The sequence below is a fragment of the Cornus florida genome, unplaced genomic scaffold (assembly GCF_030987335.1).
Source record: "Cornus florida cultivar Cherokee Brave unplaced genomic scaffold, ASM3098733v1 CherokeeBrave_3.0.0_Hap2_Chr09, whole genome shotgun sequence".
Classification (NCBI taxonomy): domain Eukaryota; kingdom Viridiplantae; phylum Streptophyta; class Magnoliopsida; order Cornales; family Cornaceae; genus Cornus; species Cornus florida.
In genome coordinates this window covers 33,634,481-33,706,569 of record NW_026775579.1, presented here as the reverse complement: position 1 = coordinate 33,706,569, position 72,089 = coordinate 33,634,481, and the positions used below count along the sequence as shown (strand labels likewise).

At 35.4% G+C, this 72,089-nt stretch overlaps 2 protein-coding genes and 1 pseudogene across 3 annotated transcripts; 2 read left to right on the top strand and 1 right to left on the bottom strand.

Moving 5' to 3' along the window:
* Nucleotides 1-37,654: 37,654 nt before the first annotated feature.
* LOC132273655 (UDP-sugar pyrophosphorylase-like) lies at nt 37,655-54,886 on the top strand. 2 transcript variants are annotated; one of them, XM_059774640.1, is made up of 17 exons: nt 37,655-37,888; nt 37,999-38,103; nt 38,888-39,004; nt 40,999-41,139; nt 41,318-41,417; nt 43,455-43,582; nt 43,668-43,739; nt 43,864-43,928; nt 44,554-44,614; nt 44,787-44,916; nt 46,214-46,338; nt 48,982-49,058; nt 49,744-49,849; nt 50,058-50,117; nt 51,564-51,644; nt 54,025-54,264; nt 54,361-54,886. In XM_059774640.1, the coding sequence occupies exons 1-17, from the start codon at nt 37,793-37,795 to the stop codon at nt 54,526-54,528; spliced, it is 1,872 nt and encodes a 623-aa protein (XP_059630623.1). In that variant the 5' UTR covers nt 37,655-37,792; the 3' UTR covers nt 54,529-54,886. The 2 variants fall into 2 exon arrangements, with proteins under 2 accessions (XP_059630623.1, XP_059630624.1); XM_059774641.1 differs by having other exon boundaries at nt 37,656-37,888; nt 44,787-44,904.
* A 3,486-nt stretch (nt 54,887-58,372) lies between these two features.
* Nucleotides 58,373-59,194, top strand: LOC132273654 (probable calcium-binding protein CML44). Its single transcript, XM_059774639.1, has one exon. It carries the CDS (start codon nt 58,467-58,469, stop codon nt 58,935-58,937), a length of 471 nt encoding a protein of 156 aa, XP_059630622.1. The 5' UTR covers nt 58,373-58,466; the 3' UTR covers nt 58,938-59,194.
* A 7,192-nt stretch (nt 59,195-66,386) lies between these two features.
* Nucleotides 66,387-66,485, bottom strand: LOC132275790 (small nucleolar RNA R71; annotated as a pseudogene).
* Nucleotides 66,486-72,089: the final 5,604 nt, after the last annotated feature.

The following is a 72,089-nucleotide window of genomic DNA, read 5'->3' as shown; positions in this document are numbered from 1 at the left end:
GACTTAGTTTTGATCAGTTATAAACTTGGGTTGGAGGAATGAAGTTGCCGGAGTTGGAGAAGAAGTTGAACATTATGTTTCCTTGTAAGTGCATGTTAACCGTTTTTAAATTATTTTGTTTAATTCTTGCTCCCACTGAATGTGATTATTAATCAAGGAAGTTAATTAACTTTTGAACACCCAAGGACTTAATTTTAATTAGCAAGAAATTTGGTTTGGAGGATCAACACAACCGGACACCGCCGGAATTGGAAAAACGACGCACAGGGGAAGGAGCCTGCTCTATTTCAAGTAGAGCAGGCTCAATTAAAAAGTGGAGCAGGCTCTACTTGGTAGTGGAGGCGGCTCCACTTTGGGTGGAGCCGGCTCCTCCAGGGTTTCTAGTTTTTTTTTTTTTTCTTTGTTTTCCCTGTGAATCTAGGCTACTGTATTTGGAATTTTGAAGTTCCAGAAGATTTTAGGAATGGTTCTAGGGGCATTTTGTAATGAATAAACTCTTGATAAATTCTAAGAAGGCATGGTAACTCATAATATACCATAAGAAGCTAAATAAGGAACAACCGGAGACTCTTAGGAAGTGATTAGTTTTACGGTGATGCGGATAATTCAAGTTGCTTGTTTTAAAGATAGCAATTGAATTAGGAATTTTATGTGTAAATCATTTGACCGTGGTATTGGATTAAGCATCTCAAATTATATAATGTCAGTTATGCTTAACGGGGAATTAATTGATGTTTACAACGCTTAAGGAAGTTTGTGTGACGACTTTGTTACAGACAATTCAAGTTGCTTGTTTTTAAGCTTAGCAATTGAATTAAGAAGTTTATGTTTAAATCATGAAATAGTGATATGGGATTAAGCTTGTTGACGAATATAATTTCACTTAATGTTTAATAAGAAACTAGTTGATGTTGACCAAGAATTGATTATGTCAACTTGTGGTATGTTGTGGAGTGATTACAAGTAAGCATGTAGATACTGTTAATGTTGTTATTAGGCTTATTGTGAGTTACAGGATGGTTATATTTATTCTCTGCATTTAAAATTCGTTAGAGAATCAGGTACTGGATGTATTGAACAAGCATGCTAGTTAAACATTCTTGTTATGTTTATGGTTGGGTATGTTGATATTGATATATTATGCTGTCATATATATATATTATCAATTCTGGATGGATGTTTTTGTATGCACCGGTATGGGACGGTGACATACTAGGGGGATTAGCTTAAAAATGCTAAGTCCTACCTACTATGGAATAATGGATGGATTAACTACAAAAGTTAAGTCCTACCTGTCTTCTGTGTCAGATCAATAAATAATTGAGTGTCACTTTGGTTTGGAATGGAATTTAAATATATTTTTATGATGCCACGATATGAGCCTGAGTCTCAGAGTCGTTGGTTAGGGAGCGTATATGCATTGGGATGCATAGCTGGCTATGATAGTTGGATGTGTACCCTGCTAGGACTAGGTAGTCATGCCCACCTTTGGGTGCGCTTTCGCATGGTGCCTACTAGTTAGGTTGAGACGGGCCTGTAGTCCAGTGAGAGTCCTGTAGTGTGATTATATATACATATTTATCTACGGACTATTAGCTATTGTTGGATTGGTTAGGATGTACATGCGTATCGAGTCTCTGCTTGGGTTATAGTAGTATAGAACTTGCATGTGGGCCTGACCCACTCATCATTTTTCAGGTATCGGATATTTCCAGTCTAGAGCTTGTTCGTGCTGAGCAGGGACGATCTTCCCTTCTACCGACGACGTAGGACTTCTTTCCAAATATTAGATTTGGATTTTATTTTCAGTTTTACTTTCATTCAGTTTGGGATTTTTATTAGGGGTCCACTAGAGATGGATTCCCGAGTTGTTAAACTGATGGAGTTTTGGATTATCAGATTCTAAGTATTTAATTATAAAGGATTTTACTTTTAGTTTCTTCCAGCTTAAACTTTATTTATTAAATTCATTTTGTCATCTGTTTTCGCTTTTAAAATATTAATTGTTTGATATTCCCTCGGATTTGTACTCAGACTTGATCACCCGTGGCTCTAGAATCGAGGGGTATCACAGTTATGCCCCAAACAAGGTTGGTACTAATCGGGGCCAGAAACTCTGAAACTGGAAAACAACGACTAGGAGGAAATCCCACGAGTACGCGACTCGACGAAAAGTGAAAATGAATCTCGTACGAGGATCCAGGCCCAAAATAAGGCATTTAGCAATAACTTTCTTTAATTGTACTATGGCCCCTCTAAAAAGTGAAAACTGCACTAATGGCCTATAATGAAAATATCTTCCAAAAATATTTTCTTAAAAACTCCTGAAATAAAATATCTTCAAAAGATATTTACGAAAATTACCCCAAGAAAAGAAAAAGTTTCCAAAGAATTTTGCATTTATGCCCCTATGAACACCGAGAGCAGCTAGAGTACCTCTCTACAAAAGTAAAGATACGTATTTCGTGGGAACCACTTACAATGAAGATACATGAAGTCAAAAACCAACTCCAAACAGAAGAAGTGTGGTTACGCCAATAAAGTGATATATGGGGAAAAGACAAAATAGGGAAAAAGACGAAATAGGGAAAAAGACGAAAAGTGAATAGTGTCGAAAAACGAAAAATGTAGAATTGACTCAATTCTCAAAGGAAGTTGTCAATCCAAAGAAAAGAGTCTCAGAAATCACTCCAGAGCACTCGAGACGACACTAAGCGATGATGAACTGAACTCATAAAGGAAAAGATCAACGGAAAAAAAAAATATCCGTGAAAATCTGAGAAAGGGAAGGGAATGAAAATGACCGGGTCATTACAGAGAAAGTAGTACTACACTTGATCTAAGGTAAAAGACCAAGAAAGGTTAGCCAAAACGTCGACCCAAAAAAATTTAGTACTACACTTGATCTTAAGCCAAAAGGGTGAAAAAGGTTAGCCAAAAGGGTGAGAAAGGTGTAATTATTATTTTTTTAGGTCTATAGTTTTATTAGAACCTTTTATGTAATCTTTTTTACTTAAAATTAATGTGGGAGAAGAAAAATGAAATAATATCCAATAATCAATCACCTCCATCCATAGACCACCTGGGTGCAAGTGTCCTTGATCCACCTGAAGCTCGTCCTCAGAGAACCCTTCATCTTATGGGACCTCTTGTAAATTCTTATTTTACTTTTTTTTTTTTATACAAAGCTTACCCATTCAAGCTGTGCAACTAAAAAAAAAAAAAAAAGAAAAGAAAAGAAAAAAAAAAAAAAGACTGAAGTCATTTGTTCCAATTTGCTGATATGCCAAGTTAACTCTACTAAAATTGTAATGTTAACATTTTTTCTACCAAAATAATATGGTAGTCAAGGAGTAGTAGAAAAGAAATAAATAGTTGTATGTAGTTTTGACTTCCAAATCTTCCCTTGGATTGAGGTAACACAACAAACTAAACTAATTATTGAGAATTCTAATCGAAAGCTAAAATAAAAATCTAGACCGCAATTTTTGAACGAAATTTGCGAAAATAAGTCCTACGAACGTAACATGTATAAGATGCACTTTGTTGCTGTGCGCTAGTCATGCATAGTCTTAATTTTTAAAGATAATGTCTGTGTGTCCGTGCTTTATAGATTGTTACAGATGAAAAATTCTTATATTGGTATCCTTTGATTTACAGCAAGAACATGGATTAATAAAAGGCCGACTCAAAAAAATTTAGTCTACTACACTTGATCTTAGCCAGATGGCCGAGAAATGTGTGATTATTATTTCTTTAGGTCTATAGTTTTATGAGAGACTTTCATATAATCTTTTTTACTTAAAACCAATGTAGGACAAGAAAAATGAATTTTATTAGGTAATTTGTAATTTGAATTAAACTCTCTAAATTAATTTTTATAAATTTTATTAGGTAATTTGTAATTTGAATTAAACTCTTTAAATAATTTTTAGGTAATTTTTTGTTTTTAAAAAACTCTTTTTTTATATTAATAAATAAATACCGAAATACTGAAATATTGAAACTCTTGTACAAATTTTATTAGGTAATTTATAATTTGAATTAAACCTTTTAAAATAATTTTTAGGTAATTTTTTGTTTATAAAGACTCTTTTTTTTTTATATTAATAAAAAAATATTTGATCTTAGCCAAAAGGCGAGACTTATAACTATAGCTATTATGTTCCTTGTCTATGATCATCTCAGCATTTTAATATGTTTCATAACCTTTTCTTTTAGCTCCATTTTAATTTTTGTTGTTCTTAATTTCTTTAATTTCATTTGTTATATTTTTCTGAGATTAACATCATTTTGCTCGTGTCACTGCTGTTCAATGAGTACCTGTATTGTCATGATTTTAAAGTTTATATTGTCACATGTTTGAAGTGTTTACATATATGAAGCATTTGTGGTACTTAGCTGGCCTATTTTTAAAAAATAACATAGCCAAAAGGCAGAGAAAGTAGTACTATACTTGATCTTAGCCAAAAAGATTAAGAAAGGTTAGCCAAAAGGTCGAGAAAGTAGTACAACACATACACTTGATCTTAGCCAAAAGACCAAAAAAGGTTAGCCAAAAGGCCGACTGAAAAAAATTTAATATTACACCTCATCTTAGCCAAAAGGTCGAGAAAGGTTAGCCAAAAGGCTGAGAAATGTGTGATTATTATTTCTTTAGGTCTATAGTTTTATAAGAGGTTTCTATGTAATCTTTTTTACTTAAAACCAATGTAGGACAAGAAAGATGAATTTATTAGGTAATTTGTAATTTGAATTAAACTATTTAAATTAATTTTTATAAATTTTATTAGGTAATTTGTAATTTAAATTAAAATCTTTAAATAATTTTTAGGTTTCTTTAGGTCTATAGTTTTATAAAAGGCTTCTATGTAATCCTTTTTACTTAAAACCAATGTGGGACAAGAAAGATGAATTTATTAGATAATTTGTAATTTGAATTAAACTATTTAAATTAATTTTTATAAATTTTATTAGATAATTTGTAATTTAAATTAAACTTTTTAAATAATTTTTTGGTAATTTTTTGTTTATAAAAACTCTTTTTTTATATTAATAAATAAATAATGAAATACTGAAATACTAAAACACTGAAACTCTTTGCACATTCAATAATAGTATAGATATATATATGTTTATTATTTTTATTATATTATAAAATTAGATTAAACCTTAGCTATTTATTTTTCACCCTACGATTAGTACGCATTATAGATTTAAATCCCTTATCAAAATTCTTTAAAATTTCATTCCATAAGCCCTAGTTGTTAGCCCATTGTATGCTGCCATATGAAGCTTTCATCGGCCACTGCCACCACAGATCATCTTCATCGTCCACCATAATCTTCACAGACTTCACCTCATAACCGAAGGGTATAGAGATTTGTTAATATATCTTTTACGATTCACCTATCTTCTTGAGTATTTTAAATAGAATCAAAAAAGAAATGAAGATTTCCTATGAAGAGAGAAATTGTCAAATAAAGAAAGTTTCCTTTATATAATTCTTTGATTATTTTAAATGCCATTTCAAAGACTTATATTGTTTCTATTTTTCTACCATGATATCAAACATGACATAGTTACAAACCAGAACAACCCGCCTAAGCCTAGAATTATCGAGCTCGAGCTAGGCCACCAATCCAACCCAACCTTGAGTTGAACTCGGGTTTGGCAATAATGCTCAACTGCCTATAGTGCAGGTTGGGCTAGGGCTAACCCCTCAACCTCTCCAACTTGACCAAGTTGCATCCCTACATGTTACCAAACATTTTTTTATCAAAATATATATATATACCCCCTTTTGGTTCATAATAAATGATATAATAAGAAATGAGAATATTCATGAAATGGTTGTAAGTCGTAATAATTGGTTATAATATATATATATATATATATATATATATATATATTATAACCAATTATTACGACTTACAACCATTTCATGAATATTCTCATTTCTTATTATATCATTTATTATGAACCGGGGAGAATTGGTTCTTCCACTTCTTGTTCTTGTTTTAAATACTTGTTTTAACACTTAGTCAATTTTCTGATTTACTTGAAGTGTTGTGATCACAATTTGTTACAAGTGTTTTGAACCATAATGACAATCATAGAGACATAAGATTTAACAAGGAAAACCACTCTCAATAAGGATCAAAACTTATGGTTCTTGGGCTCACCCAATGTAAATCCACCAATTGTGTTGCAAGTTGATACACGCACACTCAGTTGTCTCATACCCTGCACAGACACCCTAGCTCACCAAAGTGTATACAACATTCCCCCTGTCCTAAGCACCCCTACTTGGACCTCCTGAGTTCACTCAGCTCCTCAAATACATGAAAACATATATGACAACATCATACAATGGTTGTTACACATACTAAGAGTGAGATAACAGCTCAAAGATGAACATAGTTGAAACCCTAGTTCACTTTCTATAGAATATGAGGTTTAATATGTCAATCACAATGCAGCTTCACTACAGACCTAACTTTAACTTCCATAGCCTTTACTTATCTAAATACACTTGCACATATGACAAGCACAATGAACATAACAAGGTATAATAGCTTCAATACATAGAGCAAGCCATTTTCTCAATAACCAGTGATTAGTTAGCTTTAAGGATTCAAACCCAGAAGCAGCCTCAACATAACTTATTTCTTAGCACACATAGTCTCAATAGGTCATATTTCACTTGCTCAAAACACATCCTTTAGTGGTATAAGCAAGGATGGACAATTTAAGTTCAGAACAGTGACCAAAAACACAGCACAGAACCATCAAATTAATTAACAAACCCATTCAATGAATACCATGCATAACCATCACTAGATCCTTAATTAATCACATAGACATGTAACCAACATAGAGAAACTAGTATAGAGATTAATTCCCAAATAATCACACATAAGACAACATGTAATCACAAAGAGAATCAATAGGAACAATTAAACCACATGAATCATGTAAGACATAATTCTCAATTTAATCACACATAGACATGTAAATAAACTAAAGAATTAATAGGAAGAATTTAACCATAGAAATCATAGAAATATATCAAGATTCATTTTATTCACAAGGCTATAGCACTAATCACAACATAAATTCCCCAAAAAGTCAAGAGAAAGGGTTTAATTTACAAGCTTGGGGTTCATCCAAACCCCAAGGAGAAGTCTAGCTAATTATGGAGGAGGTGGGTGTGATCTTGGAACCCTCAAGGGCAATCTTCAAATATAGCTCCATCTTCTTCCTCTTCTTCTTTGTAGAATTCTAGAGAGAGAGTCTGTGTAGATTTAGAGATGTGTTCTTGGTGCCTCCACTCTTCTCTTTTCTTTTAACCCTAATCTCTAACTTTTCTAGAAAGAGAAAATAAAATTACAATCAAATAAAATTAAAGACTAAAGAGATGATTGATAGATTACAAAAATGGTTCAATTCTCTTTAAATACAAGGTCCTTTTCTTAGTTACTAAGTCAGAAATATAGCCCCAAAAATATCTAATCTCACAACTATGTGGTAGGTGGAGTTTGGGCTCGCGGGAATAAAACAACTTGCTGCCAGCACATTTTCGATCGATCAAAGAAATCTTTAATTAATCAAAACTTCGATCGATCCAAAATATCTTTGATCAATCGAAGAAATCTTTGAGCCATCCAAATTTTCAGCATTTTTGACCTTTTTTCGAATTTTTCTGAAATCTTTTAGGAACTTTTGTTTGACTCCAAAAAGGCTGTAATAGACCATTTTTAGCTCGTTTGAACCTTATTGACCTGAAATAGACAAAAACATAAATAAGTATCTAAGACATAAAAGTAAGATAGATGATTGGACTAAAATACCCTCGCTTAGGTGTTAAAATGCATCACATTTGAGCACTCATCATTTATGGTGCTGTATGAAGGTTGAGGAAAGTTTATTTCATCATTTTATATCTGTAGAAACTGTATTCATATTCGTATTATTACTGCAGTAGAGTTTCATGTCTCATATCTTAGCTCTATTGAGTTTTCTGGTGCATATATCTCTAATATGAGCTTGTATCATTGTTATCATGTTGTGAGTATCTTGTGTATCATATGAGCATATTTATATAGTTGATTTGAGGCTGTACAAAGTGATTTTTGGTCAGAGAAATGGTCAATATAGATTTTCACAGTGTGAACATAACCATTGTATGAGTTTAGTTTAATTTAGCCTTGAACTGAGTTGAGAGTGTTATACCTTGCTATATTCTTTGTGTTTGCCATTTGAGCAAGAGTATTTTGATGACATTAGGCTATACAAATCATACTGAAGTCCTAATTGAAGCAGGAATTATTTTTGACACATTAAACCTCACTTCTAATATACATCCATGTTGCTTGGTCAACATCAACTAGTTTCTTATTAAACATTAAGTGAAATTATATTCGTCGACAAGCTTAATCCCATATCACTGTTTCATGATTTAAACATAAACTTCTTAATTCAATTGCTAAGCTTAAAAACAAGCAACTTGAATTATCTGTAACAAAGTCGTCACACAAACTTCCTTAAGCATTGTAAACATCAATTAATTCCCCGTTAAGCATAACTGACATTATATAATTTGAGATGCTTAATCCAATACCACGGTCAAATGATTTACACATAAAATTCCTAATTCAATTGCTATCTTTAAAACAAGCAACTTGAATTATCCGCATCACCGTAAAACTAATCACTTCCTAAGAGTCTCCGGTTGTTCCTTATTTAGCTTCTTATGGTATATTATGAGTTACCATGCCTTCTTAGAATTTATCAAGAGTTTATTCATTACAAAATGCCCCTAGAACCATTCCTAAAATCTTCTGGAACTTCAAAATTCCAAATACAGTAGCCTAGATTCACAGGGAAAACAAAGAAAAAAAAAAAAAAAAAAAAAACTGGAAACCCTGGAAGAGCCGGCTCCACCCAAAGTGGAGCCGCCTCCACTACAAATTAGAGCCTGCTCTAGTTTTTAATTGAGCCTGCTCTACTTGAAATAGAGCAGGCTCCTTCCCCTGTGCGTCGTTTTTCCAATTCCGGCGGTGTCCGGCTGTGTTGATCCTCCAAACCAAATTTCTTGCTGATTAAAATTAAGTCCTTGGGTGTTCAAAAGTTAATTAACTTCCTTGATTAATAATCACATTCAGTGGGAGCAAGAATTAAACAAAATAATTTAAAAACGGTTAACATGCACCTACAAGGAAACATGCTGTTCAACTTCTTCTCCAACTCCGGCAACTTCGTTCCTCCAACCCAAGTTTATAACTAATCAAAACTAAGTCCTAAGGTGTTTTAGAGTTAACTAAATTCTTTACTTATTAATCAAATTCAATCAGAACAAGAATCAAGCAAAACAGACTAAAACCGAATGAAAACACATACATGAACACATATTGTTTGGAAACAATTACTTGTGAAGCCATATTAATTTAACTTTATTACTTCCTGGAACTAAATTAGGGATGCAAAGAACACAGGCCAAAGAGATTGAGTAAATATAAAACATGCCTGTGAGATTCGGTTCAAAAATCTCAATGTCCTTCATCTAAGTGTTTCCAGAAATCCTTCAGTTTTGTCCCACAATTCTCTCTACGTTTCTTGTTTCCAGTATACCGTGAATAGGATTTTTAAAGCCCTAAGCAGATGCTCATTACATATATTTATAGGTTTTCACAAAACCCTAATCCATGTCTAATTCGGCCTATAAGCAAACCTAGGATATACAATGTCGGCTGCCTATGAAAACTATAAACCCCATGAAAAATATATTCACGTTGCCAACTAACTATATGTAATTTACCTAATCTAATTAAATTTAATTTTAACTTAACACAATTAAATCTATAAGTAAGACAATTAAATAAATTAACTCAATTACATGCAAGTAACCTAAACCAGAAATCAAATGCAACAATTAAATCCATCACCAATCCAATTAAATTAAAACAAAACAAATTTATTAAACAATTAAAGTTAAAATAAAAACCCAATTAATAAATTCAAATAATACAAATAATTCAAGTAAGTCAAATAAGTCAATAAAGAATTTAAAAATTCAATTAAAACAATAAATTAAATACCAGGACTATCCTTTTGAAATTAGGGGTATTACAATAACTTTCTGCTCGGGACTTAGTTTTCGATGTTGTTTCTTCCGTTATTCATATTTTATCATTTTGAATCTTTTGTGTTCAACGAGTTTTGCCATTTGAGCGTGTCTACTCAAATTTTACTTATTCGGACCCGGCGGGGCCCGTTCGGGACACTTTTTCAGATTTTCTATAAAAGAGGGATGAGATATTTCATTTTTTATCTTTCCCACTCCTCTTACATGACCTGAAGCTCCCATGGCAGCCCAAGGGAGGCTGCCACCTTCCCTCTCCTCTTTTGAATTTCATTCATTTGTCAAAACATAGTAGGACCTTTGTGTTTATTGCTTGTCATGGCAATACGCATCTTTCACCCTTATTAGAACCTATTTTTGGCCATATTTCAAGTTCGGGTTTGAGGTCAAGTAGGGATTTTGGTAGGTCCTCTTTGGAGTTTAATGTTCATGGCGTTGTCCCCGACAAAACCCCGAAGTATCGTTGGATTCGAAGCCGTTTTGTTTTGGTGACTTTTGATATTTTCATCTCAAATTGAGGTACGGGATGTTTTAGGATTTTATATGTGTTGTATGGAGTGTTTTCCATGATTATACAACTTGTATGCATGCTTTTGTTCAAGTCCTAGAATTTAATTTAATTAATTTATATGGTTAGGATTTAATTCACATGATGATGTATAACTTCGATTTAAATTGTGGCATGCTAGAAAGTTTAGTTTTAATATGTTTGTTACCATATATTAAATTGGGATTATTTAAATAAGAATGGTATTTTTTATTTAATATTTTTCTTTTGTGAAAGATTAATTCCCATGGTCGTACCTTGCATGAAATTAAGTTGTAACATGCTTTTAAATTAAGTCTTGACATGTTCTTTAACATACTTTAATTTGAGAGCATTTAGATAAGTATGAAAATCTAGAGATTTTAATTAAAATGATAAATTAAAATATATTTAAACGTTCCATTGGTTTAATTAAGTTTTTGACTTGATAATTGTGAGGACTAGGACTTTTATATTAGCACATATTAATTTGGGACCATTTGATGTTGTTTTAGAATTTAGGGATTTAATTATCATGTTTTAATTAAATTCTATCATATTGATCCAATGACCTAAGTAAGCTTTTGACTTGATTCATGTAATGAATAAGTTTTGTTATTAACATGTGTTAATTAGGGTTCATTTGATTGAGATATGAAACTTAGAGAAATTAATTAGGTTATATAATTAATTTCCATTTCTATTGCATTACTGATTAAATCATGTGTTTAACATTGATATTATGTTTGAAGCATGATTCTAGAATTGTAATGGATTTATGCGATTATGTTTCAATATTGAATTATATTATTATAGCGCGTAACGAATTGCACTCTGAAGATTCAACATTGTTATCCAATAGTAGTTGTGGATTTAGAGCATGTATTGTGTGGTTTCAACCTACTTGTGTATGGAATGTAGTTTCGTACTGTATATATATTTTTCGTATATAAGTTGTTAACTTATTTATTTTGGAGTCACTTGGGACATGGTTACTATAACATGGCTAGAGTTTGGCTCTAGTGCGGGAGGTATGAGTTCTCCCCGCCGAGATAGTGTGCACTAGGGGTGGTATTACCAGCGGGTTAGTCCTCGTAATAGCCGTTGAGGTCTCGGTAGAATTCCGAGCTTAGATGTCCAAGTGTTCCACTAATTGATTTCGCACTTTTAGATCTCTAGTTGATAACCTAGAGAATCTATGTCTTGATGTGTGGTATTAGATATTCTAATTATACTAAATTGCTATATTTAGTTGATTTCACACTTTTAGATTTCAAGTTGATGACTTTGAGAATCTATATCTTATTGCTTGGTATAACATGCTTTTATGTTGGTTAAATTGCATAGATAGTGTGATTGTGTTTTGTTGTTCAAATGTAGCTTAGGAGTGATCCTATAGATTCATTTGGAACATAGACGTTAGGTGGCATAACCCACTTTGGTTGATTTCGTACTTTAGATTTCAAGTTGGTAACTTTGAGAATCTATATCATGTTGCTTTGTATAGCATGCTCCTATGTGGTTTAAATTGCATGGATGATGTAATTGATGCTAGAAATGATCTAGGGTAGCTTAGGATGCTCCCTGTGTCTCATCTTGACATAGACGTTAGGTGGCATGAGCCCCTTTATCATGTTTCACCTTAAGGTGATAAAATTGTAAAACGTTAGGTCGATGTATGCTCATTTCCTACGAGTAGCTTTATGTTACTCACCCCAAAGTTATAGGGGCATATTTTAGGTACAGGAATCAAGGTTGAGATTCTCGTTATGCTCGGATGATTTGGGGACTTAAAGGTTCCGTTCTTGTAAAGGTTGGCTTGAAAAGCCATTTGTAGCCTTATTTGTCAAATGTGTATATTTGATTCCAAACTTGTATTATGTGCTTAAGCACACTTTTTGACATTCATTCCATATATATAATTTGTGACCAGGGGCCAAGCTTTATTTGAAATTCATGAATATTTATGAATGTTGAATTTTGCCTTTAATGAGAAAAGTATGAAAAGTAGGGTTTTGATATGTCATTCTCGCACTGGTCTGTGCATTTTGTGTGAAATTCATCCTTTAATATTCATTTGCCATATGTGAGGTGTGGCCAAGGGCCAAACACTATTTAGTTTTCATTTTTCCATTTTAGTTCACATATTGCATTTTTGGGCTAAAATAGTAGAAACCAACATTTAGGGGTTCATTTTCAAATCGGGTGGTGCAAACTGTGTTCCGACACCTCCACTAAGTCTCATTAATCATGCATGAAGTGTGACCAAGGGTCAAACGGTAATTTGAAATCATTTGTAAACTTTAAATTTCAAATTTTTCATTTCATGTGCATTTTCGCCCTTTTGGCCGTTGGGGGGTCAAATTTTGCATCGGTGGTATTTTTAAGTCGTGGATCATTGTAACGCGTCTTAATAGGTAAGTTACGTTTGCATGCATAGTCGTTTCCGGGCAAACCTTCTTCTTTGGTGAAATGAGCCTCCTATGGACTCATTTTGAAATTTTGTTGCATAATCTGATTTTAGGGCATTCTGGGGTTTCCCTTAGGAAAATAAATTCCGGTTTTCACATGGTCACTTAGAATATGTGATTTTAGGGGAGATTTCTTCTTTGTGTTTTTCCAAAAAATGTCGTCTTGGTACCGGAAATCCCTCGTGAAGTTTCAGCTTCCGGTTTGCATTTTAGCAGCTTTTTGCTCCTCTTGACCAGTTCTGATCTAGGGGCATTTTGGAGATTTTGCAGTGAGTTTGTTTCATTTCCTTCTACGATGCTGGGTAGAAAACTCGATTTTAGGGAGGGTTTTTTCTTCGTGTTTTTCCAGAAAAATTTGTTTAGGCCTCCGTTTCAAGCCTCAGTTCTGGAAATTCCCATTTTTTTTCTTGCTGTCAGCATGTGCATCCGGTGGGCTCGCGCATGGGCGCCGGGCGCGCCATGGCCTTCGTCGGGCCACCGCGACATCTTAACTTCAAACCCTCGTTTCTCCCTCGTCCGGACTCCAAATCAAGTGAACTTCTTTTTTAACTTGACTAATTTTTCGCTGTCTTTCCAACAGTGTGCTCTGTTGCACCCGGATCTTCCTGGATAATTACCAGTTTACCCTTTTTGCCTTAAGTGCTCGTTTTTCTTCGTCATGCCGTTTCTCCTTCGTCCGGACTCTGAATCATGCGATTCTTGAGTCCATCTTGATTATTTTTTTGTTGTCCTTCTAGCGGTGTGCTCGGTGGCACCCGAATCCATGCTTTTTATAAATGACTATTTTGCCCTTAGGGGCTTATTTGTCATATTTTTGGTCTTTTGCTTCCGCATCAGTTCTCATTGAGTTCCACGACCTCATGGAAGGTCACTTTGACTTCTTAGAGTCTTGTTTTCTTTTTTTTTTGCTTCCGCATTCGGATCCGTTACTAGGTCAATCTTCGGTTCATCACTGACGCACTGGCCTAAAAACTAGGGCCGTCACAGGTGGTATCAGAGCTCCTAGGTTTGAATACCTTGGACGATGGGTTTTGGGTGCATATCACGTTTTTGATGCTATGTTATACGTGTACATATGCTATTTGTTAACATGTTTCAGTATTATAACATGTTTACGTGCTTCTTGATAACATGCTTTGATAACCTGTCAACATGCTTAATTGACAAATTGTTTTGAAGCTCACTTGATTCGTTTTAGCATGTTGTATATGCTTATCTGCTTTAGCATTACTGTATGTTGCATACATTGCCTTGCTTCTTGTTTCATGCATTCATGGCGTGAGTTGCATTCGATCATAATAACTCGTGTTATTATTGATCTTGTTTCCTGTTTTGGGGCATCGTGTTAGGGTTCTTATGATACCCCTCGGATCCGAGACACGGGTTGATCAGGCCCAAGCCCAAACCCGAGGGAATATCAAACAATTAATATTTTAACGAACACGGAATACAAATTGAATTAAAGAAATAAAAATAATAAGCTGAAAGAAAATAGAATAAAAATCCTTAAAACATAATTATTTAAATCCGTTAATCCAAAACTCTATAAGTTTACAACTCGGGAATCCATCCAGTGGACCCTTTATTAAAATCCAATAGAAACTAAAATATCTGAAATAGAATCTAAAGCTAAACATAGAAAAGATTCCTACATAGTCGGAGGATTGAATATCTGTATCTACTCTGCACGTCCAAGCTTAACCCTAGAACTGACAGACACCTGAAAAATAAAGAGTGGGTCAGGCCCACATGCAAGTCCTATTCTACTACGATCCAAGCAGTAATCCGATACGCAGATACATTAGATAGCTCAACAATATCTATCTAGTCGATACATATATATATCCATACTAAGGGACATTCACTGGACTACAGTAGGGGTCTCAACCTAAATAGAATGCAACATGCGAAAAAGCACCCAAAGGTGGGCATGAGTACCTAGACCTAACAGGGTACACCTTAACCTACTTTAACCAGCTACGCATCCACTGCATATACGCACCCTAACCAACGAGTCTGAGACTCAAGCTCATCCCGTGGTACCATAAACATATATATAAAGTCGATCCAAAACCAAGGTATGTCATTCAAATACTTATTGAGATGACATACAATATACAAACTAGTTAGTCACTTAACTTATTCAGCTGATATGACTTAACTACCATCCATTAATCCAGGAAGCCATTCAACTTAGTCACAGTTGATCTGACTCAATCACAATTTGGATTCAATATTTTTCAATCCATCCTTTAATCCATTAGGGTAGGTTTAAGCGTTTTGAGCTAAACCATCCTTAGTATGTCACCGTCTCATACCGGTGCATACAATCCTCCATATCCATATAAATTACAAAACATAATAATAAGCTAGTAATTTACAATCCAAACCATTATCCATATCATTGCAGAAAAGTATTTAAAATTTCAACAATATAAATCCCAGCATTAATTCATGTAATTGCACTAGAGAATTTGATATTCCAACAATTAACATCCAGAGCATGCATAGTTTAAACCTTAAACATAAAATGATCTATCATGCATCCAATATAAGATTTATAATCTTATTATAATCCATTATGTTACCCAAAACTTAACTAAGCAAATTTGGTTCTTTCCATCCATTATCAGTATGCTAAGTTGTATGCTTTTCTACCGATTCATCCTTTAAATAATTTATAAAAATTATTTACATATCCGTATTGTCAAATTTCCTAAGCATAAGAAGTGTATTATGCATTTTAGAACCATCCAAAGTCTATTTAACCCATTTAGATTACCTAAAATAGGTTCCAAAACAATTCTGGGCAATTAAAACGAGGATCCAGGTCGCGGTCCAACTGAGCCGGCTGAACTGCCAACTCAGTCGGCTGAGTCCCCAACTCAGTCGGATGAAATTGTGCTGACATCGTCTTCTCCGTCTGTTCAGCCCCTGTAAACCCTAAAACTCCATTGTTAAGGCCTCTAAGCTTCAACCTAAGCCCCATACGTCCATATTAAGTTATTTTAGATGTTTTTACATGCAAAGATTTAAACTTAAACATAAATTATGCATCAAGAATTTCAGAATCATTCAAAATAAGAAATTGAAACTAAAAACATATACTCTCTGTTTTAATCCAGTTAAGCATGCATGACTAATCAATTTTAGCATGTATTAATCCCATGGAGTCTAGCTAGGCATGCATAGAACACAGATTAAAGGGAAAGAATAGAACAGAGACTTGCCTTCAGTTTTAGATTTTGAAACTCTAATCCACCATCTCTGAGTTTTCCGTCAACATCCTAGACTGCCGTTCCACTCCTCCGGTGCTCTTGGTTCAACCCAGAAGCAAACCCGTTCCTTTTTCCTTAAACCTCTCTGTTAATCTCTTAAGGTTCACTCTCTGTTTCTCTCTAATTTACTTTCTGTTTCTCTCTGCCTCAATACGTGAATAGGGTTTGTTTGTAACCTTTATAAAGACGTATAATAACGCATTTATAGCCTTTACTTGAAAACCTAAATCAAAACCTAAACCAATTATAAGTCGACTAAATCCTACAACGTGATAAAATATAAAAACCTAATAATTATTTTATATAGTTAAAACCATTAATAAACTAATTTAACCAAATAATGCACATAAACAAAATAAATAATACCATTACACCATTAAGCAAATTAAAACAATTAATTTAATTAAAGAAAATAAAAATACAATTAAATAAAATAAATCAACAAGTAATTCAAATAAAAAGGCAAACAAGCGAATAATCAATTAAAATTCAAATAAACAAATGTCAAATAATAAATGCAAATAAATGATTAAACCAATTAAATTAACAATTAAATAAATAAAAATGCAATAAAATAATTAATTAAAATACCAGGACTATCCTTTTGAAATTATGGATATTACTTCCGCTCTAACAAAAGGAATTCTGTCCTCGGAATTCTCTTTTACCTTCTTTCAATATTTCAGGAAACTGCTAGCGAATAACATCCTCCCGTTCCCAAGTGGACTCAGCCTCGTTGTAATGACTCCACTGAACACGTACCAAAGCGATAACCTTATTATGAAGGATTTGATCCCGACGGTCGACAATACGACACGGTGGCTCCAAATATGTTACGTCCGGCTGCAACTCTATCTCCCCAACATCGATATGCTGATACCGATCCTCATCTCGTAGAAATTTCCTCACATGGAAACATGGAACACATTATGGACGTAATCCAAGTTATCTGGAAGTGCCAACCGATAAGCAACAGCTCTAACACGATCCGTATTCATAAATGGACCGACAAACCGTGGTGATAACTTCCATTTCTTCCCAAAGCGCATGACACCTTTTATAAGCGACACTTTAAGTAAAAATTGATCCCCAACCTGAAACTCTAAAGCACGTGTGCGATGATCCACATAACTCTTCTGCTTACTTTGGGCAGTACACATATGATCCCTAATAAGAGTTATCCTCTCAGAAGTATCCTTGATGAACTCAGGACCTAAGAATCTGCTATTACTAACCTCCATCCAACAAACAGGTGATCGACACGGTCGGCCGTATAACGCCTGAAATGGTGTCATCCTAATAGTTTTCTGGAAACTATTGTTATAAGCAAACTCCACAAGTGGCAAATAATCCTCCCAGTGGCCCTTGAAGTCAAGAACACACGACCGAAGCATATCCTCCATGATCTGATTAACTCTCTCAGTCTGTCCATCAGTCTGAGGATGATAAGCAGTGCTAAGATACAACTCTGTACCCAAAGCCTGCTGAAAACTCTTCCAAAATCCTGACACAAAGCTCGAATCCCTGTCCGATATAATAGATAATGGAATACCATGCAGCTTCACAATCTCCGAAACGTAAAGCCTCGCTAACTGCTCCGTAGTGAAGTCAGTGCGAATAGGCAAGAAATGAGCCGATTTCGTCAGTCTGTCCACAATAACCAAAATAGAGTTGTGATTCTTGAAGGAATTTGGCAACCCTTCCACAAAGTCCATAAAAATGCTCTCCCATTTTCACTCCGATATCGGCAGTGGCTGTAGAGCTCCTGGCGGCCTTTGATGATCAATCCTGACCATCTGACAAGTACTATATCGGGAGACAAAAAGAGCAATGTCCTTTTTCATACCTGCCCACCAAAACTGCCGCTTCATATCCTGATACATCTTATCATCTCCCGGATGAACAGAAAACTCAGAGTGGTGAGTCTCAGTCATTACATCCTTCCTCAAATCATTCGCAGAAGGTACCACTAACCGTCCCTCGTACCTCAAACCTCCATCTGCCCGAACATAGTAGAATGGAACCTCTCCAGAAGCTATCTCTACAACCTTGTCAATGCACTGCTGATCCGTGAGTTATGCCTTCAAAACCTTGTGAATGATAAAAGGTGTAACTACCATACAAGCCATGAATGCATCTGACAATTCATCCACCTTCTTCAATGTATTCCACTCAGTAGTGAATAGAGTAGAAAGACTATCAACAGGTTGGCGACTGAGTGCATCCGCCACTACATTCACTTTCCCTGGATGATACTGTATAGAAAAGTGATAGTCTTTCATAAACTCCAACCATTTGCGTTGTTTCATATTCAGCTCCCACTGAGTGAACAAGTACTGCAGACTCTTGTGCTCGCTAAATAATATGAAGGACTCACCCAATAGATAATGCCTCCAAATGCGTAAGGCAAAGACCACAGCTGCCAACTTCAAATCATGCGTTAGATAATTAAGCTCGTGACGCTTAAGCTTCCAAGATCCATACGAAATCAGTCGCTCCTCCTACATCAAAACACATCCAAGACCCTGCAATGAAGCATCCGTATAAACAAGATACTCGATCCCACTCTATGGAGTAGACAGAACCGGTGCAGAAGTCAACTTCCTTTTGAGCTCATCAAAAGCTCGCTGACAGTGTTCATCCCACACGAACTGTACACCCTTTTTAGTTAGGTGTGTGAGTGGTCCTACTATCTTTGAGAACCCCTGGATGAATCTCTGATAATATCCTGCCAATCCGAGAAAGCTCCGAATCTCGGTAGGTGAGGTAGGTTGTCCCCACTCAACCACTGCTGAAACCTTCGCTAGATCTACAGCTATCCCCTTTTCTGACACCATGTGACCCAGAAACTTCACTTCTCGCTGCCAAAATTCACGCTTCTCAAATTTGGCATACAACTGGTGCTCACGAAGCGTCTGCAAGACTATCCGAAAATGCTACCATGATTGTCCTCCGATCGAGAATAGCTCAAGATATCATCAATAAAGACAATGACAAATTGATTCAAATTAGCCCGGAAGACTCTATTCATTAATTCTATGAACACTACTGGTGCATTAGTCATCCCAAACGGCATGACACGGAACTCATAAGATCCATATCTCGTAAGAAACGCGGTCTTCGGAACATCCTGCTCCCTTACTCTCAGCTGATGATATCCAGAACGCAGATTAATCTTGGAGAAGTACGTGGCTCCCCTCAATTGATCAAAAAGATCATCAATCCTGGGTAAAGGGTACTTGTTACGAATAGTAATCTTGTTCAACTCCCTATAATCTATACACAGGCGAAGCGAACCATCCTTCTTCTTCACAAATAACACTGACGCTCCCCAGGGTGAAGTACTCCTACGAATGAAACCCTGGCAGAGTAGCTGCTGAATCTGATCCCTCAGCTCGTGCATCTCCACTGGTGCTATCCTATAGGGTGCCCTAGCAATAGGGGTAGTGCCTGGAGCTAAGTCTATCACAAATTCGATCTCGTGATTAGGTGGCAACCCTGGAATCTCCTGAAATACATCCAGGAAATCCTATACAATTGGTATGCTATCCAACGATACAGTAGTCCCCTCCTTCGTTTCCTCATCCACATGGAATAAATAGGTGCTAATGACTCCGCTAGAATGCGGCATAGCTATGACATACATGTCCTTATCAGGTATAGTAAACATAATAGACCTATCAAAACAATTAACTTGGGCATGGTAGTGAGAGACAACCAATCCATCCCAAGTATCACATCATAAGTGTGCATGTCTAGGACCAATAGATTGGCTAGAAATCTGAGTCTGCCAATATCCAGTGTCACAGGCACATCACCCTCAAGTAAAATGATAATATCGCCTAAAGGTATGAAAACACCATAAGATCTATCGCATACCTGTGTCACCAATTTGAACTATCCAATTCAACAATGTTGAATACTCCGTAAAGCAAAACACATAACATATACAACATACTCCAAAATCTACTCATAGTTAGAATGTCATTCTATTTTAAGAATTCTTCCTTTAATATCAAATTTATCATATTGATTTAAACAAGTTCTTTTATAACTTGTTAGCAATCATCACATCTCAACCCAATGTACCAATTAGCAACTATCTGTTTGCCTATCAAAACCAAATCACTCCACTGTGATATTCCTTTATCATCGCACCATACAAAATCCAATATAGTCTAATAAAACCATATGTGTATATATCTCAAAAATGCTATCACAAAATACAATAATGATTGCCAAAACCGCTAGTTCACTTTATTAAGAACTTTTTCAAACCACAAATTGTCAAACGAATAATCGTAAAATATTCTTTAACATAATCCTAGTGCACATGATGAAATCCATACTACATTTTTACTAATACCTCCTCTACTACAAGTAATTAAAAGTACTCTTAAAAGAGCAGTCATCCTTGCACTCCGGTGCCCTCCATCTTAGATACTCCGGTATCTTTTTCATCCTGATCTTCTTTGGGGTTTTCCTCTCCGCTTGGTTCAGCTTCGAGCACCACCGAAGTTGTGTTAGGTCCACAGTATGGTGGCAAATCTCACACACCCGAAACCTTCATTGTCTTGTACTCCGAAGCAACACCTATTGGAACCAATTCTTTGGTTTCCAATTCTGCCATCTTGGTCGGCCTTCGCAAAGGAATTGTCGGAGTAGCCTTCCTCGGCCTTGGGCCCGTCTTTGCTTTCATCGTAGACCCCATCCTCTTCCTAGTGCCAAACATTATGAAATTACAGAATAAACTTGACATCAGTATTTTCTAAATGAACCGTAAAGGAATTCAACGAATCCTAAACTTAAGCTCTAATCAATAGAGTACGCTACGCGGAAGTCTTATACGATAGAATTCTAGAGACACTTGAATCTGGAGTGCTCTGATACCAACTGTGATACCCCTCGAATCCGAGACACGGGTTGATTAGGCCCAAGCCCAAACCCGAGGGAATATCAAACAATTAATAATTTAACGAACACGGAATACAAATTGAATTAAAGAAATAAAAATAATAAGCTGAAAGAAACTAGAATAAAAATTCTCAAAACATAATTATTTAAATCCATTAATCCAAAACTCCATAAGTTTACAACTCGGGAATCCATCCAGTGGACCCCTTATTAAAACCCAATAGAAACTAAAATATCTGAAATAGAATCTAAAGCTAAACATAAAAAAGATTCCTACGTAGTCGGAGGAATGAATATCTGTATCTGCTCTGCACGTCCAAGCTCTAACCCTGGAACTGACAGACACCTGAAAAATAAAGAGTGGGTCAAGCCCACATGCAAGTCCTATTCTACTACGATCCAAGCAGTAATCCGATACGCAGATACATCCTAGATAGCTTAATAATATCTATCTAGTCCATACATATATATATCCACACTAAGGGACATTCACTGGACTACAGTAGGGGTCTCAACCTGAATAGAATGTAACATGCGAAAACGCACCCAAAGGTGGGCATGAGTACCTAGACCTAATAGGGTACACCTCAACCTACTTTAACCAGCTACGCATCCACTGCATATACGCACCCTAACCAACGAGTCTGAGACTCAAGCTCATCCCGTGGTACCATAAACATATATATAAAGTACGTCCAAAACCAGGGTATGTCATTCAAATACTTATTGAGATGACAAACAATATACAAACTAGTTAGTCACTCAACCTATTCAGCTGATATGACTTAACTACCATCCATTAATCTAGGAAGCCATTCAACTTAGTCACAGTTGATCTGACTCAATCATAATTTGGATTCAATATTTTTCAATCCATCTTTTAATCCATTTGGGGAGGTTTAAGCGTTTTGAGCTAAACCGTCCCTAGTATGTCACCGTCTCATACCGGTGCATACAATCCTCCATATCCATGTAAATTACAAAATATAATAATAAGCTAATAATTTACAATCCAAACCATTATCCATATCATTGCAGAAAAGTATTTAAAATTTTAGCAATATAAATCCCAGCATTAATTCATGTAATTGCACTAGAGAATTTGATATTCCAACAATTAACATCCAGAGCATGCATAGTTTAAACCTTAAACATAAAATGATCTATCATACATCCAATATAAGATTTATAATCTTATTATAATCCATTATGTTACCCAAAATTTAACTAAGCAAATTTGGTTCTTTCCATCCATTATCAGTATGCTAAGTTGTATGCTTTTATACTGATTCATCCTGTAAATAATTTATATTTTACATATCCGTATTGTCAAATTTCCTAAGCATAAGAAGTGTATTATGCATTTTAGAACCATCCAAAGTCCATTTAACCCATTTAGATTACTTAAAATAAGTTCCAAAACAATTCTAGGCAATTAAAACGAGGATCCAGGTCGCGGTCTAACTGAGCAGGCTGAACTGCCAACTTAGTCGGCTGAGTCCCCTACTCAGTCGGCTGAGTCCCCAACTCAGTCGGCTGAGTTTGTGCTGACATCATCTTCTCTGTCTGTTCAGCCTCTGTAAACCCTAAAACTCCATTGTTAAGGCCTCTAAGCTTCAACCTAAGCCCCATACGTCCATACTAAGTTATTTTAGATGTTTTTACATGCAAAGATTTAAACTTAACCATAAATTATGCATCAAGAATTTTAAAATCATTCAAAATAAGAAATTGAAACTAAAAACATATACTCTCTGTTTTAATCCAGTTAAGCATACATGACTAATCAATTTTAGCATGTATTAATCCCATGGAGTCTAGCTAGGCATGCACAAAATACAGATTAAAGGGAAAGAATAGAACAGAGACTTGTCTTCAGTTTTAGATTTTGAAACTCTAATCCACCATCTCTGAGTTTTTCGTCAACATCCTAGACTGCCGTTTCACTCCTTTGGTGCTCTTGGTTCAACCCAGAAGCGAACCCGTTCCTTTTTCCTTAAACCTCTCTGTTAATCTCTTAAGGTTCACTCTCTGTTTCTCTCTACCTCAATATGTGAATAGGGTTTGTTTGTAACCCTTATAAAGACGTATAATAATGTATTTATAGGCTTTACTTGAAAACCTAAATCAAAACCTAAACCAACTATAAGTCGGCTAAATCCCACAATGTGATAAAACATAAAAACCAAATAATTATTTTATATAGTTAAAACCATTAATAAACTAATTTAACCAAATAATGCACATAAACAAAATAAATAATACCATTACACTATTAAGCAAATTAAAACAATTAATTTAATTAAAGAAAATAAAAATACAACTAAATAAAATAAATTAACAAGTAATTCAAATAAAAAGGCAAACAAGCGAATAATTAATTAAAATTCAAATAAACAAATATCAAATAATAAATGCAAATAAATGATTAAACCAATTAAATTAACAATTAAATAAATAAAAATGCAATAAATTAATTAATTAAAATACCAGGACTATCCTTTTTAAATTAGGGGTATTATAGTTCTGGTAGAATCCTGTAGAGTTCCCACCAAACTCGTTGGCATCTTGGTTTGGGGGATGGTTCATTTCCTCGTAGTGAGAGATTGGACTCATCTAGGTTTTGTGTTGCGTTCTCTGCATGGTGTCTTTTGAGAGGCATTCCATTCATTCTTTCGATTTTATGAATTTCCCATTTGTATGATCACTTTTACATGTTTATGAGCCCCATTGTTTTCGAACATGTATTAGAAACATATTTAGAATATGTGACTATGTGGTAGTTTGTGTGAAAATGTATATGATATGTTCGCTTATACCGTATCTATTTACCATGCTAGTGCCGTTAGTGGTGTATAGCGTGTTGCTATTTGTTTAACCTCTATGTGATAGGTGGTTTATTTGGTTTACCTTATGTGTACTGTGCTTAGTACTATGATATTATTTGATTATGTCATTTAATTTTGCGAGCATATACTATATGAGTATTTAGTTTATGCTATTTTATCCTTCCTGCACTTATGTTGGGGTGTGACCTTGGTTGTCGGGATTGTCATGAGTGAGCTACATGGTAGACTTATGTTTTGAGATTTTGTTGTCCACTATAGGGATTTTGATCCAATGTTTTGTCTTCTGTATGTACCCTTACAGTAGGTCTACTTTAGATCTGTGCTTAGAGTTTTGGTTTTGTGGGTCCAATCCATTGGCTTGAGGGTACAGACTCGTCAGGCTATGGATTCAGGACTGGTGGTTTCCTTTCCTTCGTGTCTTCCCTTGGGGAGTTTTTGCCATGGTTGTTGACGGGTTGTGGTGCTCAGAGTGAGTGGGTTGGTGTGAGATCACTTTACGGGGACTTGTGTCCAAATCATTGAGGAATTGTTTGATTCGTGAGGTGAGCTCGACGTTCTTTTAAGGATGTCTTTTGGAAACTTGCTTTGGTTTTGGAGATCTAGATGTGGTTGACTCTTAGGAGAAGTTTTGGAGGATCGTTGTTGGATATGGCTTGTTTGTGGAGTTTTCTCGTCCTAGTTATGACTAGGTATTGTTTTGAGGAATCGTAGTTCCAGTGATTATTTATGGATGGTATTGAGAAATTTTGACTTAACTTGGTGTTGCTAAGTATAGTTTTGAGAGACTCATTTTGTGATTTTAATAGTTGTCAAAATTTTGATATATGTGCCACTTGGTGGACTTGTGTTTCGAGGATTTAGTTATCCATGATAGGGATGCAGATCCGATATTTGATTTCAGTATAGTCTTGTGGTTGATATGTTTCAAGGAGATGCATAAGACTTTCGATGAAATGTCTTGTGATGGGGTTCATTTTGGTTTTTGGAGGTTTTAATTCGCTTGTCGGGCTTTGAATTCTTGATTGATGTTGTTAATAGGAGAATTTTGAGACATTGGAATTGTTGGTTTTATTGTATTGAGGATTTAAGGCCTTAAGCGTAGCGGTACCTATGACTTTGTTGTTAGAGTTTGGGATTGGCCAGGATGGTCCGGCCAGACGTCCTTGGACCATATCTCAACTCTCACAAAATGTCTGGCCTCCGTGGTGCTTTTGGTAATGATCATTTTTGACATTAATGTCATTTGTATCGAGAGGTTTCATGGGTAGACCTAGTGGGGGGTAGGTTATGAACTAGCGCCTTATACCGCCATGGTACCGTACAAAGTTGTGTGTTGTGGGCGAGTGCTTGTTATCGTCGATGCTACCTTACTGACGAGTAAGTGTGGGCGGGCGCTGTGCACTGTCTTAGCTACCACACATTTGAGTACTGTAATGACTCGGATTTTTCACGGATAATTTTTTTCCGTTGTCTCTCCTTTCTGAATTGGGTTTCTTGTTGATTAGTGTCTTCTCGAGTGCTTTGGAGTAATTTCCAAGACCCTTTTCTGTGAATTGACAACTTCCTTTGAGGACCAAGTCGTTTCCACATTTTTTGTTTTTCGACACTATTCACTTTTTGTCCTTTTCCCTATTTCGTCATTTCCCTATTTTGTCTTTTTCTCCGTTTGTCACTTTGTCGGCATAACCACACTTCTTGCATTCGGAGTTGGGTTCTGACTTCACGTATCTTTATTCTCGGTAGTTTCCATGAAATACATATCTTTACTTTTGCAAAAAGGTACTCTGGTTGCTCTAGGTGTCCGTAGGGGCATGGATGCAAAGTTCTTTGGAATTAATTTTATTTCTTGGGGTATTTTTCGTAAATATATTTTGAAGATATTTTATTTCAGGGGTCTTTAAGAAAATATTTTTAGAAGATATTTTCATTCTGGGCTATAAGTGCAGTTTTCACTTTTTGTAGGGGCCATTGTGCAATTAATGAAAGTTATTGCGAAATATCTCGTCTGGAGTCTGGATCCTCATACGGGATTCATTTTTACTTTTTGTTGACTCAAAAATTCATAAAATTTCCTTCTAGTCGATGTTTTCCAATTTCAGGGTTTTTGGCCTCGGTTTGCGCCAAACTTGTTTTGGACATAACTTTCTGGTCGGGACTCTGTTTTTGATGCCGTTTCTTCCGCTATTCATACTTTCTCATTTTGAATCTTTTTTGTTCACAAAGTTTTTCCATTTGAGCACTTCTGCTTAAATTTTACTTTTTTGGACCCGGCGGGGCCCGTTCGGGGCACTTTTTGAGATTTCTATAAAAGGGGGGTGAGATATTTCATTTTTCAGTTTCTCCCCTCTTCAAGCATGACCTGGAGCTCCCATGGCAGCCCAAGGGGTACTGCCATCTTCTCTCTCCTCTTTTGGTTCACTTTTCCTTGATGGAAAGTCTTCGGCCTTAACGTTTATTGTTCACCTCGCCGTACTCTATCTTTCACCCTTATTGGAACCCATTTCTAGCCAAATTTTGAGTTTGGTTTTGAGGTCAAGTTGTGATTTTGATGGGGCTTTCATGGGGGTTATGTGCACGGTGTAGTCCCTGACAAAACCTAGTAGTTTCGTCGGATTCGGAGCCGTTACATTTTAATGGCTTTTGAGATTTTCATCTCAAATTGAGGTAGGGAATGTTTTAGGCTTTTGTGTGTATCGTATTGAGTGTTTAGCATGATTATACAATTTATATATATGCCTTGTATCAAATCTTGAAAGTTATTAATTTTTATTTTTTTGTATAAGATTTAAAATTCATGATGATATATAACTTTGATTTGAATTGTGGCATGCTAGAAAATCTAGTTTTATTATGTTTGTTGACATATATTAAATTGAGATTAATTGAATAAGAATTACACTTTTTAATTAATATTTATCTTTTGTGAAAGAGTAAATCCCATGGCCGTACCTTGCTTGAAATTGACTTGTGATATGCTTTTAAATTATGTCTTGGCATGTTGTTTAACATACTTTAAATTGAGAGTATTTGGATAAGTATGAAAATCTAGAGACTTTAATTAAAATGATTAATTAAAATCTATTTAATGGTTCCTTTAGCTTAATCAAGTTTTGACTTGATATTTGAGATGACTAGGACTTGTATACTAGTATATGTTAATATGGGACCATTTTATGTTGTTTTAGAATTTAGGGATTTGATTATCATGATTTAATTAAATTTCATTTTGTTATTCAATTGGCCTAATCAAGTTTTGGAATTGGTATATGCAATGGCCATGCTATGTTGCTAACATGTGTAATGTGAGACCATTTGGTTGAGAATTGCAACTTAGAGGAATTAATTAGTTTACTTAATTAAATTCCGTTTCTATTGCACTATGGATTTAAATCATGTGTTTGATGTTGATTGTATATCTAAAGCATGATTTTAGACTTGTAATGAGTTTATGAGATTACGTTTCAATATTGGATTATCTTGTTATAGCGTGTAACGAATCGCACACCGAAGATTCGACATGTGATGTTATTATAGCGCGTAACGAATCGCGCTCTGAAGATTCGACATTTGTCATCCTATAGTAGTTGTGGATTTAGAGCATGTATTGTGTGGTTATGAACTACTTGTGCATGGGGTGTGGTTTCGTATATATATAAGTTGTTAACTTATTTATTTTGGAGTCACTTGGGACATGGTTACTATGATATGGCTAAAGTTCGGCTTTAGTGCGGGAGATATGAGTTCTCCCCAATTGAGATAATGCGCACTTAGGGTGGTTTTCCCTGCGGGTTAGTGCCCGGAACAACCATTGATCTCGGCAAAATTCCGAGTCTAGATGTCCAAGTCTTCCATTATTTATTTTCGCATTCAATTCCAAGTTAGCAATCATGTTTATATTGTGACTTGTGGTTTTGGCTATCGGCGATTTTGATGTTGTTAAGTACATCCATGTTTTATGATCTTTGTAGATTTTAATGTTGTTAAGTACATTCTTGTTTCTTGATTTTAATAAATCATTTTAATGTTGTTAAGTACATTCATGTCCATGATTTTTAATAAATCATTGTGAGCTTTTAATGTTGTTAAGTACATTGTTGTTTTATAATTTTAATGAATCATTATAAGCTTTTGATGTTGTCAAGTACATTCATGTTGTGTTGTTCAAATGTAAATTAGGAATGATCCTATAGATTCATTTGGAATATAGACGTTAGGTGGCATGATCACTTATGTCATTTTTGTTCTTTAGATTTCAAATTGATGACTTTGAGAATCTATGTTTGTTGCTTTGAATAGCATGCTCGTATGTTGTCGAATTGCATGAATGATGTGATTTATGCTAGAAATGATCTTAGGTAGCTTAGGATGCTCCTTGAGTCTCACATTGACATAGACGCTAGGCAGAATGAACCACAACGAATAAATCATGCAAACTTGTAAAACGTAGGTCGATGCATGCTCATTTCCTACAAGTAGCTTTATGTTACTCACCCCTACGATACTGGGGCATATTTCAGGTACAGGATTCAAGGTTAAAGATTCTCACCATGCTTGGATGATTGGGAACTTGAAGGGTTCAATTCTTGTGAAGGTTGACTTGAAAAGCCATTTGTAACCTTATATGCCAAATGTGTATATTTGCTTCTAGACTTGTAATGTGTGCCTAAGCACACTTTTTGGTTCTCATTTTATGTATATGACATGAGGCCAATGGCCAAACTCCTTTTGAAATTACATTTATGTCATGGATGTTAATTTTTGCCTTCAATGAGAACATATGGAAAACCATGCGTTTTAGTATGCTATTTTGCACCGGAGCGTGCATTGTGTATGAACTTCTTCCATTAGCATTCATTTAACATGTATGAAGTGTGGCCAAGGGCCAAACGGTCAATTGACTCCATTTTGTATTTTTGGATTCCATGTTTTCCATTCTAAGTCCATTTTTGCCTTTTTGCCCGTTGGGGGGTCGGTTTTTGCATTGGCTATATTTTTAAGCCATGGACCATTGTAGTATGTCCTAATAGGTAAGTTACGTTTGCATGCATGGTCGTTTCCGGGCAAAACCTCATTGTTTGTGTTTTGAGCCTCCTACGTTTTCATTTTGCGTTTTTGTTTCATATTCTGATCTAGGGGTATTCTAGACTTTTTAATTTAGTTTTATTTCCTTCTTTCAACATAGTTGAATAGAAAACATGATTTTAGGGGGGGTTTCTTTTCCGTGTTTTTCCATAAAATGCCATCTTGGCATCAGAAATTGCATCCAAAGTTCAGCTCTCAGTTTTTAAATTTAGCAGCTTTTTGGACCCTCTGGACCAGTTTTCTTAGGAGGGCATTTTAGGCATTTTACAGAGAGTTTTTTTCGATTTTTCTCGCGAGTCACGTAGAAAACTCGATTTTGAGGGGGTTTTTGTCTTTGAGTTTTTCCAGAAAATGTCATCTTGGCCCTCAAATTTTCATTTTTCCCGGAAAAACCCCTACTACCAGGTTTTTGGGCTGCCCATTCTGCCTCCTTCACATGTAAACAGTTACGAGGGGTTTCGTAACTGGTTACATGTACATGGACAGTGTTTTTGGCAAGATTTTTGGCCTCCTAACCGGTTAGGAAGGTCTCCTAACCGGTTAGATGATCTTGGGTTGGCACTTTTTGACCGTTTTGCCCCTTCTTCTTCCGTTAGCCATATCTTTTTCATCCGGACTCCAAATCAAGTAATTTTTGAGTCTAAGTTCATTAATTTTTCGTTATCTTTCCAATGGTATGCTCGGTGGCACCGAATTTTAAGCTGTAAATGACATTTTTGCCCCTAGGTCCATTCTGGTCCCTTTTTGAAATGTTGCTTCCGCATTTGTTTCCTTTGGGTTTCGTGACCTCGTTGAGGGTCACATTGGCGTCTTAGAGTCATGTTATATCTCTAGAGACCATTATTTGTCTTTTGCTTCCGCATTTCGGATCCGTTATCGGGTTATCTTTCGGTTCATCACTGACGCACCGGGTTGAAAAACACTTGGGTCGTCACAAGTACGTCATGGGCGGATTCTGGTTGCTATTAGTACTGCCATGTCGTCTTTGTTCGGCACCTTGATTTGATACGTGGTTATCTTGGAGTTCTTTTGGTGATTGTTTTTGGATCGGTATGATGGTTCAGCAGGAGGGATGGTCACGGTTGTTGTTTTTTGTTCTTTTGTCTGACCTTGGGTTTTGTGTGTTAGTTCTGACTAGTCGTGTGGCCATGTGGTCACTTTTCCTTTGAGAGGTTGTCTTGTTATGAGCACATGGGTGCAAATGACACTGGTTTGTGTGTTCCTTTCAGTTTTGAGGTCACTGGTGTGGCGTGTTGTGTGGGATACTCGGAGATGTACTCTGTAGTTATCCTGATTTCGCCTTTTGTTTTGTTGGGGCTGGATTTTGGGGACGAAATCCCTTTAAGGTGGGAAGGTTGTAATGACCCGGTCATTTTCATTTCTTTCCTTTTCTCAAATTTTCACGGATATTTTTTTTTCGTTGATCTTTTCCTTTCTGAGTTCAGTTCCTTATCGCTTAGTGTCGTCTCGAGTACTCTGGAGTGATTTCCGAGACTCTTTTCTTTGGATTGACAGCTTCCTTTTAGGACCGAGTCAATTCCACATTTTTCGTTTTTCGACACTATTTACTTTTCGTCATTTTCCCTATTTCGTCTTTTTCCCTATTTTGTCTTTTCCCCGTTTGTCACTTTATTGGCGTAACCACACTTCTTATGTTCAGAGTTGGTTTTTGACTTCATGTATCTTCATTCTAAGTGGTTTCCACGAAATACTTATCTTCACTTTTGTAGAGAGGTACTCTGGTTGCTCCCGGTGTTCATAGGGGCATAAATGCAAAGTTCTTTGGAAATTTTTTCTTTTCTTGAATTGTTTTTCGTAAATATATTTTGAAGATATTTTATTTTAAGGGTTTTTCAGAAAATATTTTTGGAAGATATTTTCATTCTCAGCCATAAGTGCAGTTTTTACTTTTTGGAGGAGCCATTGTGCAATTAATAAAGTTATTGCTAAATGCCTTATTTTGGGCCTGGATCCTCGTATGGGATTTATTTTCACTTTTCGTCGGGTCGCGTACTCTTGGGATTTCCTCCTGGTCGTTGTTTTCCAGTTTTAGGGTTTTTGGCCCCAGTTAGTGCCAAACTTGTTTGGGGCATAACTTTCTGTTCGGGACTCAGTTTTCGACGCCGTTTCTCCCTTTGTTTATATTTTCTCATTTTGAATCTTTTTTGTTTACAGAGTTTTGCCATTTGAGCGCGTATGCTCAAATTTTACTTTTTAGGACCCGGCGGGGCCTGTTCGGGGCACTTTTTGAGATTTTCTATAAAAGGGGGATGAGATATTTTATTTTTCATCTTCCCCACTCCTCTTGCACGACCTAAACCTCCCAAGGCAGCCCATAGGAGGCTACCACATTCTCTCTCCTCTTTTGAACTTCATTCCTTTGTTAAAACATAGTAGGGTCTTTGTGTTTATTGCTCGTCTTGGCGATACGCATCTTTCACCCTTATTAGAACCTGTTTTTGGCCACATTTCGAGTTCGGGTTTGAGGTCAAGTTGGGATTTTGGTAGGTCCTCTTTGGAGTTTAATGTTCACGGCGTTGTCCCCGACAAAACCCCAAAGTATAGTCGGATTCGGAGCCGTTTTGTTTTGGTGACTTTTGAGATTTTCATCTCAAATTGAGGTACGGGATGTTTTAGGATTTTATATGTGTTATATGGAGTGTTTTCCATGATTATACAACTTGTATGCATACTTTTGTTCAAGTCCTATAATTTAATTTAATTAATTTCTATGGTTAGGATTTAATTCACACGATGATGTATAACTTAATTTAAATTGTGGCATGCTAGAAAGTTTAGTTTTAATATATTTGTTAACATATATTAAATTGGGATTATTTAAATAAGAATTGCGTTTTTTATTTAATATTTTTCTTTTGTGAAAGATTAATTCCCATGGTCGTACCTTGCATGAAATTAAGTTGTAACATGCTTTTAAATTAAGTCTTGGCATGTTCTTTAACATACTTTAATTTGAGAGCATTTGGATAAGTATGAAAATCTAGAGATTTTAATTAAAATCTATTTAAAGGTTCCATTGGTTTAATTAAGTTTTTAACTTGATAATTATGAGGACTAGGATTTTCATACTAGCACATATTAATTTGGGACCATTTGATGTTGTTTTAGAATTTAGGGATTTAATTATCATGTTTTAATTAAATTCTATCCTATTGATCCAATGACTTAAGTAAGCTTTTGACTTGATTCATGTATGAATAAGTTATGTTATTAACATGTGTTAATTAGGGTTCATTTGATTGAGATATGAAACTTAAAGAAATTAATTAGGTTGCATAATTAATTTTTGTTTCTATTGCATTATTGATTAAATCATGTGTTTAACATTGATATTATGTTTGAAGCATGATTTTAGACTTGTAATGGATTTATGCGATTATGTTTCAATATTGAATTATATTGTTATAGCGTGTAACAAATCGCATACTGAAGATTCAACATGTGATGTTATTATAGCGCGTAATGAATCGCGCTCTGAAGATTCGACATGTGATGTTATTATAGCACGTAATGAATCGCACTTTGAAGATTCGACATTGTCATTTTATAGTAGTTGTGGATTTAGAGCATGTATTGTGTGGTTTCAACCTACTTGTGCATGGAATATAGTTTCGTGCTGTGTATATATATTTTTCGTATATAAGTTGTTAATTTATTTATTTTGTAGTCACTTGAGACATGGTTACTATAACATGGCTAGAGTTTGGCTCTAGTGCGGGAGGTATGAGTTCTCCCCGTCGAAATAGTGCGCATTAAGGGTGGTATTACCAGCGGGTTAGTCCCCGTAATAGCCATTGAGGTCTCGGCAGAATTTCGAGCTTAGATGTCTAAGTATTCCACTAATTGATTTGGCACTTTTAGATTTTTAGTTGATAACCTAGAGAATCTATGTCTTGATGTGTGGTATTAAATATTCTAATTATACTAAATTGCTATATTTAGTTGATTTCGCACTTTTAGATTTCAAGTTGATTACTTTGAGAATCTATATCTTATTGTTTGGTATAACATGCTTCTATGTTGGTTAAATTGCATAGATATTGTGATTGTATTTTGTTGTTCAAGTGTAGCTTAGGAGTGATCCTATAGATTCATTTGGAACATAGACATTAGGTGGCATGACCCACTTTGGTTGATTTTGCACTTTAGATTTCAAGTTGGTAACTTTGAGAATCTATATCATGTTGCTTTGTATAGCATGCTCCTATGTGGTTTGAATTGCATGGATGATGTGATTGATGCTAGAAATGATTTAGGGTAGCTTAGAATGCTCCCTGAGTCTCATCTTGACATAGACGTTAGGTGGCATGAGCCTCTTTAGCATGTTTCACCTTAAGGTGATAAAATTGTAAAATGTTAGGTCGATGTATGCTTATTTCTTACGAGTAGCTTTATGTTATTCACCCCAAAGTTACTGGGGCATATTTTAGGTACAGGAATCAAGGTTGAGATTCTCGTTATGCTCGGATGATTTGGGGACTTGAAGGTTCCGTTCTTGTAAAAGTTGGCTTGAAAAGTTATTTGTAGCCTTATTTGTCAAATGTGTATATTTGATTCCAAACTTATATTATGTGCTTAAGCACACTTTTTGACATTCATTCCATATATATAATTTATGGCCAAGGGCCAAACTTTATTTGAAATTCATGAATATTTATGAATGTTGAATTTTGCCTTTAATGAGAAAAGTATGAAAAGTAGGGTTTTGATATGTCATTCTTACACCGGTGTGTGCATTTTGTGTGAAATTCATCCTTTAACATTCATTTGCCATATGTGAGGTGTGGCCAAGGGCCAAACACCATTTAGTTTTCATTTTTGCATTTTAGTTCACATATTGCATTTTTGGGCCAAAATAGTAGAAACTGAGCATTTAGGGGTTCATTTTCAAATCGGGTGGTGCAAACTGTGTTCCGGCACCTCCACTAAGTCTCATTAATCATGCATGAAGTGTGGCCAAGGGCCAAATGGTAATTTGAAATCATTTGTAAATTTTAAATTTCAAATTTTCCATTTCATGTGCATTTTTGCCCTTTTGGCCGTTGGGGGGGTCAAATTTTGCATCGGTGGTATTTTTAAGCCGTGGATCATTGTAGCGTGTCTTAATAGGTAAGTTACATTTGCGTGCATGGTCGTTTCCGGGCAAACCTTCTTCTTTGGTGAAATGAGCCTCTTATGGACTCAATTTAAAATTTTGTTACATAATCTGATTTTAGGGCATTCTGGGGTTTCCCTTCGGAAAATAAATTCTGGTTTTCACATGGTCACTTAGAAGACGTGATTTTAGGGGGGATTTTTTCTTTATATTTTTCCAGAAAATGTCGTCTTGGTACCGGAAATCCCTCTTGAAGTTTCAGCTTTCAGTTTGCATTTTAACAGCTTTTTGCTCCTCTTGACCAGTTCTGATTTAGGGGCATTTTGGGGATTTTGCAGTGAGTTTTTTTCGTTTCCTTTCATTTAACCGAGTAGAAAACTCGATTTTAAGGGGGGTTTCTTCTTCGTGTTTTTCCAGAAAAATTCGTTTAGGCCTCCGTTTCAAGCCTCAGTTCTGGAAACTCCTATTTTTTTTCTTGTTGTCAGCATGTGCATGCCATTGGGCGCCGGTGGGCTCGCGCATGGGCATCGGGCGCGCCATGGCCTTCATTGGGCCGCCGCAACGTCTCAACTTCAAACTCTCGTTTCTCCCTCGTCCGGACTCTAAATCAAGTGAACTTTTTTCTTTAACTTGACTAATTTTTCGCTGTCTTTCCAACGATGTACTCGGTTTCAACCGGATCTTCCTGGAGAATTACCAGTTTACCATTTTTGCCTTAAGTGCTTGTTTTTCTTCGTCATGCCGTTTCTCCTTCGTTCGGACTCTGAATCATGCGATTCTTGAGTCCATCTTGATTATTTTTTTGTTGCTTTCCAGTGGTATGCTCGGTGGCACCTGAATTCACAATTTTTAGAAATAACTATTTTGCCCCTGGGGGCTTATTTGTTATATTTTCGATCTTTTGCTTCCGCATTAGTTCTTGTTGAGTTCCACGACCTCATGGAAGGTCACTTTGACTTCTTAGAGTCTTATTTTTTTTTTTTTGCTTCCGCATTCGGATCTGTTATCGGGTCAATCTTCGATTCATCATTGATGCACTAGCCTAAAAACTATGGCTGTCACATTCTCGGCCTTTGTACAAAGAGTTTCAATATTTCAGTATTTATTTATTAATATAAAAAAAAAATTGTAAACAAAAAATTACCTAAATTTTTTTTTAAAGAGTTTAATTGAAATTACAAATTACCTAATAAAATTTATAAAAATTAATTTAAAGAGTTTAATTCAAATTACAAATTACCTAATAAAATTCATTTTTCTTGTCCCACATTGGTTTTAAGTAAAAAGAATTACATGGAAGCCTCTTATAAAACTATAGACCTAAATAAATAATAATCATACCTTTCTCGGCCTTTTGGCTAAGATCAAGTATAGTACTAAATGTTTTTGGGTTGGCCTTTTGGCTAACTTTTTTTGATCTTTTGGCTAAGATCAGGCGTAGTACTACTTTCTCGGCCTTTTAGCTTTCAGTATTTATTTATTAATATAAAAAAGAGTTTTTATAAACAAAAAATTACCTAAAAATTATTTAAAGGGTTTAATTCAAATTACAAATTACCTAATAAAATTTATAAAAATTAATTTAAAGAGTTTAATTCAAATTACACATTACCTAATAAAATTCATTTTTCTTGTCCCACATTGGTTTTAAGTAAAAAGGATTACATGGAAGCCTCTTATAAAACTATAGACCTAAAGAAATAATAATCACACATTTCTTGGCCTTTTGGCTAAGATCAAGTATAGTACTAAATTTTTTTTAATCGACCTTTTAGTTAACCTTTCTTGATCTTATTTATTAATATAAAAAAAGAGTTTTTATAAATAAAAAATTACCTAATAATTATTTAAAGAGTTTAATTAAAATTACAAATTACCTAATAAAATTCATTTTTCTTGTTCCACATTGGTATTAAGTAAAAAAGATTACATGGAACCCTCTTATAAAACTATAGACCTAAAGAAATAAAAATTACACCTTTCTCTTTTTTGGGCTAAGATCAATTGTAGTATTAAATTTTATACTGTCCTCGATGCAACACAATAGACCCAAGTATGGAACATATTGGAACACTTGCAACCCTAACAGTGTTCAATGACATCATGTGCATCGCACGTACCTTTTACTAGTATATATATATGTATGTGTGTGTGTGTGTGTGTGTGATAGAAATCAAGTTCTGATTAGGCTTCGATTAGAACCTCCCCAACCCGAGCCCAACATGAAAATGGGCTTTTATTGAGAACATTTAGCCCAAGCCCAGTCTTGTAGTTAAAAAACCTGCCCAGGCCTACTTGTAACTCTGGGCTCAAGTTGGTCTAAATTGGACCGGCCGAAGAGAAAATTTTGATTGCACCCATTACACCGTCCGATGAGCGTATCGGACCGGTCAAATTTAAAACAAGTACTTTAGGGCCTGCTTGGTTTGTAATTATGAAAACGATTTTCTATTCTCAGAAAATTGAAAATAAAAAACAGTACAAAAATCTCACTTTGTTCAGTTTTCAGAAAACTGTTTTCTAAAAACTATAAAATATTATTCTCTGAAAATAATTTTTTGTTCTCTTAATTATTGAAAATTATTTTCAAAATTACAAACCAAGCAAACAATTAAGTTTTACAAACCCAAGTCATATTAGGTCACCTAAGTGTACAGTGGCATATTATAGAATGTTTTAAGTTGACCAATACATAGGGACGGAGCCAATGTAGGCCTGGGGGCACGTGCCCCTCCTGAGTTGGCCAGCAACCTATAATATATGTGGTAATTTTTAAAAAAAATTTCATATATATGAAAAAATTTATATAGTGCCCCCCTCAAATTTGTAGTTCCTAAAATTATGTTCGTATTTTTTCTTTATTTTCTCTTTTACTTTTCACATTTCTTAAATTTCTTTAGTAGAAAAAGTCAAATTTCTCTTCCTTTATTGAAACTTTTTAACTATTTCCTATTATAGTTCTTTCATTTTTTTTTCTTTTATATTTTAATAATTTTCTTCTTCTTTGTCTTTTTGAATTTTATGATTGTTATATATATATATATGTATGTATATGTACTCCGTATTGTTTTGTTTTTTTTTTTTTTGACAATGTGCCTCCCTCACTTGAAATCCTGGTTCTGTCAGTGCCAATACTGCCATTAGTAGGCCAAAAAAAATAAATACGAGTAAATAAATAAAGGATTCAAATAAGCCAGGATCACACAGGATAATTTCTCACGGGTATAAGTTGAACTATGAAACTGCCCAGGTCACGCAACGTGACACGTACATAAATTCCTGTACATCTCTACAATTTTAAAAGTCGAACATTCTCTCAATTTCTTCACCATCAAGACCCTCGTTTCATTCACATAGTTCTGTAGTGTGTATATATATATATATCTGCTAGTCGTTAGATTCACATAACGAAATGGCTTCGACGCTCTCGAAGCATGACATCAATGGCGATTGGGCCTCTTCTGCTCCCAATCTTAAGAAAAACCTCTCCCTCCTCTCTTCCGAGCAGGTTCACACACTCACATACATATACGTTTATATAATCATTTATATCGATGTGTGTGTGTGTATATATAATTGAATTGAGTGGCTTGATTGGGACTGGTTATGTTGTGGCAGATTGAGCTTCCGAAGATGTTGTTGGAGATGGGACAGAGTCATCTGTTCGAGCATTGGCCTGAGCCTGGTGTTGATGATGATGAGAAGCGAGCTTTCTTCGATCAGGTATGTAACCGGTAAGTTTGATTGTAAACAAATTTTTATACACAAAGGCACACTTGGTTGGGATCACAAAGTTTGTGTTTTATTTTCATGAAGAATTGAGGCTTATGAAGAATTGAGGTCGTACGCCTGCACAGCTCTGTTTGCAACGATTTGGTGAATTTGGTATCTGGAGCTGAAACCTGATTCAAATTTAGGTTGAAAAATTGGGATTCTAAGTCTGAAATAGTACTTTCTATTTTTAATTAGTTTGGATTAAAAATTCGACAAATTTGCTCAGAAGTTTTATTTGTGAAATTATGTCCAAAACAATATAACAATGATTGAAACTTTTAAACCGTTCAAATTTGGAAAATTGGGCAGAGCCATAGTTGGAGTGGACTTGCAAAATCCACTCTAAAGTTTAACAATGGCAAAACTTTACCAAGTGCTTGGTTTTTGCTGTTGCCACCACTACCTACTACTTTACCACTCTAAAGTTTACTACTTTATCAATAATTGAAGTTTAAGTTGTACTAATTAAATATCTGTTGCCACCACTACCTGAGGTATACTGCTTTACCACTGTACAGTTCACTACTTTATCATTAATTGAAGTTTAAGTTGTACTGATTAATATCTGTCTTGCCCTTGGAATCTGTCACATCTTTCTTAATACATTTCTATGGTGTTTCCTTTTAGTTGGATTGATGTTACAATTATTGTTCAATTTTCATTTACTTGAAAAAATATATATTTTTTTCAACGTCTTCATGACATATAGTTGTTGTGTTTCTTTTCTGTAAAGGTTGCTAAACTTAATGCAAGCTATCCTGGAGGTTTGGCGTCCTACATCAGAACTGCTAGAGAACTCTTAGCAGAATCTAAGGAAGGAAAGAACCCATTTGACGGCTTTACACCTTCTGTAAGTTAATCTACTCTTGAATTTGTACCTTGTGTTTCAAACTTTATGTTGACCTTCTCTTTATGTTCTCAATTTTGAAATCTTGTGCATAGGACCTCAAACTAATTTTACTTAGTTATGAGATGTTAAGTATAAAGTGGGTTTGATACTTACTAGAAATAAAAAGAGAAAAAAAGCAAGTTGTCTACTATAAAGTGAGTTTGATTGAATTTAATTATTTAATTTTCCTAGTTTGTTTGATTGAAATTTATCTAGTATGAAGTTTAAAATTCTATGTATTAACGCATTGCATTCAGCAATAATGAGGAAAAAGAAAGTGGGTACTCTTGGGAGATATGTAGACACAACTAGTAAAATCACATGATTATCAGAAGTTTTTATTTTTAATTTTTATTTTTCATTTTTGGTTGTTTTCCTGGTAAGCAAGCAAATGCGTCAAACTTCTAAAGTACTTTATTTGGCATGCCATATGCTAACTTTCAGTTTCAGTTGTATGTAAAATGAAACACTTTGTTAGCTAGTGACTCTTGCAGTCATACTTGATCATAAGTTGAATGCAGCAGCAGTAGTTGCGAGTTAAATTTCATGAGAGCCACTTAGTCAACTCTAATGGTGGAATAGTTGGATATGTTTGATCTCACTTTGCTGACGTCACGTGAAGATGATTCTAATTCTCTTGTTATCATTTCTATGGTATATGCCTCTCAGATCAATTTGTATTTCCTGAGAATGCCTTCATGAACATTATTCAACTGAAATCATCATTGATTTAGGGGTATCTAGGGCTATAATCTCTAATAAATCATTGCCATTCCATCTTATTGTTTTCAAAAATAATATTTTCATCTTTCTTCTTGTCATTGTAACACCATCAACTAGAATGAGATTCCGCTGTAGAGGTTTTAAAGCCTTTAGGCATGTGTATTGGGGATTTTTTTGTATAATTAATACATACCTCTTACACCTATCACATCAGTTAACCCAGGATCTGATTGAGCATCATACTAAGCACCCATTGGGTTGTGGAGTCTAAATTTGCCTGGTTGTAAACCATGCATAAAAATATCAGAAATAATCTCAAAAGATGCTTTATGAATATGAGGATTAATCCAGAACAATACGATTACTCCTTTTATAATTTGTAATCAAATTTTCTAATTTTAATTTGTTAAAATTGTTACACTATTGATTTAGGAGACACACTATACTTAGTAATATGAGAATGCAATGACACATCCCTATAGAATTGTCTATGGGATTTAAGGAAGTTTCCAGATTTAAAATTCAGGCTGGCTTGGTTCAAAAGGAAAAGAAAACCCTTAGGTTTCTTACAACCATTACACACTAGGTTTATGGTCAAACTAATTTGCTTGATCTAACAACTAATTTGACAGTTGATCTGAGTCAGTTGTTTTGGACGTCAGACTTGAGTTGTATCTTGTTACTCAGTTACAGTTGTCAGTGCATTACAAAAGTTGTATATCATAGAAATGAAGCATCAGTACAGAGAACTGACTGGAGAAGACCCTTGTAGTGGACCACAAATTATTGAGATTGAGGCTTGTTGAGTTATATAAGTGAAGCAATATAATTACGGAAAGGCATGCTTTGCAGGCCCTAGTTACAGTAGATGCATTATAAATGGATAAATTCACTCTCACAATTATTTCCTCATCTACTGAGTTAAGGACGAGTACGAGAAAGCGACTTGAGCTCTCACTATCTTTTTAACATTTGGTCTCCTACTGCACTGACCCTATTCATTTTCAGCATCATCTTTCAAACCTAATATTGCCTATCTTGGGACAACCATAATCTTTTTTGCTATTCTTCTTTTTTTGCTATATCTTTCTGTTTGACATAAGGTCACATGTCTTCAGTATGGCCATAGTGCCATGTACTCCACTTCCAGAGAAGATGCACTGAACCTTTTGTCTGTGAGACAGATCACATCAATAACAGGTTATTTATGAAGTGTACAAAACTTTTTGCAGGTACCATCAGGGGAAGTTCTGACTTATGGTGATGAAAACTTTGTTCAATTTGAGGAGGCTGGTGTCAGGGAAGGGCGGAATGCTGCATTCGTTCTTGTAGCAGGTGGTCTTGGGGAACGTCTTGGATACAATGGAATTAAGGTATGTGAGGATTTTGTTCTTGGACAGAACAAATTTGTGGATGGGTCACTTTCTTAAAAAAGTACACCTGAAAAACCAGGTATAACAAAATCGTATCTATGTAGTAGTACTAAAAGAGATGGGTTACTTTCTAAAATCAGTTATAACACTCTTAATCATATTTGCTTACCTCTTGCAGGTGGCTCTTCCCTCAGAGTCTACCACGGGAACATGTTTCTTACAACTTTACATTGAGTCTATTTTAGCCTTACAAGATGCTAGCTGTAGACTAGCGGAAGGTTTGCTTTTACCCATGGTCTGTTACCATGTAGCTTCTAAAGACAATGATTGGTCTGCTACCCTGAAACGCAAAGTGTCATTTTACCTGGTTTTTCAGGTGTACTATTTTTCCATGTGGCTTCTTTTGTTGCTAACAATCTGATAGTGGCTTCGGATACTACCAATTACGGTGATACAGGATCTTCTTTTCAGGTTAAAAGAAAGCGCTGAAACAATCTTATCTTTTAAGAAAAAATTTCCATAGAGAAGACAAGAAACTTTGGATAATGTTTCGTATGAAATGAGTTTTAGCTGTCAAGCCTATCATGATGTAGCTTAGATGTTTCAAGCTCGTTTGATGAGGACATACGTGAAGCATGAGTACTTTCGGGAATGGATCTATTGAGACTAAGAGAACCTTAAATATTTATTTATGCTTTGTTCGGTAGGAAGGAAGGAAGAGGTGTGGAAAGAAAATAGGAAGGAAGGAACAAACTTCCTTTGTTTGGTAGATATGATACAAGGAAAGAAAGGATATTAGAAGGGATGTGTCATCCTTCCTTCTTTATAAATTTTCATCCGTTCAAAAATGGGCAGACGAGAGGGGGAAGAAAAGTGGACTATTATAGAAGTTTTAAATTAAATATTATCCTAAATTGCACAAGTTTTAAATTACAGTACTATCCTCTATGAATTACAATATTATAGATATTATTGGACATAGTGGTAAAAACAATTTAAAACTTTATATTTCCTTCTCTCATAACGAACATAATAAATTGTGACATTATTCTCTTCTCTTCCATCCAACCGAACAAAAAGAAGGGAATACACAATCTCTTCCCTAGGGATGTCTCATCCATCCCTTCTTCTTTCCCTTCCATCCAATTTTTTTCTTTCCTACCGAACAGAGCATTAGGCTTGTAAAATTGAGGCATCCGTTTTAGCTAGATGATTCTGAAAATTCTCTTTGCTCAATAGCTTCTCTATGGATATTGTATCTCATACTTTTGCATATATTTAGAACTAGAATGTGCTTCCTTATTCATTTTATAGCATCCAAATCTTGTAATGATCTTATATCTTGTGATCAATATGTTACCAGTGTATTTAATGGCTTTTTCAACCCACTACAAGCTATAATGTGTGAGTTTTGAATTCCATTTATACCAAAGGCAATGGCTGAGTATCATTACATGGTTTAATGTTAAATGCTTAGGCTTGTTAGCCTGGGGATGCAGGTTTGAGTCATAGAGCAGCAATTTTGTACAAAAATAATGGCAAAGGTTAGAAGTGTCTCTATCTTCCCTTCTCAGCACCCTGCAAAGGTGGGAGCAGGACTCAGTGATGGCCTTTTGGCCAAAGGCAATGGTTTTGGCATGCTACTAGTAATTTGGTGTATGCATTTTTTGTTATGGACATCATGTTGGTTGTCAGAGACGACTCACTAGATAAGCTTCAAGCCATACAGAGCTTGTCGGTTTTGTGATCTTAAAACCTCTTTGATTCATTAAGAGATAAGCAAATAGTTTCTTTTTTCTTTCTGGTCCAAATTGTCTAGTATTCCTGCTTATTTGATTGTTTTTGGAGTAATTAGTTTGTTTTATATAAGTTGAAGGTTCAGTTAGTGTTGGCTAATTTTTTACTAGAGTTAATGTTGTAGGTGTAAAGTTATTTTTTCTAAGTTTCTAAAGTTGTAAATGATAGGATGAACCATCTTTCCTGCTACCATGCTGGTAGCGAGCTGTGCTGATGCCAGCTGCTCTAGCTTCCTACTGCTCTATCTTCCTGCAGTCAGCTACCAGCTGAGAGCTTCTAACTGCTGAAGTTAGTTTTTCTAGTTTTCTAAAGTTGTAAATGATATAAGACTATTAGTCTTGTGAAAGCCATTTCAGCTTATGAATTAAGCTATAGCTTCATGGTATCTGTTTAGCACATTAGGTATAAATCATATGGTAGATACGGAGTACCTTGTGTGATTGTTATCAGACCAGATTATAGTTTTAATCTGTTTTGCTGTTTTGCATTAAGGTAACACTGTTGCTTTTATTTTGTAGGAGGATGCAAAAGACAGATACCTTTGGTTATAATGACCTCAGATGACACACATGCACGCACTATGGAGCTGTTAGAATCAAATGCATATTTTGGAATGGTACCTACACAAGTTACACTTCTGAAGCAGGTAAGCAACTGATCATTGATACAGAATTTTAATGAACTTCATAATAGTTGTTTAATGACTATATTACCTATACCTATTATTCCAGGAAAAAGTGGCTTGCTTAGATGATAACGATGCCAGACTTGCTGTGGACTCGCATAATAAATACAGAATTCAGGTAGCTTTTAGATGTTCTGTAATTACATATCCTCATAACTTAAGAAATTAATGAATCTAGCATTCTTTTACTCTCTTTGATGGTTAAATTTTTTGTATGATTTTTCGTGTGGCCTGTGTAATAGACGAAACCTCATGGCCATGGTGATGTGCATTCACTTCTTTATTCTAGTGGCCTTCTAAACAAATGGTAAGATATTTTTGACATTATTTCTATTTTTTTTTTTTCCTTCTAGTTTACCTAGTTTTTTTTTTGGTTAGCTAAACAACAAACACCCACACAGTGCCCCAAAAAGGGCTCGAACCCTCACCCTCCCTAGGTTTGCCTTCTTCTTTATATGCTGATTTTGGTTTCCTGATTCATGACAACAAAACCTTAAAAATTTGTCTGACTTTTGTTTTGATGTTAAAACTCAAAGGCATGACCGGTGACCCATTTAAAATTGCATAACTGGGGTGAACATTCCATTATAATGATCTGGAAAAGTTGACTTAAATGTTTCTCACATTTGCCCAACATGTCTGTTTTAAAGCTCAGAGACAGAATTTTATCTGTGGAAATTAATCAGGAAGGATAGTGGATACTATCAAGTGGCAGAGTTTGCCTCTTTTTATTTTTATTTTTATTTTTATTTATTTATTTATTTTTCTTAGTTGGTACTCACACACACATGCCTCCACTGAGGCTTGAACCCCTGACCTCCCTTTGGGAAGTAGGGGCCTGGTACCGCTAGGCCACTGGCCTGTTGGTTTAGAGTTTGCCTGTTTTGCTATCTACAATTTCAAAATTTTGACTATGTCCATCGTTTTATCAGGCGTGATGCTGGTTTGAGATGGGTTCTGTTTTTTCAAGATACAAACGGACTTCTATTCAAGGTTTTCAGTTTATGTTTACTTGCTTCATCTATTTTTCTTATTAAGAACTATTCTGGGTATAAAGCGGATATAATAATCTCCTTTCCTTCTTTGTTAAGCCAAAAGAATATATATATATTTTTTTGATAAGTCAAGCTAAAAGAATACATTCAAACCCTTTTTTGTGTTCCAGGCAATTCCAGCAGCATTAGGTGTCAGTGCTACCAAACAATATCATGTTAATTCTCTTGCTGTCCCTCGCAAAGCTAAAGAGCCTATTGGAGGGATCGCTAGACTTACTCATTCTGATGGTACTTTTATTTGTAATATTCTCTTTGCTTGTGGATTACAATTATTAAGTAGCAGTGGCCTATGAGTTTTGTCATTACTTAAGAATCATCCTCAAGGCAGTTTTTGCTTCATATTTTGATTTTCTATTCTATATTATGCTATGAAACCAACCCTCCTTATGGATGTGCAATATGACTTACTAAAATCATCATGCCACTTTTTCTTAGTTAAAAGGGAAAAGAGTAGAACAATAGTTGTAGAAATGTTAACTTTGCCAACTCTTCCATCACTCCTGTTAGATTAGTTGGCATTTCCATCTTAATTTTAAAGGTAACTGAAAATAAGTGAAAAAATGGAGGAGGTTAATGTAAGACGAGGAGCATGGGCATAGACTGAACCAAGTGTCCATATGGAATCTGTTGCAACTTTAATTTATTAGACAATGTTGTGGTCAAAACTCTACTTATCATTATCATTAATGTGGATTAAATTGCAAGCAGTTTTATGGTCACTTAACTCTGAATGTTGTTTCTGTATTTTGATTTTTTTTTTTTTTACTATGGTGCAATGGTAAAAGCTCAGATTGACAAGCGTGAAACGTCAGTTCAAGTCTTGAGAGCAGCCAGTCATTGCAAAATAATGTGTCTAGTCTTCCTCTCTGAGCACCCTACGTAGGCAGGACAACAATAAAATTTTTAAATTTTGACATTCCTCAATTAGTCAACATACACCAACATGGTGTATCGGAAGGAAACAAAAAGTTGTGCCTAATGGGAAGTCACGATACTGCCCTTTCTTGCAATGTACTTATATTCCTTAAATGGAAAAAGAGAAGACTTGACCTGTCGTTTGATTGAAGCAGGGAGATTGTTCAGCCCTTGATATTTGGGTTTTAAATGTTCTGTTCCTCTTTTCTTGGGTTTTAAATGTTCTGTTCCTCTTTTCTTGTACAACATATGGTTATATACAGATGCAAGGTTTTGTGGGACATCTACTTCTTCCTTCTGCAACTCATATTATCTAGAGCTTGAGTAATGTTGGATATACTTAACAAGCATGTGTATAGCCTGTGGAGTGTGGAGATATATTAGTATGACTTCAATTTTTTTTTCCCCTCCCAATATCTTACTATATTCTGTATGCAACAATTATGCCTTTCTAATTTAGTTATCTTTTATTTATTTATTTATTTTTTTCAATCTATTGCTCCTAAAATATGATCCACAAGCAAGCATGTAAGAGTAATATCAGACTGTGTTGTTTCATATGTTCACTAGAGTTTATATTTCAATATTCCATTCTCTCATTAGAATTACAAATTGTCTTCAGGTAGGACAATGGTGATTAATGTGGAATACAATCAGCTCGATCCTTTGCTTAGGGCTACTGGATATGCTGACGGTGACGTCAATTCTGAAACAGGCTTTTCTCATTTTCCTGGAAATATAAACCAAGTACATTTCTGCTTTCCTTTCCTGATAACTGCATACATTCTGAAAGCATGTGCTTTTTGTTCTCATGTTCTTCTCATTACACAGGCTCTTATCTTAGGGGTGGTTAGTATTTCAACATGTTCATAAATTTTGGTATGTCTTCAATTTCAAAGGACTTAGACTAAGTGCTTCTGTCAACCTTCGTTAGGTTGAGAATGAGCCACTCTTAATGTTTAGGTCCTTATTTATTTGAGCTCTTTCTCTATATATGGCTGTTCTTTATTTGGAATGTCTTCAACTTCAAAACCTATATACTAACTGCTGTGGTCATCCTTGGTTAGGTTGAGAATAAGCCACTATAATGTGTAGGCCTTTATATATTAACACAGATGGACCTTATCCTAGAGAAGGAGAAGGCAGTCGTACAAGGTTAACAAGCAGCAGAATACCCTTGGTTGAAACCCAAAGAACTAGGATCATGAAAGTTTTTGTTCTTGATATATGTGTATTTGACCCCATTTCTTTGGGATATTTGTCAGGTTGACTTGTAGTTTTAATTCTCTCAAAGTTTGGCTAACAGTTTTAAGGAAGGCCTTTCTGCGATTCTTCATATTACAATTTTATACTGTGTTGTCCTCTTAATTAAGTTAATTAAGGGAACTATGAATTCTGAATAATTTATGTCAAAGTGTTGAAGTGGAATATCTCCCTGTGTGATGCCCTGTTTGTCATATTTCTTTATCACCAATTCTTTTCTTCACATGCATGACCGACTGACCACACGTGCATGAACATGTGCAAACAGAGTTTTGCATTTGAGTTTCATTGGAAATCAAGGGAGCTCCTAGGCTGCACTCAAGATATTTTTGATATATGGAAGGGTCAAGCGCTTTTGACCTTTATTTTGGGTCCTAATTTATGAATTTGCCATATATTTGCAAACATTGTTTTTATAGAGTGAGGTGCATATAATATAATGAGTAATCAAGAAGTTTTCTAAATGACTTTTGTACCTTGGTCACCTAAAATAAATTTAGGGTAAAGTGTAATAAACCCCCCCTAAACTATAAGGCATTTGCGCAAAACCCCCCCGAATTAAAAAAGAATTCCCCTAAACTATTAGAAAGTTGCATTTGAGGACAACAGGTGAGGTCCCCGGTACCAGAAAAAGAAGATTATGAAATTACCCTTAATGAAACTGCACCGTTTTGATGCTTTATAAATGAGTAATGATACTCACATTGAACACTTGCAGTGAATTGCCTAACTGAATAATTTTTAATTGGTTATTTATACCAAATACAACTAAGTGGAGGGCTTCACTTTCTTATTTGTTGCATAATTGACCAATTAAAAGAGTAGGTCTAACAATTCATTGCAACTATTCGGTGCAAGAATCATTTTCCTTAAACTTGTGTTGCTGATGTGTCATATAAAATTTCAATAACCAATAAAAATTGGACAACACACCACCTACCCCACCTCATTTTAGCATGAAACGCTCATTCCCACAATCCCACCTCATTCTAGTACCACCAAACACCACCTCTGCAATGCGACCTGGAACGGTCACATAGCACCAGCGGCGAAGCAGTGATGAGGACGATGACACCAAACACGACCTCTGCAACGCGACCTAGAATTGTCACATAGCACCAGCGGCAAAGCGGCAATGAGGATGACAACACCTCCTCCTCAACACCATCTCTCACCGCACTGTCAATGACAACCTCAACAACTCCAATTCATCTTCCTCGATAGCTTCTTCACTGTTCGTCCATGGCCGCCCCCAACCCTCTCTCTCCCACAAAGATTCTTCTTCCCCCAACCATCTCCACCGTTTACGGCCGCCATCCCCCTTCTGATCCACCTCCCTCTCTCTTTTTTTTCTCTTCCTGATCCGCATCCAACTCCAGTCAGATCCGAACCTATTTTTCTGATCTTCAACTGTGATTTGTTGCTAGCTCATGCCAGAAGCGAAAATTCTTCTCCTTCCGCAACCATTTGACTCTTCTCCACATTCAATTGTTCCAATTCTAGTAGATTGATTCAGTGTTTTTTTTTGGCTAAATTTTACTGTTTCTTTATGGGAGATGAATTGAAGAAATTTAAGCAACGGAAATTACACAGAGGAGGAGAGATCAATAAAGCTTGAACAATGCTCAACACCATAGTGATTTCTATCACTGTAAATCAAATAAATTTCACCTATAGAACGAAAATTAGGGTTTGTGGATCACTTACACTTCTTCGGTTTGTGAATCTTCAGTGCCTTGCGGAGAACCAGACCGGTCCATATATAGAGGCTATTGAGCGAGAGATGGCGATTTGCAATAGAAAGGGTTAGGGTTCGTAGAAGCAAATCTTTAATTGGGGATTTCTGTTTTATAGCATAATATATTATAACGGTCATAAGGGCAATTTCGTCATTTTTAATTTTTTGCAATGGCACGTGATCAACACAGGCCTATTTAATGGTAAGAAATGGCCGGAAGGCTACCGGTGGGTAATTTTTGCAAAAAAATTGATAGTTCAGGGGGTTAACTGACTTTATCCATAAATTTATGAAATCAGTTTTGTCCATTTTTGTGGATAAATTTTGTTTTTTTTTTTGGCAGTAAAGTAATTTCTTGCTTAGGGTTGACTTGTATATTGCCTGTGCAGTTGATTATTGAACTTGGCCACTACATTGAGGAGCTTACTAAAACTGGAGGTGCTATAAAGGAGTTCGTTAACCCTAAGTAATTTCTCTTCCTATTTTCTTGCTACACTTGATTAAACCTATTCCAGCATTCAGTTGCGATGATATTTTGCAGTGTTTAGTTGCTTGCACTTATTTACATCCTCAAAATAGTTGGATTCCTTCACAGTCAACAACATTTTGGTTACGGTGTACAGAAATTCTTTCTCCAAATGATGATACTGTATAGTTCAAAGACAATGGCAGTACTGCCACTGCTGGATATCTAAAATAGTGACTTAAATGTTCCAGCACATAGTTAAATAATTTGATCACATATATTTTATAATTCACGCAGTGTCTGTTGGTGTGCTAAAAATTTTCAAATCTCAAGAACTGTAAACTTTTGGGAGTTCAAACTGTTTGGCGTTAATTATTTTGAGAATTTGCATTGTCAATCCTTATGTGTACTCAACAAATTTTGCTCCTTTCCGTTAATTGACCATTTTATGTGTACTCAACAGATTTTGCTTGTCAATTATAAAAAGTGTGTCAGTTTTTGTTTTGTTTTTATGGTTCTACTGTTTTCTATGACACCAGCATGACAAAGTGACTTGTTACTTGGTCCAAGTCTATTATTCGCTTGTAACCTCAAGTGGGCAAAACTGTCTTGGAAGTGTTTTTATTTTAAGTATTTTTTTTTTTACTTCTCACTAACTCATCTGTATGATCCCCCCCTACCACAGGTACAAAGATTCTACCAAAACTGCATTTAAGTCCTCTACTAGACTAGAGTGTATGATGCAAGATTATCCTAAAACATTGCCTTCATCAGCAAGAGTTGGGTTTACTGTAAGTAAAACTATATCTTCTGTTGGATAATGTCATGTTCAAGTAAGGTTGTCTGTTGGATAATGTCTGTTACAAGTATTTCCATTTTAACTCTTAGTTATCTGTTGTTATATGTTATATATTTGTTTTTAACAAATTATAATTTACTATGAATTATAATTACTTTGTGACTGATTAGGTGAATTATAATTACTTTCTGACTGATTAGGTGATGGATACATGGCTTGCTTATGCACCTGTAAAGAACAACCCCGAGGATGCTGCCAAGGTATATATTTGTTCAGTAATTTTAGCAATAATTTCCTTCTTGGAGTCCTTTTAATGTGCTATAACAAGGTCTCTGGAAATTCAGGGATATGCGTACTTGAACATCCACAGGAGCTATATTTCTTACCCTAGATATTGATAAGATGAATATTAGGATGATTAGGTTGAATTCTTTTCAAATTTACTTTTGAGAAAAGTACTTTTTGGAAAAAGAATATAAAATGGCTGACTTTTTTAATAGATTGGTATTTCGATTGTGATGATTTTTTTGCAGAAATCTCTTAACAGGAATTTATCTTGTGGTGGGTCCTGTACCACTCAATGAATAATAGTAGGCCTCTTGTGAGGCTGGATGTCACTGGCTCTGGTTCTTGTTACCTTGTGCTAGTATGGATGCCAATAGTAGTGCAATTCTGTTGTTGTTATGATATTACATTATCAAGAAATAAGAGGGTAATGATTCCAATCCATTTTAAATATTCGATATCCAAATCCTTGGCTTAAATACGAATGACAAAATAGTCAAATTTGCACTCACTACTATGTTTGCACTTGCTAGCTGTCACATTAATTTAAAGAAGGCGTGAAACTGGTAGGTTGTTTCAACTGGGACCCCCTAGGTGTATTATTATCACCCTGTGGTTTAATAATTCTTGAAATTTAATTTTCAGGAGTGAAGCATATGATCTGCACTACAAATCCACAGGAATGTCTTTTTGTTAGCTCTAGCTGTTGTAAAAAATAACCTTACCGCTGTTAGGATATTTGAACCTACACACGATAGTTTGGCAATGAGATTTTTTTTATTACTATTTATTTCATTCTAGAGGCTGTTTGGCGCTGATTCTTTGCAAGAGAGATGGTTTTGATCTGTTTTCACATTTAGGGAACAAAAAGAATTATCATTGTTGATCCCCATTGGATCATGTCCACTGGAGAGAATTTGCAAGGGTGAAACAAGATATACTTGAAAAGAAAAAGATAAGACCTCTGGCTGATGTTGATGCTAACTGCCATAGAAAGTTCTTTGAATTAGCAAGGAGGGTTAGTCACATGCTTGCAGCTACTAAGTTTTGTGAATTATAATTAAAAAAAAGTTAATTAATTTTTTAATTAAGTACTTGTGGTACCCTTTTATGTAATATAAATTGACTGGTTATCAGAGGAGGTTCATCTTTGGTTAAACTCTAAAATCAGTGAATATTAAGGTCAAATTCATCTTTAACTTACCACTTTTCACTATTTGTTTGTTACTTTATATCCTATTATTTGTGCTAGCTGTGTTGCTTTTTAGCTGATTTATGTTTGTTGGCATTTCTTCTCTTTATTTTAGCCCTGAAATAGTAATGAGGTCTGATGTTCTTGAACTAAGCAAATTGTGTTATAAATCTAATTTATTTATTTTTGATAAGTAATATATATCTAATTTATTTGAATTCAACTGAAGGTACCAAAGGGGAATCCATATCACAGTGCCACTTCTGGAGAGATGGCCATCTATAGGGCAAACAGCCTCATTCTTAGAAAGGTATTTGTTTAATTTTATGTTATAAATTAAGCAAAATATGAAACATGATAATGCTTAATGTAGTTTCCTTATTGTTCTGCCACATCTTGCTCTAACGGTTGAAGGGAGATTTGTATGTCAAGCTGGTCCTAAAAGCAAAGCTGTGATCTCCCACTACCATGAACTTGTCATCCATTCTGGATTTGGTTTACTGCCAATCTGTTTTTACTAACATTATTACATGTCATCTTTTACTAGTTAAAAATTTTCAGCATTACAATTTGGTCTTGTTTACATTAATTTGGAGAAGGGTTCTAGCCACCTTTAGCATCAAAGATTTTCGATAGCACCAGATTGAACTGTTTTTATCAATCCAGTGCTAATCTAGCGACTTGTGAATCTTACTTGCAATAAATATATAACATATCCACCAAAAATGTGCTAGTAATATTATACTTCGGATAATTTCCGAAAAAAAATAAGGTACTTCGGATTGAACTGGACTTGGCTGAGTAATCATAGTCCAAGTTCGGCTCAGATTCAAGTTAGGTTAGTCAAAGTACTGATCAAGTTTAGCAAAGACCAAAATCAAATAAAGCTTGACATCAGTAAGTTGCTGGCAGAATGGGCTGGTGTTAAGTTAGCCCAGCCCAATGAGAAACTTTTACCCATTGTTACTGTGTGTGATATTAAAATCACCATCTAGTTAATAGAATTTTGAACATTCAGTTGCAGGAATCATACATGTACTTAATTTTGTTAGGCCTGGAAATTTTTGTGAAATATTAACACACGAAAGAAAGGGCAGTGAAAGGTTGAAATAGAGGATAGAATCCACATTACAGTTCATTCAAAACATTAGACAAGTATAGATACTTACCTTCTAACACCCTTCCTGCTTGATTCATCCTCTTTGGTTATTAGGATGAAAAAAAAAAAAAATCTATTGCTCTAGAAGGCATTGCCTTGAAAATTACTTGGTCCCGGTATTTGACAGGTGTTGACACAAGTCTGTGTTGGGAATATATCTCAATTCAATAGATACACTGGATCAAATTAGGTATGGTGTCGTCGTTAATGACATGACTTGGTTGATAATGGACATGTAATTAACTTGGCCCCAGAAAGTGTGATTTTAAATAATTTAAGAGTAGCAACTTTGCACATACTTGATGTAAATTTGGTGCATAATATAGGATTTTAAGTACTCGAAACTATCTGAAAATGCCTAATTAGGTAACTAAACATTTACTTATTCATTATCATTGGAAGATTTTCCTTCAATTCTCGATTTTTCTACAAGAAGATTCTTATTTGCAGATGCCCAATGTCTAATTCCATCTATAGTTGTCTCCCCTGAACTTGTGTTTATGTGAAATCATCCTTTGTGTCTGTCACATCCATATGACAGCCCCTGTGATTTTAGAATTCATATCCCTACATGGTATCAATGGCAAATGTATAAATCACGGTTGCTGCTATACTTTGTCATGGTCACATGGAATAGTTTCTCTAAGTTTATTCCTAATAATTTAGCATTTTGAGAAACCAGGAACGCACCCCCAAACTTGATGACATCCTATACGGAGAGAGAACATGGAGATTCCATTTATCCAATAATATATTGGTATATACTCTCTCTGCCATTTTATATTTATCAGATGTTCCGGACGCGACCGGTATGTACATGCAATTTACTTAACATACACATTAAACTTATTATTTATTAAAACAAATAAATTTATGAATATATGCCTTCTTCTATATATTTTTGTGCGCGCGCGCGGCAGTTGGCTATTGTGCCTTGATGAGAACGTAGCAAACTAAAATTTTGGCACCAATGTTGCAGCTAAGTGGGGCAGCTGCCCCACATTCAATCTCTTTTTATTTTAAATTTTGTAAATAAAATTTTCAATAATTTCATAACTGCCCCTGAAAATTCTTAAAACCTCTTTGGTTATGATTATTGCTTTTGGACCGACATATTCTAAAAATCCCAATCCCATTCCAGTTTACAATCATTTAGAACTCAAATCCATGAGGCAAATCTGATATTAACCCCTATATAATGTTAATTAGGGCCCCTCATCATATAAGTTGGTGAAGTAGTAGGGACTATTTGCATCTGTGATCCCCGTCACCCTGGAATAAAGTTTGGCCCCTTCACTTCTTTGCACCATTCTAAATTGAATTGCCCATGTAATTTTTGGTTTATCATTGCTTTATGTTCTTATTATAAAATGCGGAACTTGTAGTTAGTTTATATTCCCCATAAAACCTATTTTTCTGGGGACTTCAAGTCTCTGTGTATAGTGTACACACGTTTGACTGCCAGTGAATTAGTATTTGGTATTTAGAAACTAAATGTATGACTGTTCTAATCCTTCTTGTTTGTCACTAGGCTGGAGTTAAGGTAGATGATCCAGTAAATCAGGTGTTCAATGGACAAGAGGTGGAAGTGTGGTCCCGTATCGTATGGAAGCCAAAATGGGCCCTTACATTTTCAGAGGTTAGAAGCAAAGTGAAGGGAAGTTGCTGCATTTCACAGAAATCTACCATGGTCATTAAGGGCCGTAACATCTTTCTCGAGGACCTCTCATTGGATGGAGCTCTCGTCATTGACTCTGTTGACGATGCAGAGGTATGTAGCATGTTTGTTTACACATGTAAAACAACCTTTTAATGTAGATGTAGAAAACACAATGGATGGTAAGAAGAAAATGTCACCTGTTAACAGGTAATCGTGGGAGATTCAGTTCAAAACAAGGGCTGGATCCTCGAAAGCGTCGATTACAAGGATGCTTCAGTGCCTGAGGAAGTGAGGATAAGAGGTTTCAGAATAAACAAAATAGAGCAGTTGGAAAAAAGTTTCAATGAGTCTGGAAAGTTCTGCTTGAAGCCTTGAAGGTGAACTTATTGAAGAGATGGCACATATTTTTATTTTTTTTTCCTGAATTATTTAATGCTAATAATTTGATCTTCTGTCATAGCAGTCTCATTTTGTCCTTTTACTCTCCTAGCAGCGCGAAATAGTAGTATTATTTTTCTCTTTTTAGAACTAATGTGAAATAGGCCATGTTAAATTAGCGCACACTAATTTTTGGAGATGTTAAAGGATATTGTCAGCAAGGATTAGTATTTTTTTTTTTTTTTCCGTTTTATTATCCCTTTCGAACAGGATTTACTTAGCTAATCCCAATGTTGAAGACATCGGCCAATTACTATTCAGTGTGGGGAGGCTGGTGCCAACCCTTGGTTTCAAATGCCTTTTCTAATTAGTGATTATCATGATTTATGGATAAAATGAGTATAAATTAATTTTTGTATATAGATAATAATATATTATATTAATTTATTAACGTATTCTTGTCATGTTTGTGTTTTATTTTTCTTTTGAAATTTATTGCATTGTCGTCTTTGTTATATTTTATTTTTTTTCACATAAATTTTTAAAATTATAGATGTCCCCTACTCAAAGAATAATTTGGTATCTATCTCTCATAAACTATATTTGTATATTAATTTGGATAAAGTGCAAAAAATTCCTGTTGCTTTTTTGCAAATTCGATTCTTTTTCACTTTACGCATTTACTTTCTTACAGGTTACAACTCAATCTCTCTTTCCTTGCCCTAATCCTTTTAGAAAAAAAATTTTAATACTCTTTTTCTTTTCTTTTCTTTTTTTCTTTTTTTTTTTTTAACCCCCAAACTCACTGTTTGTGAATCCAAATTTGTCATATGTTTTTTTAAAAAATAATAAAAATTTCATTTTAGGTTACAAACTAAAAGAATTAAGGATCTTGTTAACATTAATAAATTTATCTTTTAGTGATTTTACAAATTATTAAAAATAAAAAATTTCATTTTAGGTTACAAACTAAAAGAATCAAGGATTTTGTTAATATTAATAAATTTATCTTTTAGTGATTTTACAAATTATTAAAATCACAATAGTGTCTTTCAATTTAGTAGATTATGAAACTAAAAAACTGGTGGAGAACTAGGAAGCACGTATACAGGGTGTAGATATACTCAAAGGTACGGGTAAAGCGGGATATGGTAGCAAAAATATATTTTTTTTAATATAAAAAACGCGTAAAACAAGCATTATTACTCATCACATAATAAAATTTAAACTTTTTAATTTTAACAATTATATTATGTTATTATTGTTGGAAAAGTCACATTTTAATATTTAAAACTTTGTTAAATATGAGAAGTATTTAATACGCAATTGAAGTATCTGAAAAATATCGGCTACATATTAAAAATTTAAAAATATATTTTAAAATTATAGATACATTTAAAAAATATTAATCACGTATCTGCGAGTATACGAGTGGAGTGACACGTATTCAATATGGGTACATGCGTTTGGTGTGCTAAAATGAAATGCCTATTCGAACTATTTCTTTGTTTGTTATATAATTTAAAGTGAGAATACCATTCCATTAGAATGAAAGTTCATTCCTGAAAATAGAAATTTATAATACAATTAAACCTATAGAATGATCATTCCATTTTCAAACAAATTTTTTTAAAAAATTAAGTTCTCAAAACCCTCTTTATGTTTTAAAACCCACCACCACCGTCGCTGTCGCCACTGTCTTCCACCACAACTATCATCGCTTTTCATCACCACCATCTCCAACTTTGACCTCTTCCACCACCGCAACCTCCATTGTCTTCCACCACTATCATTGCCACCACTGTCACTGTTACCGTCACTTACCACCGCCACTTTTCACCACCACGACTTACACTACTGTCACCTTACACTATCACCACTACACCATCGTTGCCTTCCAACACCACCAGCTACACCACTACCACTTTCCAACTCTACCACCATCCAGTAACACCACCACCACCATTTGCTTTTAAAAAATGATATGAAGAATGCTACTTTGATAATTTAATCTATTTGTTACTAAGAGGGGTATTTTGAAAAATTGAATTTAAATTTATTTTATTCTAGATCTTAAATTGATCCAACCAAACACTAAAATTTTTATTTTCATTTTATTTCTATACGTTTTAAATTTATAACCAAACAACAAATGAAAATAATCATTTTATTTTATTCTCACTTATATTTCCTTGTTCATGCACACCAAACATAACACTAGGAGTGTTATATTCTCACTCCGTCCGGATAGCTCCATTCGCACTGTGATGGAATCGCATGATCCAGTACAATGAAAAAAAAAAAGAAAAACAAAAAACAGAAAACGAAAACGATGAAATGCAAAATGTTTGTTGCGAAAACGAAAATGAGGAGGACTTGGTGTAGTGGTTGGTATTTTTGTGATTCACATGGTTTACAATATTCACGTAAGTAAATTATTGTGTTGTCATGTCAATCTCACCCCCGCACACGGGTTGGCGTGCAACTTTAATAGCAACGTCTCTTTTGTTGTTTTTTTGGGTGGATGTGGTTTCTTGGGCGGTGTTTGTCATTGTGCGAGATCGTTTCAGAGATCAATCATGCAAATACTATATATATTTTTATACCCAAATTATATATATATATATATATATATATATATATATATATATATATATATATATATACCTACCCAAATTATACACTAGTTATCAATAATCGAATTCTATGGTTGAGATTTTACATATTATGATAATATCTTCGAACGGTTGATTATAGCCACATGTTATCATCCAAACGTTAACTAACTTTTCGCCATCGGCATTTAATATTATTGTGCAAAGCCTAAAAAATGTTCAAGTCTTGTTTAGGTAATTCCGTAGCAATTCAATACAACAAATGAACATTGGATAAGTAAATTATATATCGAGCTATCATTTAAGTTCATTCAAGACATATTTATATGTAGTGTACATAAATGTTTACTTGTTAATTTTCTGATGTGTAAAAAAAATGTATACAAATCCAACCTCTAACTTTCATTTAAAAAGTAAGAATTTGACACTATTAGGTCATGGGCTTTTTGCTGAACAGTTGAATTTTATATAAGTGTATGTGTATGTATTTTGTACACACTCAAATATATAAGTGTTTATTACAATTTTTCATATTTGTATTTGCATCTAAACTGTTTGTTATTAGTTTTCTAAGAATTGCTAACTTAATTTTAGATCTGCAGACAAAACACTGGGAAGTAAGAAACAGAATGTATTTCTGCTGCGTTTATTTGAATGTAAAATATTTTTTTATTTTTTGATATTTAGTTTTCGTAAAATATTTGCGAAGAAAAAAATATTAAAATTTAATAAAAATAATTTACGTATCAGACAAATTATTTTACACGCTCTGCTCGTTGGATACGTCCTTAATCTCAAGGTAAACCTTTACTAAACACCAAAATAATAAAATAAAAAAAAATATTTTACCTAAAAAAACAGAAATATTTTACCTCAAAACCTACAAACGGAGCCGCATGTTACATGGTAAAAAAAAAAAAAAAAAAAAAAAAAAAAAAAAAAAAAAAAAAAATTCTGGTATAAAAAAAAATTCTGGTGTAAAATAAGGCAGAGAATATCTATAGATACATACAAATATATGTTCCTTTCAAACACAAGGCAGAGAATATCTATGGTCTTTTCAAGCCCTTCTTCCATGAAGCTCCCTGTGGGGACTTATTCATTATATGTTCCAACCATAATTGTACACGCCATTAACTTGTCATCATCGTACTTGAACGGTACGTACAAGTTTTGAGAACATTCTACACTCTTCTACATATAACTTTCCACCTCTATATATATCCCTTCCAATGTTTAAGGTTAGTCACGCCAATCAAAAACATTTTCCGAGTCACTAATACAAGTAGGCTTCTTTGATCAGTGAACTCTGTGTGCAACATGTCTCCTCTCAACTCCGACGACCTGCACCGGATTTTCAAGAAGCTTGACCGGAATGGCGACGGCCTGGTGAGCCTGGAAGAGCTCAACTGGTTACTGGAGAGGATCGGGATCCATGTCCACACGAGCCTGGACGAGCTCCAGGCTCTAGTGGGTAAAACGAGCCTGGACATCACTGACTTCATGGTCTTCTACGAAACCATAATTAAGGAAAACATTGGCGAAAGCACGTCGGAAAAGAAGGATGATAGTGTGGAGGGTGATCTTGCTAAGGCTTTTGGGGTGTTTGATTTGAATGGCGACGGCTTCATTTCATGCGACGAGCTCCAGAATGTGCTGTCAAGATTAGGGTTGTGGGACGAGCACAGTGGACATGATTGTAGGACTATGATCAATGTCTACGATACGAATTCCGACGGGTTACTCGATTTTGAAGAGTTCAAGAGCATGATGTTGGTTACCAATTCTTAATCAAGACATTTATTAGTTTTTATGATGATTTTTAAGGTCAGCTATATAGGCTAGTTTTATGATCAAAACTAGCCATGATGTTCTCACTATTACATGTATTATTGTTGCAGTTATAATTAGTAATGGTTTTGGTGAAAAAATTGAGTTGAGTAATATTTGAGGATTGTTTTTAATTGCTGTTTCTGTTGCTTTAAGGTATTAGAATTTATAAGGTCATTATTACACAGTAGGTGCTAAAAAGACACCATTAACCTTTATTAATTTTCATGACAATATGCAAAGTCTATTGAGTTGATTGGCCAAGTCTCTAGTCTCACCTCTTTTCAGCACCGGAATTGAATTACGGTTACTTTAACGGTCAGAATTTTTGAATACTAACAGTTAGGGGGCTTGGCCTCCAATGGGTTTGGGCTTGCCTTTGTAATTGGCGTATATATCTTTGTCATGCATCATAGGCCTGTTTCCTCATGCCTCTTTTTGGGCCCAAATTACAACTGGGCACAATAAAATGTCATGCACATTGCATGAACCAAGGCCCGTAATCAATGATATTTTTTCAGGTAATTTAGAACGACACCTCTTGAGTTTGTCATAATAACAACCATATACAAGTTAGGTTTTTTCTAAAAGATGACATGAGGTTTAATAAAGAAAACAAATACACCTCTGACACAAGGTAAATTGAATTTATTGTCATTTGAGTTGTAATTACTAATTTACCCATTCTAACTAATTTTGAATATCCAAAATACCCACTTCATCTCAAGCATCTCCTTTTCATTCTCCTTTTCATTCTCTCCCTCTGATATATGTACAAATAGATGTACACTTATACACAAACACACACATATACACATGTATCAAGACCAAATCAGCAATATTAAAATATCTAACCACATATTTTCGTTCTCTATTTTTATTTTTATTTATTTATTTATTTCACCTTATTTGTCTTCCCCAATATCACCGACAACCTCCACCCACCGTTACCACCTCCACCAATGCCCCCCCTCATTTCTCTATCTCTCTCCACTAGACACCACAACCTCCACCATCGTCACCACCATTTATTATCACCACTACAACCATCATCGAGTCATAATTTCGGAGAAGAAGGTAGAGATTGAGCAAAGTTACCTAAGTTAGGCCACGGGTCGTTCTGAGCATCCATAACAGCAGAACCACAATTTCCTGAACTCTGAGCTGATGCAGGCCAAAAAAATTTCTCGTTGCGAATTTTCGTGTCCGGTGAGGGGTAATACAAAACCCTAGCAATAACAGCATTCAACCTAGAAGGTTGGTCAACATAAACCTTTTCTTGTAAAATTCCATTAAAATATACTGGTTTCACATCCATTTGAAAAACATTCCAATGATTTTGAGCTGCAAGTGCTAACATCATACGGATGGTGTCAAAGCAAGCAACAGAAGCACAAACTTTACTATAGTAAATTCCATATTTTTGTTTGTAGCCTTTGGCAACTAGTCGAGCTTTGTACTTCTCAATTTCGCCTTGCACATTTAACTTGGTATTATACACCCATTTTACTCCAATGGATTTCTTTCCTTTCGGAAGTTCAACAAGCTCCCAATGTTATTTTTCTCCATGGATTCAATTTCTTGATCCATCTCATTGATCCACTTTTCATCCTTGGATGCTTCCTCAAAGGTAATGAGATTGGTATCTGTGAACAAGGCAAACTGCATACCACCACTAGCAACAATAATACAAGGAAGACAACAATGGTCACGGTGGAGAACAAGCCGAGAGTAAAGATGACCACCTAGAGACCCCAATATCATAGTCTTGAGTGACACCTTGGAAGTCCGAAAAGAGGCAACAAGAGGATGAGATAATCACCCCCCTTAAGGTCACTCTGGCACAGCTATATCAAAAGAATAAAGGGATGTTCCAATCGCCTCAACCAATCAGACAGCCAATCGAGCAAAGAGACTAATCAAAACACTACGCGTTCCATAGCGATTTCAGACACCAAACAAATGAGTGTAGGAACCTGAGGAAGCAGATTGAGATGTTGATTGCAAAAGGAGACCTGGCCAACTATGTCCAGGATAAGGAGCAGAATTACCCAGATGATCATTCAAGGCTAAATTCAAAGGCAAACCCTCACGAGGGGAAACCAGTTTGAGTAATTAATGTAATTCACGGGCGACCTAAAGCCGAGGATGAGTCAGAGGAACTAAGACAAACGCGACTCCGGCAGGCTTACAAGATGAGAACGGCAGGGAGCGTGAACATGATCCGCCAAGAGGGTGACGTAGCCCTGATCAGATTTGATAAAACTGATCTTCGAAGGGTACAAACCCCATACGAGGGCCTATTGGTGATCAGCCTAATGGTGTTGAACTGCTTGATCAAGAGTATTTTGGTGGATCAGGGCAGCAATGCCAACATCATAACAAATGTGGTGTTCGAACAATTGATGGTAGACTCGAAATAGGTTAGACCCATAGGGAACCCCTTGGTGAGTTTTGACAGGAAGCGAGTGGAACCTATTGGAGTTATTGAGTTGCTTGTATATGCTGCATGACGAAATTTGAAGGAGAACTTTGTCATAATGGATGTGTATCCTTCTTGATGGGAAGAGGGTGGATCTACCGAGTACAAGGCATTCCGTGCACCCTGCACCAGGTTATGAGATGTTTAAGCCTATACGGCAAAGAGGTGATTGATATTCACGGAGACCAAGTAGCAGTGAATGAGTGGTATGTGGTAATACTTAAGGCTAGTGGGAAGGGTATGATAATCGCCCTATTTGTAAACCCAAAATAGCAATTACAGATCCCTTTATCCCGAACCGAAGAAATAGGGGCGGAGGAGCCGGTCCTCATAATGGAGCCATCGGAAGAAGTGCAGATCGACCCCCTGATACCTGCAAGAATGACGAAGATAGGATCGATGCAAGCTGCAGAGGAAAAGTAATTGCTAATTGACATCCTAACTAGAAACACAGACATATTCACCTGGAGCCACTTAGATATGCCAGGAGTTAATCCATTTCTGTCATATCATTGCCTTAACGTGGATTCAAGTTTCAAACTCGTTAGGGAGAAACAAATAAGGTTTATGCCAGAGCGAAATCAGATCATAGCGGATGAGATAGGTAAACTGTTAGAGGCAGGTTTCATTAGAGAAGTTCAATACCATTCCTGGTTATCCAATGTGGTTATCGTTAAAAAAAAAGAATGAAAAATGGAGAGTCTGCATTAATTTCATAAACTTAAACAAGGCTTATCCCAAAGATAGCTTTTTCTTACCAAATTAAAATCGACCAAATGGTAGATGCAACCACTGGGTGAGAACGTTTAACTTTCCTAGATGCATATTCGGGCTATAATCAAATACTCATACACCCGGATAATGAAGATAAGACATCTTTCGTGACAGAATGAGGGACTTATTGCTATAGGGTAATGTCATTCGGCCTAAAGAATGTAGGAGCTACATATCAGAGGTTGGTCAACAAAGTTTTCAAGGCCCAGATGGGCAAAACCGTGAAGGCATACATTAATGATATGGTGGTAAATAATAAGAGAAAGAAAGATCACCTCTTACATTTATAAGAAGTGTTCGACACATTGTTTAATCATGGAATGAGATTAAACCCCTCCAAATGTTATTTCGAAGTTAGTTACGGACAGTTCTTAGGGCATATTGTCAATAGCTAGGGGATTAAGGTGAGTCCCACCCAAGAAGAGGCACTAGTGCAGTGCGAGGAACCGAGAACCTTTAAGGAAGTTTAGACCTTCACAGGAAGAATAGCCGCATTCAGTAGATTCATCTTGAGGCTGTCAGGTCAGTGTAGACCATTCTTTAATTCGATTAAAAGTAGTGAAAGGCAGACATGGGGGAACAAACAACAACAAGCCATGTTCGAGCTGAAAGAGTATATACGGAATCCACGAATCCTCTTCGGACCAAGGTAGAATGAACGATTGTATCTTTACCTTGTGGTATCAAAGTCTGTGACAAGTGCCGCCTTGGTTAGAGAAGAAGGAGGGAAACAGTACCCCGTATTTTATGTGAGTAAGACAATGACCGACCCTGAGAAGAGATACACAAAGGCAGAAAGAGTCATACTTGCACTAGTGCATGCCAAAAGGAAGTTTCGACAGTATTTTGAGTCTCATTCGATCACCATCCTCACCACATATCCTATAAGAGTCATTCTCTACAAAACTGACTTGTTTGGCAGAATCACCAAATGGGTGATTGAGTTGGGTTAATTTGATATCACTTATGAGCCTTGAACGGCTATAAAGGGCTAGGCCATAGCCAACTTTCTACTAGAATGTAAGGTTTGATGAGCACTGAAAAGTGCGTATTTAAACCACTTAAGCTTAGGTGTTCTAGGACCTTTATCTATCTTATTTTCCCGCTTTAGATTGATTTCGTGTTATTTCCATTTTCAGGTACTTATCCCTAAAATAAGCTAACTCAGCCACATAAGAGTATAAGTGAAGCAATTCTGGGATGAATCAAAGAAAGGAGCAAAGTAGAGCAAAAAGAAGCAAATGGTGGAATTTCAGCAAATTCGATCAATCTTAAGAAAAGTTCGATCGATCCAACTTTCATCGATCTCAGCACTTCAAGATGGATCTGAGCCATGTTTGTCCCTATTCAAAGATCCCAAAAGTTCGATCGATCTAACTTCATTCTTTAATCGATTGAACTTTCTTATCCTTATCCATATGTCAGATCTTATCCAGCTATACCACCCTACCAACCGCTTTTGTCCTTTTCCCAAAATATCTTCAAAATATCTCAGATTTGTTTTTATCCAAAAAGGCGCTGCCATTGAGGATCGATCCAGCTTCAATTCGATAGATCTCAGCCATATTCGATCGATCTCACCACAAGTTCGATCGATCGAACTTCCCAAATCCCGAGAAAATCCAAATTCCAACTCATTAAAAGTTATCTCATATCCAATCATTAGAGGATTATTGGTGTACGAGCCCAGCTCATTTTGGGTAATTTTTGACTTACCTATATAAGGAATATGAACCACTTTTTGAGGGAGACTTATATACTTTTATACTTAGAGAGGAAGCAAAGGAGAGGAGTAGGCTAGAGATACCATTGGAGGCTCTTCATCAAACAAGGAGCATATTTCTTCCATGGAGCTTGCCCTTGAGGGTTGGAGGACATCATCCATGAGTGGCTAGACATCCTCTTGGGGCTAGAGTTAGCCCTAATCATGCTTTCTACATCTCGATTTATGTATTTTTGAGGGGATTTGTATTGTGATACATGTTTTGACACTTTTATATATATAGATCTTGTTTATTCAATGATTTATATGGTTTAATGCTTTAATTGATCATTTCATTCTATCCATATGCCTATGTATGCTAGAATAGATGTTCATGTGTTTGTTTCTATTTCTTGTGTTGTTGATGCATGTCTATGTGTATTAATGCTATAGATTTAGAGATTGTCAAGACATAGTGCTTAATGGAATGTTCTTTTGGTTTATTTGATGATTCATACTCATTTCTTGATGGATTGTACCTCTCCCTTAGTTTAATTAGTTTAATTTTATATCATTAGCTTAATTGTAGTGTAGTTGTAGTTTAGATGTTAAATGGGAGGACAATCCATGTTTGTTGTTGATGTTCCATACTTATGAAAGCAAGTAACATATTTCTCTAACCTTGTGATGTGTTTGGTTGTGAGCTTAAAGAAATGATTAATGACTAAATTCGATATGTTGTGCTATCCACCATGTTGCTTAGACAATATATGCTTAATTTGTCATCCATGCTTATTGAAACAACCACACACACACTCTTTGTTGCAATACATGTTTTTCCCTTCATTAATCATTCATTAAGGGTGTAGAAAAGTATACTTAGTAGTGATCTCTAAACCCCAAGATCTCTCTGTCTCTCTTTTATTCTCCTTATTGCATTATTGTTTACTTTAGTTTAATTTGCATCTAGTGTAATTCAACCAACCAACCAATCTTTTGATCACTCGACCTACTAACCATAATCTTGATTCCTCAACCTAGTACGACCCTCAATCCCTTGGGACGATCCCTACTTGCCCTAGCTATATTTTTAGTAAAAGGTAGTAGTGGCAATTAAATGTAAAACTTGACCACATTCATCATAGCTTTACACCGCTATATCTTTTGGCGGTGTGCACAAACATTGGGTCGATGTGCGACAACCCACCAAGTTTTTGGCACCGTTGCCGGGGATTGATTGATTGACAACGTCGTATTTATGGAATCAATTAGGAATTAGTATTCCTTTGATCGTGTCTTTACTTTATTTTTATTTTAATTTTTGTTACTTATTGTGTTGGTTCTTATTTGACTAGGAGTATTCAGCTAGGAAGCAAGCAAAGGAGCATTCAAGCAAAGGAGCTAAGCAAGCAAGGAAAAAGGCTAAAATTATAAAAAAAAATTGCTAAGCTAAAAGCTAATTTTTTTTTTTTTTTTGGAGTTGAAGTGCTAAAGGACCTTTGTGAGCTTTTCCTTACTCAACCCTTAGTTAAATCGTCGGCCTGCGTGGAGACTTGTATTTCAATTCTTGGATAAATCGTGAGCCCACGTGGAGGCAAATTACTTTTCTTGCATATTGTTGTTAAAACATGGGAGTATGTGAACATTGTATGTGGAGGAAGTTTGTTGATTGTTGACTTGTTGTGAAGGTGAAGTGTTTGTTATTATTGCTTGTTGTGTTGCATTGTGCATGTATGGTCGTAGATCATTAAGACCAACTCTCGTCCCTTTAAATTTTCATCTTGAATCCATTGTTCGAAACCCTAGGGGAAGAGGTAGTTCTAGTCCATCCATTTCATCAATGGAAGGACACAATGAGGACCATGTGGAGGACTTTGGTTACATAGACCAACAAAGCATCCTCCACCCCAATGTGCATCATGATAACATGCAAGTTCCATTAGCCATGCTGAGGCCATTTGTTCATCCACCACAACAACAAGGCCAAGTCCCATTGGGAATGCCAAGGCCAATCTATGCTCCACCACTTCCCATCATCCAAGGCAATCAAGGTGCCCATGTTGCACCTCCAATTGCTAATCCTCCCCTTACTTTAAGAGATCATTATGTGCCTAATGAATACAATGCATCCACATGCATTCAATTGCCACCATTTAGAGCACACCACTATGAGATCAAACCATAAACCATTCAAATGCTCCCTAACTATCATGGACTTTCAAGTGAAGAACCTTACAAGCATTTGGATGAGTTTCTTGAAGTATGTTCCACCGTGAAATACACGAACATGCCGGAAGAGGTTTTAAGGCTTAAACTTTTTCCATTCACCCTTAAAGACAAGGCAACATATTGGTTTAACAATCTTAGACCTTTTTTCAATAACTTTTTGGGCAGAAATGCAACAAGAGTTCTTAAAGAAGTACTATCCGGTTTCTAAGACCAATGCCATGAGAATCTCAATTCAAGAATTTTCACATGGGGATGGGAAAACATTTCATGAGGCATGGGAACGCTTTAATGAATTGCTTAGGAAGTGTCCACATCATGACATACCCAAATGGAAAGTAGTTTAATATTTCTTTGAGACCTTATTGGATAATTACAAGGGCATGGTTGATGCTTCCATGGGTGGCTCTTACATTAATAGGCATGAGGATGACGTGTGGCGTCTTTATGAGAGCATGAGTGAAAATTCTTTGCATCTTACTTTATCTTTGAAGAATGGTAGAAATTCTAGTGGTAGGAAGAGTGTTGGCTTACATTAAGTTGACCACTCTAGTGAAATTGCCGCCGAGATGAAATCATTATCTCAAAGGTTTGATCAATTCTTGATCAATGAAAACTCGGTAAATCAAGTATCTTCCTTCCCTAACCATTCTCATCATGCATCTAATGAGACATGTATGACTTGTTCAATTGTTTTACATTCTACTTCCAATTGTCCTCATGGACATGTGCAAAGTGAGCATCATGAACAAGTAAATGCAACATTTGTGAATTAAGGGAACAATCCTTATGGCAATCACTACAATCCTAGTTGGACGAATCACCCGAATTTCTCTTGGAAAAACCAAGGGGAAGGCTCAAATCCTTCCTAAGGTGGTTTTCAAGGAAAGTACATTCCACCTCTAATGCAAGGCCAAGTTTCCCAAGGTTTTAGATCATCATACCAATCACAAGGAAACCAATTTTCAAATTCTCATTTTCCTAATCAACCATCTTATTCTCAAGGAAATGTTAGAAGTCCCGCTTTTGAAGAGAAAATTTTGACCGCTTTGGGCACTCTAGAGGCAAACACACAATTACTTTATTCTCACTCTCAATCCATTGCAAAGCTAGAAACCTAAGTAGGGCAAATAACTAGTACTTTAAATGCAAGAGAGAAAGAGAAAATGCCTTTGAATGCCCCACAAAAGCAACAATGTGTTGTGGAGACTCATTCCTCATCGGAAGGTCACACAATAGAGCATGTCAATGCGGTGACTACCTTGAGAAGTGGAAAGATTGTGGAAAACCAAGTGGGTATGTCTAATGAAGAGAGTGAACCGGTGCAACCACAAGTTGACACCCGTCCCGTTTCATATCATATTTCTCCTTTATTGCATATGCATGATCTTTCAAATGAGAATGTGTTGAAAAGTGATTTTGAAAAGAAAGATTTGCAAAATGATTTGAAAACTTCTTGTGTTGAAGAGACTTTAAAGAAAATTTCTGAAAAGGTTTTTGAGCCCAAAGCTCCATTTCCGGATGCCTTAAAAGGATCCATTTCAATTGACAAGCAAAAAGCCAAAGTAAATGAAATCATGGATGTGTTTAGGTAAGTGAAAATCAATCTTCCACTTTTGGATGCAATCAAGCAAATTCCGGTTTATGCCAAATTCTTGAAAGACTTGTGCCCCCAAAAGAGGAAGAACAAAAGTCAAACACCTAGGAAAGTGATCTTAACCGAGCAAGTAAGCTCAATTTTGCAGCATAACACTCTTCCAAAGTTTAAGGACCCCGGTTCACCTACCACTTCATGCATTATTGGTGATCATATCATTAATCGGGCTCTTCTTGACCTAGGAGGAGGTGTTAAATTCTTCTATACTCGGTATATGTCAAATTAGGCTTAGGAGACTTGAAACCGACGTCGGTGGTTTTACAACTTGCTGACTGATCCATCAAAAAGCCTAGGGGTATTATTGAGGACGTATTGATTAAGATTGATAAATTCTTCTTTCCCGTTGATTTCGTTGTTATTGATACAGAACCGGTCCCAAATCCTAAGAGCCAAATTATCGTTATCCTTGGCCGTCCTTTCTTGGCAATCACGAATGCCAACATTAATTGTAGGACGGGGATAATGAAGATCTCATTTGGCCATATGAAGGTAAAGTTGAATATTTTCAATCCAACCCCCAACTTATTTGACAAGCATGAAGAAGTGAATGTTGTAGAGAAATGTCATGACCTTAAATGTGAAGGAATTAAGTTTTTGTGCGAGACCAAAGTTCCAAAAAGTCCATCTTCAACCTTGAAACCAAAGAAATTTGTTTCAAAATCTTGTTTTGAAAGGGCGTGGAAGCCCAAAGATTGTCTTGACCAAGGACCGAAAACGTCTTTTGAGCTTAATCCAATAAGTTCCTTAAAGAACCATTTGTTGGGTGGAGTTCAAAGCACTTATCACCCCATTGAGGAGGGGATGCACTACAAGATGTTTGATCCAGGCTAAAAAGAGCCCAACGTCTTGCTAGAGATGTTAAAGACTAGCAAGACATTTCGTAGGGTGTCAAAACCCTATTTCTCCCTCATTTATATCTTTAATTTCATTTCTTGCGAAGTTTAGATATTGGCTTTGGGTTCATATGCATTGCTAGGAACTGTAATTAGGATTATATGCACTTTCATGTTGAAATTTAGCATTTTGCATAAGTTCGATTGATCTCAAAATGAGTTCGATCGATCGAACTTCCCACCTGCATCAAACCTGCATCCAAATCACTCTCTGTCCAATGGTTCGAACAAAACCTGCATATTTCAGCTCTCTGTCCCATCGTTCGAACTTGTTCCTAGATCGATCTTTAGTTCTTCGATCGATCCAACTTCATCTTGGATCGATCTGCAATTCCAACACTTAGAAAAATTTCCAACCTGCATCCACCAGCATCCAAAAGCCTCTCTGTCTCATCGATCGAACATTTCTTCAATTCTATCCATTCTCGATCGATCGAAGGTATTCTGAGATCGATCTTGGAGTGATCGATCTTTGTTCTTTGCTTTTCAATCTTGACTTTATTTTGACTTTGTTTTAAATTCTTAATTTCAAAAATTCCAAAAATTATTTTATTATTTTTATTGTCATTTTTATTTTTATTTTCTTAATATATAAAATAATAATAATAATAATAAATAATTTAAATAAATAAATATTTTTCAAAAATCCAAAAAAATCCTAAAAATATTTTTACTTTTTATTTTATTTATTTTTACTTTTTATTTTTCAAAAATCCCAAAAATACTTTGTCACTTAAGAGGAGAGAACGATGTCAGTTCGATCGATCTGAGGATTCAGTCCGATCGATCGAACTGGCAAGGGAATGTTTTTAAAAATCGATTCAGGGTCATTCGATCGATTTCACAATAATCGATCTTAGACCCTCGTTTATCCTTCGCCGCTACATCCTATTTTCTCCGTCTCCGGTGAGGTCCATCGTGTTTGTTACTCTCTCTCCTCTTAGATCTTGATTCACATCTCACCCCCTTCGTATCTCCATTTCTCTCTTGATTCCGGTGAGATCCGAATCCTACTCTTGTGATTTCAAGCTTCGATTTCATGAACACATGCTTTAAATGTTAGATCTAGGTTTTTTTCATGATGCCTATTGCCATGGATGAAGCTTTGAGCTCTGTGTATATATATGTATATATGTTTTTGTACTTTTCTTGTTTTTGATTTGATTTTGGAATATGGGCCGAATCAAGTGACCCAATTGAATGCTTTGTTATGTAGATGGGCCCACAACCATGTTCATGAAGGCCCCGTGCCATCCACATCACAGATCTGTGACTTTTCGAGTTTCACTTCACAGTTCGATCGATCGAACTTTTTATTTGATCGATCTGTAACAGATCGTTCTCACTTATTCTTGATCGATCGAACTTACGTCGATCTCACATTTTTACGATCGATCGAACTTCACAGATTTGTTTCACACATCTCACACACTATCTCTTGTGTTTCATGCTCTCTCATACATGCCTAATACCTATGTTTTCCACATTGGATGCATTTTATACTTATACTATCTAGCATGTTTCACATCATGGCACTTATTCCTTATCACTTGCATAGATTCATGTTCCTTATCTATTCTGTCTATCCTATTTGAATTGAAAAGAAAGAAATGTTTAACTTGTTTTCAAAGTTGAAATGTTGATGTTGATTTTGAAATGGCATTGCAAAGTTTTAATTGTTATGAGCATAGTTCCACATTGTCTCATTTACTTGACTTAAATGTGAAATGCATAGATGTGATCTAAATTGCCTAAATTGATTGCAAGCATGATTTGATTTGATTTTGTGCTTTAGTATTGAAAATGATAATTCTTGTCTTCAATGCATAAAAATGTTTCAAATGGACCTCTTTGAAAAGTTTTGATTGGATGGAGTGCATTATTTTGGTAAAATGATCTTTCATTGTTAAATTGCTTTGTGATCATACTTGTTGGGTATCAAAGGTTTAAAAACAAAAAGGGAAATTTTTGAACTTGGTTTAAAAAAAATGTGAAGTTGAGTTGCATGATTCCTTCAATTGATTTTCATTCATTGCATGATTCTTGTCATGAAGCTTTTCTACAATACAATTGAATGTCTTGACCCCAAAGTTTTTAAAAATTCCAATTTTATCCCAAAAGTGTTGAGATATTCTAAAGTTGACCAAAATGCCCGTGCTTGAATTGAAGCTTGTTCCATTTGATTCCTTTGAATCCATTTGAAAATGATAAGTGCCTTTGAACTTGTTTGTGATATAATTCTTGATTCTTGCCATGATAGGGCATAGTCTGATGTCTTTTAACCTTCTTTATCATGATTTTGATCTTCTTGTGCTAAATGACTTTGAGACCTGTCAAATCTGATTTCTGACTAAGCTTGGGGGTGTGTTATGGATTTTTGGAATTTCAACTGCATAATTTGGATGTTGTATCTATTCTTTGGCCTTAGTCTCTCTTCTCGAGTTTCAGTAAGATTTTGACATACATTTGACTTGACTCTTCTGAGACTATGCTTTTTTTTTTTTTTTTTTGCAAAATATCTGTTTCCATGCCATTATTTTGATATCATCCACTTGTGATCTCTTCTTGATGACCGAGGTTCTTTCCGGTCCAGATTCTGACTTCCCGATGGTAAGCTTCTTGTATTCTCTGTATTTAACCATTCTCTGCTTCATTTGTGTGTTAGATAAGGTCACAAGCCATGAGTGATCATAAGATGTTGATTTTGCTGCCTGCACTATAGGATATTTCTTTGTCTGGAGTTCTTGTTATTTGTGCATCATTTTGATATATGCCATCTAGTTGCATACCATGTCCAGGATTCTTTATTGAACTTGCTTGTTATACCATGCCTTGGATTGTCGTGTTTTGCAACCGTACATTTCACTTAGTCTTTATTACATGACATGCCTGTTTCTTGAGTCCTAGGTTGACAGTTGCCATGCATATATACTCCATGTCATTCTGCTTACTATATTTGATCTTCACTGTTGCACTTGTAGACATTCTTGCTTAGGAATTGATATGATGTCATCATAGGGTCTACTTGTCCTATCTTTGTAGCATCTACTTGAGTTTTAGGTTTGTGAATGCACGTTGCATCATTTATGCACATAACAGCCTATGTTTGTCCTGTAAATCATATTTCTGCTCCAACTGTTCCATATGTGACTTTTCTACCCTCTATGCCATTATTGCATATCTGCTCTGTTTTGTTAACTCAGGCATGTAGAATGATGATCTTAAAGCTTTCCTAATCACTTCTTGCACAAGTATGATCCTATTTGTCTATTTGCCATTTCTATCTGTTTTAGGCATGCTTTGTGTTTCCTTATCAGTTGCTTACCATATTTTCTACCTGTGCACTGATTTATACTTATGTTTTTGCAGATGCAGCGTA

Coding starts and splice junctions, on each gene's coding strand:
- LOC132273655 (XM_059774640.1), top strand. CDS start 37,793: ATGGCTTCGACGCTCTCGAAGCATGACATCAATGGCGATTGGGCCTCT. Junction 44,615..44,786: donor CAAACGGACTTCTATTCAAG/GTTTTCAGTTTA, acceptor TTTGTGTTCCAG/GCAATTCCAGCAGCATTAGG. Junction 51,645..54,024: donor ACAGCCTCATTCTTAGAAAG/GTATTTGTTTAA, acceptor GTTTGTCACTAG/GCTGGAGTTAAGGTAGATGA.
- LOC132273654 (XM_059774639.1), top strand. CDS start 58,467: ATGTCTCCTCTCAACTCCGACGACCTGCACCGGATTTTCAAGAAGCTT.